General features: G+C 50.9%; 1 protein-coding gene across 2 annotated transcripts; it reads left to right on the top strand.

Annotated features, from left to right (window-relative positions):
- The first annotated feature begins 20,631 nt into the window (after nt 1–20,631).
- On the top strand, nt 20,632–41,800 carry COL6A1 (collagen type VI alpha 1 chain). 2 transcript variants are annotated; one of them, XM_043874071.1, is made up of 35 exons: nt 20,632–20,945; nt 21,402–21,531; nt 22,991–23,191; nt 24,129–24,288; nt 24,463–24,591; nt 24,693–24,713; nt 24,857–24,877; nt 24,958–25,002; nt 25,792–25,845; nt 26,379–26,423; nt 26,523–26,549; nt 26,719–26,745; nt 26,838–26,882; nt 27,180–27,233; nt 27,433–27,495; nt 28,263–28,325; nt 28,417–28,470; nt 28,554–28,589; nt 28,779–28,841; nt 29,455–29,517; nt 35,006–35,068; nt 35,773–35,835; nt 35,952–36,002; nt 36,123–36,158; nt 36,498–36,560; nt 36,758–36,823; nt 37,335–37,370; nt 37,887–37,923; nt 38,181–38,189; nt 38,413–38,546; nt 38,839–38,948; nt 39,090–39,273; nt 39,370–39,550; nt 40,267–40,296; nt 40,421–41,800. In XM_043874071.1, the coding sequence occupies exons 1-35, from the start codon at nt 20,849–20,851 to the stop codon at nt 41,041–41,043; spliced, it is 3,084 nt and encodes a 1,027-aa protein (XP_043730006.1). In that variant the 5' UTR covers nt 20,632–20,848; the 3' UTR covers nt 41,044–41,800. The 2 variants fall into 2 exon arrangements, with proteins under 2 accessions (XP_043730006.1, XP_043730007.1); XM_043874072.1 differs by lacking the exons at nt 26,523–26,549; nt 26,719–26,745; nt 26,838–26,882.
- Nucleotides 41,801–70,661: the final 28,861 nt, after the last annotated feature.

Raw genomic sequence — 70,661 nt, 5'->3', positions numbered from 1 at the left:
AAAAAGTTTTTCAGTTCAGTTCAGTCGCTCAGTCGTGTCCGACTCTTTGCGACCCCATGGACTGCAGCACACCAGGCTTCCCTGTCCATCACCAACTCCCAGAGCTTACTCAAACTCACATCCACCGAGTCAGTGATGCCATTCAACCATCTCATCCTCTGTCGTCCCCTTCTCCTCCTGCCTTCAATCTTTCTCAGCATCAGGGTCTTTTCCAATGAGTCAGTTCTTTGTATTAGGTGCCCAAAGTGTTGGAGTTTCAGCTTCAGCATCAGTCTTTCCAGTGAACATTCAGGACTGATTTCCTTTAGGATGGACTGGTTGGATCTCCTTGCAGTCCAAGGGACTCTCAAGAGTCTTCTCCAACACCACAGTTCAAAAGCATCATCTTTCTTTATAATCCAAATTTCACATCCATGCATAACTATTGTAAAAACCATAACTTTGACTAGACAGACCTTTGTTGGCAAAGTAATGTCTCTGTTTTCTAATATGCTGTCTAGGTTGGTCATAGCTTTTCTTCCAAGGAGCAAGTGTCTTTTAATTTCATGACTGCAGTCACCATCTGCAGTGATTTGGAGCCCCCAAAAATAAAGTCTGTCACTGTTTCCATTGTTTCCCCATCTATTTGCCATGAAGTGATGGCACCAGATGCCATGATCTTGGTTTTCTGGATGTTGAATTTTAAGTCAACTTTTTGACTCTCCTCTTTCACTTTCATCAAAAGGCTCTTTAGTTCTTCTTCACTTTCTGCCGTAAGGGTGGTGTCATCTGCATAAAAAGTTTTTATGTGCCCTTTATATGGCAAAATGTAGGGCTTCCCTGGTGACTCAGACGGTAAAGAATCTACCTGCAATGCAGGAGACCCGGGTTTGATCCCTGCATTGGGAGATCCCTAGAGATGAGAATGGCAACCCACTCCAGTATTCTTGCCTGGAGAATCCCATGGACAGAGGAGCCTGGTGGGCTGCAGGCTACAGTCCATGGAGTCACAAAGAGTTGGATACGACTGAGCGACTAACACTTTCACTTTCATATATAGCATAAACCTTGCCATCCTGGCCACTTTTGAGAGCACAGCTCAGTTGCATGAAGCACATTCGCCCAGCGGTAGACCACCTGCAGGGCCTTTTCATCTCCCGAACTGAAACTCTACCCCCGAAACACTGACTCCCTGGCCCTTCCCTGGCCCCTGGTCCCCGACCCCATCATCTACCTTCTGTCTCTATGGATCCAACTCCTCCAGGGACCTCAGGTAAGGGAATTACCCAGTGTTTGTCCTTTTGTGTTTGGCTTATGTCACTGAGCGCAGTGTCCTCAAAGTTCACCCGTGTGGTAGCACCTGTCAATGTCCCCCCTTCCTGAGGCCGAACAGTATTCCATCATGTGGGTCACGCTCTATTCATCCATCATCCATCGGTGCGCACTGGTCAATCTTTGTTTCACTATCTTTTCTTGATAAAGTAACACAGGTACTTAGGGTTTTAAATGTTCAGGTAAAACAGAAGACATAGAATGAAACATAGTCTTCCAACTAGGCAGCCCTCCAACCCTCAGAGCAAGACTAAGACCCAGGTGGAAACCAGCTCGCGTGTCCTGTCCTCCCAGCTCCTCTCCATGGCCGTAAAGGCCCAGCCAGCGTCCCTTGCAGACTCACCGAGGTTTGTGTCCTGGCCCCGGTGCTGTCACAGCCGACCTCGCGGGGAACGCTGGGGCCCCCACAGGCTAAAGACTCAGGACTGTGGCCCCACCTGAGGAAAAGTGTGCAGTGGGGAGGGGCGGGCAGTGGGGGGCTCCCGGGGACAGGGCCCGTTCAGATGCTGCTCTCTGGGCCAGCTTTGGCAGCCGGTGTCTCCTGGAGGATTATCTGCTTCACCCTCTGTTTGTCTTGGATTGAGAGGCTCCTTTCATTTCCTCTGCTGCTCTCCTTATTTCCTGTTCTCTTCTTAAAATTCTGTGTTTGTTTCTCTTTCTATTATTCTTGATGGAATTATCTAGTGTTTTTATCTATTTTATCGGTTTTTTTCTCGCAAAGATCTGCTTGTGGGTTTATTATTCTATTACTTTTCTATTTCAATTACTCCATGTTTACTTTTAGTAATTCCTTTCTTCTGGTCTTCTTCTGTTTTAAAATTTGTTTTCTTGCATATCACATTAAAAACCAATTGTATGTCCGCTTGTTTTCACCTAAATATAGATATTTTTAAATATGCTTTTTTAATTTATATTTTATTTTTAACCTTATTTTATATTTTAACCATATCCCATAGGTTCTAGTGTTTTTACTTATATATTATTTTCTAAATAGCCTATCTTTGAGGCTTTATTTCATTTTAGAACCAGTGGCTATTGGAGAGTTTGGGGGGTTTTTTCCTGGTAGGATGTTTTTTCCTATTTCCATTATTAATGCCTAAAAAATTTTTTTGCACTTCAACTAGAGAATGTGATCTCTTGATTTATTGAGGTTTTCTTGTCTCCTTAAACACCCGAAGGGGAAAATGTACCCTTTTTGTCAGGGTGAGAAATTCTCAGATGAAGCCATTAATCACAAAGACCTGGTGGACCCACTAAAGTCCATTAGACTTTAAACATTAGAGCGCAATGTTCTGTTGCACTTGGTAATGACACCAGAGGGACCTATCAGGTCATGGCTTAGAACTTTGCTGATTTTCACCTCCATTTGCCCCAACTGACAGGAGAGACCTGAGTCTTCTGTTACTTCTGTGTTTCCTCTGCACCTGCTGCTTTTGTTTTCTGCATTTCGGCACTGTTCTGGATCTGCATCTCCACTTGGGGGCTCTCTGACCAGGTGGGCAGCTCCCTGACCAGTAGGAGGTTCCCTGACCTGTGGGCGGCTCCCTGTCTCCCTGACGGGACTCGGCTACTGTCACCTGTCCGGTCCAACCTTCACCTGTACCTGCAGCTGTGCTTCCTGTAGCAAGATGTTCTCCATACACCCTGAGGAATGTTTTTCTCTATCGAAAGGTGAACAGGATGAGGGAAGTCAGCAAGGAGGGGGCCCACAGCTGGGGCACCTGAAACCCAGACCTCAACCCAGGGCCTCAGCCCCACCCAACCTGGCACATCTGAGCATCCAGGTTAGCACACTCTCAATCCCCATCATGGGCCGGTGCCTGAAAGCAGTTTTGGAGACCCCCCAGCCCCACGAGAATTATATTCACTCCTGGGGCTGCCTGAGCGAGAGAAGCAGCCACCTGGCAAGAAAGTTGGCTTAGTTCCCTGCCTGGGAAGGAGCACTTCCCCGCTTTCGGGTCTTAGCGCTAGCCCCCTGGCCCGCTGGCCCCACTGGGTCTCACCTGGCCTCACCTGTCCCCACCTGGCCTCATCCGATTCCATCTGGCCTCACCTATTCCCACCTGCCCCCCCCCCCCCAGTCCCAGGCCTATGCCTGTCTGTTCCCACAGCCTCCTGCTGCAGACCAATGGACGCCCTGAGGACAAGCCTTTGCGGGGATTTGGGTGATGGTTCCCAAGCCCTGGGCCTTCAGCCTTGGCCTGAGTCCACTCGTGCAAGGAAAGTTCACACTGAGGAGTGGGGAAGGTCTTCTGGCCTATACAGGAGTTCACTTGAATTTTATGCTGGTGAAACAGCCTGTTTGTGGCCTGTCAAATTTATACTGTACATCTACTTTAATTATTAATGGGAAAGGGTGCACGGTCCATAAGTAAAGAGTGTTCACATTAAAAGTAAAGATTAAATGCCTCCTTTGCTGGGGTGCCAGTGCTGGTCCTTTGATGATAAGACTCGCTCCCAGGTGCCAAGGCTGTGCTGACTCGCTTGTTGTTGTTGTTCAGTTGCTAAGTCATGTCCAGCTCTTTGCGACCCCATGGTCTGCTGCATGCCAGCCTTCCCTGTCTTTCATGATCTCCCAGAGTTTGCTCAAGCTCATGTCCATTGTGTCGGTGATGCCATCCAGCCATCTCATCCTCTATCAACCCCTTCTCCTCCGGCCTTCAATCTTTCCCAGCATCAGGGTCTTTTCCAATGAGTTGGCTCTTCGCATCAGGTGGCCCAACTATTGGAGCTTCAGTTTCAACATCAGTCCTTCCAATCAATATTCAAGGCTGATTTCCTTTGAGATTGACTGGTTTGATCTCCTTGCACTCCAAGGGACTCTCAAGACTTCTCCAACACCACAGTTCGAAAGCATCAATTCTTCAGCCTTCTTTATGGTCCAACTCTCACATCCATACATGACTACTGGAAAAACCATAGTTTTGACTATATGGACCTTTGGTGATAAAGAGATGTCTCTGCTTTTTAATATGCCGTCTAGGTTTGTCATAGCTTTTCTTCCAAGATGCAAGCTGACTCGCTAGGTACTTGCTAATCTTTTTTTTTTTTTTGAAAGCTTGAAGGAATGTAACCCTGACCTATTAATGCTCTTTGTTCTGAAAGATATAAAACTGCTGAAACCGGTGCTCCTTGGAGCCGTTCCTCAGAGTTATCTGAGAGGCTGTCGTCCAGGCTATCGTTCTCAGTTTGTCTCAAGTAAAACTCTTTTTATTACTATTACAGACAATTTGATTGTTTTCCCCCGGGGAACAAAGTCGACGGCAGGGGGCACCCATGCTGCAATGTGAGGTCCACCCAGCTGTCCTGGCCTGAGGAGGCTTAGCTCAGGTGTGGCAGCAGGTGGGGCCCGGGGGGTCAGGACACATGTGATCACTGAGCAGAACACATGTTTTCAACAGGCAGAGCACACGTGCACCCTGGGCAGAGGCCACGCAGTCTCTTCCTGGAGACTGGACTTTTATGTGAAAACTCACATTGGTACCGCCTAGGGGCCACATCTGTTCTAAAGGCTCTACACGCTCCTCGAGACCAGGGCCGGAGGTGTGCGGGCCTCTCAGGAACTCATCTGACATGAGGCCGGACCCATGTCCACATGGAGTCTCCCCACAGGCCGCAGTGTCCCCTGGGGGTTGCCATGAAGGGGCTTTGTCCCCGGAGGAGCCTGTGAGTCTCAACCAGTCCCCCACCCAGCAGGATCTCTGGAGAAGCACTGGGATCCAGCCCAAGTTCGAATCTGGAAACAACCAGTTGGGCAGTTTGGCCAGGGCTCCAGGGAGGGAGGAGACAGAGGAGGCAGAGCAGCTGACAAGGCCAGTTCTTCCCAAACAGCAGTGGTGGGCAGGGTTGGTGCTGTGGCTGGGAGGCTGGCCCGGGTGGGCAGAGGCACTGGGACGTGGCCCCACCCCCGTCTGGACGGGCCGCGTGCCCAGACCTGCCGAACCCCCAGCTGCTGAGGATGAGCCCCAGCTTGGGGGTTCTGAGGGGAAATCTGGGGCAGCGGGGGCCTGAGATGGGATTCTCAGCAAACCCGCTGAGTCAGGCCAATGCTGTGGTCTCGCCACCTCCAGGATCAGCCACAGCGGCCAGCCCACCTCCAGCTACTTCCTGCTTCCCTGTGACCTTGGGGTCTGGTCTTTATCACACACGGGTCTCCTCCTGCTGCACAAGGGGGTGGACGCTGGGGGCCTCTGCACCGTCAGCCACGGACCTTGTGCGGGAACCAGCTGGCCAAGCCCTCACGCAGACCCTACGTCCACCCATCCTGGCTGAGAGCAAGTCAACCCCTTTTCGGACACAGATGAACCACGTGCTGAGGCCAGACAAGCCCAGAAATAAGAGCCCACCCACCCACTTTACCGAGAGGGCCAACCAGCCTGCCCAGCAGGAGCACCGGGCCCAGGTGGGCTCTCATACCAGGTGGTGGGCACCAGCTTGATGGCATCTGCCGCTCCCACCCTGGGCTTGGGCTGAGCCAGTGGCCCCACGTAGGGTCAAGCCATGTCCCATCACCGAGACTTCTGCACTCTGTCTGCTGCCAGAAGACAGGGACCCCATGGTCCCGGTGAACTAGCAGGACAAGGACCCCCCCACCCAGCTCGTGGGAGGGCAGCTAGGTAGGTGGTTTCCTGCTCTCCCTCGGAGGAGGACAAACTTGCTCCCCATATGAGTGGAGTGTTCTCTGCTCAGGGTCAGCCCAGGGTGTCTGCTCATGGCATGGGGCAGGGCCAGCGCGTGCAAGGCCCCTCCAGCATCCAGCCTGCTTCTGGCTTCCAGTTAAGTCGCTGGTGTCCAGGGAGGTGTTGTTCAGCTCCTGACCAGATATGCGACTCCCCTTGTGTTTCTGGTTAACTCAGAGAGACCATGAACAGAGAATTTGACAAGTTGTTTAATCCCTGGATCATTTGCTTTCCTTTTCCACAAGCCTTCTCGGCTCTCTTAGTTTCTATTTATGCCCTAAACAAGATCTATTCTATTTATTCAAAGCAAGATCCAGCCAGCATGTAAAACCGGGCCTGACTTTGTCTGAAAATCTGGCAAACGCCCCCCCACCCCCTTTCAGCTGTGCAGCTCACAGTGGAGCGTGGGTGCTGACCCCAGGAAGGGCGGCTCCCCAGCCCCGTCTCCTGGGTGTGCTTCTGATCTTCAGATAAACAAGGGCTGAAGGGCATGTGGAGAAAACATCGCTTTACAAATAACCCAGTGAGAAGAGGACTGAAGGCAAATCAGAGCGGGCAGCCAGGCTGTTCCAGGGTCTCTCCTTGGACGGCTGGGACGCCCACTGGCCTCGGTTGCTAGACAGGTCTCAAAGCCAGCTTCCAGCAGCTTTCTCCCCCACAGAGGCCAAGGGCTAGTTTGACAAGTTCTAAGCCAGGCAGCCAGTTAACTGAGGACCTGGAGACCCCTTGTTCTCCTGGGTGACGAGGGGTGGGGAAGGGGGCTGCATACATAGTTAGAAAGACAGACGCTCCAGCCCGAGAGACCTGCTCTGGTGCATGGGGGAGCCCAGAAAGGGGGTGTTTCCTGCATGCACCTCACGACCCAGCACCAATCACACCTCAAGCTGTAGAGACAGTCAGCCTGGCCTCAGGTCCACTAGGGAGGAGGAGGGTGTTGAGAGACCCACCTTCTGACACAAAGACCCCCAAGGAAAACAGGACTTGGGGGAAGGAATTACAAGGAGAGTTTCCCAGTCTCACAATCAATGGGGCTGGAGTGGGAACAGCTGTTGGGTGCGGGATCCCAAGTTCTACACTGGGGATGGTGGGTCCAGGGCTGGCTGTTTTGCATCACATGTTCTCACATAAGTGAGATTTATTGTTTATTTCCTATTGTCTAAGCATATGCTTGGGATTCCTTGATAGCTCAGTTGGTAAAGAATCTGCCTGCAATGCAGAAGACCTCAATTCAATTCCTGGGTCAGGAAGATCTGTTGAAGAAGGGATAGGCTACCCACTCCAGTAATCTTGGGCTTCCCTTCTGGTTCAGCTGGTAAAAAATCCACCTGCAATGTGGGAGACCTGGATTTGATCCCTGGGTTGGGAAGATTCCCTGGAGAAGGGAAAGGCTGCCCACTCCAGTATTCTGGCCTGGAAAATTCCATGGACTGTATAGTCCATGGGGTCACTTGCTCTTTGGAAGAAAAGCTCTGACCAACTTAGACAGAATATTAAAAAGCAGAGACATTACTTTGCTGACAAAGGTCCTTCTAGTCAACGCTATGGTTTTTCCAAAAGTCATGTATGGATGAGAGCTGGACCATAAAGAAAGTTGAATGCCAAAGAATTGATGTTTTTGAACTGTGATGTTGAAAAAGACCCTTGAGAGTCCCTTGGACTGCAAGGATATCAAACTATTTAATTCTAAATGAAATCAGTCTTGAATAATCATTGGAAGGACTGATACTGAAGCTGATGCTTACAGTCCAATACTTTGGGCACCTGATGTGAAGAACTGACTCATTGGAAAAGACCCTGATGCTGGGAAAGATTGAAGGCAGGAGGAGAAGGGGACGACAGAGGATGAGATGGTTGAATGGCATCACTGACTCGGTGGATGTGAGTTTGAGCAGACTCAGGGAGTTGGTGATGGACAGGGAGGCCTGGCGTGCTTCAGTCCATTGGGTCACAAAGAGTCAGACACAACTGAGCTACTGAATTGAACTAAACTGAAGCATATGCTCACTTTAAAAGTCAAATGTGAGGAGCTCGGCGGAACCTCTCCCCCAAGGAGGGAGGAAGAGCATCAGCCAGAATCTGCAAAGGAGCCACTGGAAGAAGCATTCACTCCACCAAACCTGCGGAGACTCAGGGAGACAGCAGAGGCCACGGTTCTCAAGGTCGGGGCACAGCCGCCCAGGTGTGGGGCATGGAGAAGCCTAGCCTGTCTCCCCAGGCTCTGGGTGGATGCGGCAGCATGGCAGCTGGTAAAGGGCAGCAGGTCCGCCATGTGCCATGGAAGAACCTACCATGTGGAGGGTGGCAGCCCAAAGGGGCACCCGCCAGCCCCACCCTAACTCCCACCTCCACAGGTCCTGCTCCACAGGGAGAGTCCTGGCAGCTGGGGGAGTAAGTCAATGATGGAAAAAAAAAAAATAACCGAATGGGAAACCTGGAGTTGAAAAGTGTAATAACAGAACTGAACAATTGACTAGAGGGACTCAATAGTAGACCTGAGGTGACAGAAGAAGAAAAAAAAAATCAGTGAACTTGAAGATAGTTCAAAAGAGATGATTTAACTTCATGATTTCAAGGGAAAAAAAGGTAGAGAAGAATGACCAGAGCCTCCAGGAATTGTGGGGCATTGTTAACACACCTACGTGTACATAATGAGATGCCAGAAGGAAAGACAGTGGGGAAAAAAAAACTCACTAGAATAATGGCTGAAAGCTTTAAAACTTAATGAAAAACAACAATCTATGTATCCAGGAAACTTCACAATCTCTAATAGGATAAACACAGAGAGATGCACACCTAGACACATCACAGTCAAAATATTGAAGTCCAATACTTTGGACCTCAGTTTTTAAAATAAATTTACTTATTTATTTATTGCTGTGCTGAGCCGTCGCCACTGCAGTGGCTTTTCTCTAGCTGTGGAGAGTGGGGGCTACTCTCTAGTTGTGGTGTGCGGGCTTCTCATTGCAGTGGCTTCTCTTGTTGTGGAGCATGGGCTCTAGGGCATGTGGGCTTCAGTAGTTACAGTTCGTGGGCTCTAGAGCACAGGCTCAGAAGCTGTGGCTCATGGGCTGTTGCTCCAAGGCATATGGCATCTTCCTGGGTCAGGAATCAAACCCATGTCTCCTGTGCTGGCAGGCAGATTCTTTACCACTGAGCCACCAGGGAAGCCCTCTAAATTTTTTTTAAAAAAGAAAATGCTTTAATTGTAAAACTAACTTGAGAGAAGGGGAGGCTATGTCTAAGGGGAAGAAACCTGATCCTCAAGCAAAGGTTCTGTCCCCAGTGCTGCATTCAGGCCATGGCCATCTGCAGGCCATGTACCCAGACAGGGCTATAATGTTATAAGACAATAATATAAGTAGATTCTAGGAAAGAGAAGGTTGTCCAAGTGCCATGGTCATGGCTGGAGTGGGTTGAGGTGAGCTCAAAGACAGAAAGATTTGAGCAGTAGGAGAAAAATGACCTGCTACACACAGGGAACCCCAAGCATAGTAACAGCTGACCTCTCATCAGAATCAAAGATAGGCAGATGACATATTCAAGTACTCAAAGCAAAAAGCTGTCAACTGAGGCTCTTATATCTAGCACAACTATCCTTCAGAAATGAAGATAAAATAAAGGAACTTGCAGGTAAACGAAAACTGAGAAGGTTTATTGTTAGTGGGCCTGCTGAACAAGACATACTATGGGAATTTCTTTGAGCTAGAAGCACAGTACCTCAGACAGCAATTCAAGTCCACACAAACTCATGAACCAAGAGCACCAGTAAAGTTAGTATTTACTTAATTATAGAGGCAGTACAATTACATATTTCTTTTTTTCCTGACTTAAAAAACAATTGTAGAAAACAGTATCTATAAAATTGTATCATTGGGCCTATAATACACCTGACCTTTGTCACAAGGAGGGGGTAGGCTATGTTGGAAACAACAGCAGATGAAATCTCAGATCCACAGGGGGAAATGAACTTAAAAATAATAAATATATGGGTTAATATAAAAGCCAATAAACATTTGCTTCCTACATGTCCTCTGAAGGTGGAGGTCCTCCACCCAGCCTCCCTTCTCTACCCCCTGGAAAGCACACCTGGACGTTGACTGTTTTATCACGTGCCCTATATATTTAACCTTCTCCCTGCTTGCACAGCACTGTTTCATTTTGCACAGTTTTTAATGCTGATAAGTTTAATCATGCTAAGTGCATTTTCTGTTACAAGCGTTTTTTCACGTGGCTTTTTGTGTGGTCATTGACGCTGTGGCCCAAACGTTTTTACAGTCAAACAGCATTCTGGTCACATGTGTCTGCTCATTGCAAGTGGAATTGGGGTTATTTTCAGTTCTATTTGCTTTTTACTGTTATAAAGGTCACTGCTGTAAACATTCTTCTGGGGTCTCCTCACACAAGTATTTGTATTTCACAGGAAACACTAGTATTTGGACAACCCCCATGCAAAAGCAGAGACATTACTTTGCCAACAAAGGTCCGTCTAGTCAAGGCTATGGTTTTTCCAGTGGTCATGTATGGATGTGAGAGTTGGACTGTGAGGAAACCTGAGCACCGAAAAATTGATGCTTTTGAACTGTGGTGTTGGAGAAGACTCTTGAGAGTCCCTTGGACTGCAAGGAGATCCAACCAGTCCATCCTAAAGGAGATCAGTCCTGGGTGTTCATTGGAAGGACTGATGTTGAAGCTGAAACTCCAATACTTTGGCCACCTGATGTGAAAAGTTGACTCACTGAAAAAGACCCTGCTGCTGGGAGGGATTGGGAGCAGGAGGAGAAGGGGATGACAGAGGATGAGATGGCTGGATGACATCACCAACTCGATGGACCTGAGTTTGAGTAAACTCTGGAAGTTGATGATGGACAGGGAGGCCCGGCGTGCGATTCACGGGGTCGCAAAGAGTCAGACACAACTGAACGACTGAACTGAACTGAACATGCACAGCAAATGAAGACACTCACGGTAGAGGCAACAGGCCTTGGCTGAGGTCACTGCAGCCCCACTGGGCTGCCCAAGGGAAGCCCCATCAGGGCACATCTGCCACCAGGATCTGCATGCTGACTGGGAGACCCTCCAGGGCACTGCATGCTGATAGCTTATGGTGAATGGTGTCCACTTCATGATCTCTGAAGATTTAGCTTCGGGACCAGGGGCCAGGCTTGATCACTCAAGAGCTTTTGTGTAGCAGAGTTTTATTAAAGTGAGAAAGCTTCTGACATAGACATCAGAAGGGGGACAGAGAGTGCCACATCCCTAGTCTTAGCAAGGGAGCTATATACTTTTTAATTGGTTATTACAATAAATCAGAAGACTGTCTCAAGGTTATAAAGATATTACTACCTCTCAGTGGAAATCTTGGTTGACGTCCCTTTACCTGGGAGCTCATCAGCCGTGATGTTCCCGGCAGGACACTTGGACCTCAGGAGACTCCTGACCCCATGTTCTAAGAAGGGCTCAGAATTCCTGCCAGGAACACACAGCTTGAAGCTGATCAGGAGGGAACATCAGGCAAACCCAAAGTGAGATGCATTTTACAAACTAAGTGTCCTGACTCCTCAAAAAAGTCAAGTCAGGAAAGACAAAGAAGAGGTTGAAGAGGTCTGATAGCCAGACCTAAGATGTGATCCCGGGCTGACCCAGGCAGTAGGTGTGTGTGTGTGCCTGTGTGTGTATAATTTTCCTCTTTCCTGTAAAGCATGCTACTGTGATGATTAAAAGCACTTGAATATGCTCTGTAGATTAGGCAGTGTTATCTGGTCAATGTTAAGTTTCTGATGCTAATTATGATACTTGCTTAAGTAGAAGCAGAGCCTCGATTATCAGGAACATGCAGGAACTGACCTGACCCCACAGAGCCCTGGGGGTGAGTATCTCTTGGAGGCAACAGCATTTGCCATAGTGGCTCCTGGGCCTATCCATCCATGGGGGCTGCGGCTGCCCCATGGGGTGGACCTCGCCTCCCAGGTGTCCATAAAGGCTACTTCAGTGGTCAGGGCTGTTCTTCAAAGCAGGTGCAAATGTGAGCCTCCAGTGCTAGGAATGGTGTGCTAGCCCATGACCGGGTCCAGCAGGGCACTGCCAGGCCCTCCGTGTCCACTATTTGGTGCATGCAGGAGGCCAACGGGATGGATGGGGAAAGCTGTAGAGACTCCACACCTGGAAAAGAGGACACAGCACTGACTGGACTGCACCTGTGAAACCCCCCAGGATGCAGGATAAACGACCACAGAAAATAATTCTAAAGTGTCAGGTTATGAACTCAGTGTTGGGGGGAGATGACCCCGCTTGCAATAGTAAAATAACCTAAGACAGAGCACAAAGCTGAACAAGAGCTGCCCAGAACATGAAACACCCCTGAGGAGACCCATGCCTGCTCTGACGTTTCTGTCCATGGTCGTCCCCTGGGCTCTCCCACCTCGATACAGATGCTCCACCTGCCCCTCGGGGCCTCGGCTTCGGGGCTCAGGCCCTGGACGAGGCTGGGGGTGGGGGTGGGGCATCTGCATGAGGCCCCCGTGGGCAGCAGAGGGCGCCCCAGGCCCAGCACACTCGCCTGTCCCAAGTGACCATGTATGATTTCTCCAGGCATCCCCCGCGGTCCTGAGTGTCCAGCAGGTTTGGTGGGAGGGAGGGGGTGCTGACCAGGAGTTCTGCATCCAACTCTCCGGCCACGCCCAGGGAGAGGGCCTGGGGTGAGCAGAGGGGCCCACATACAGAGACCCCACCCAATTCCAGCCAGTGTCAGATGTGAGTGCCTGCTTTCACATGTGTCCACTGGCTCCAGCCCATGGCCCACAGAGACCCTCAGTCCCGGTGCTGAAGCCTGGGGGTGTCAGCCTCACGGCTGGGGAGTCAGAGATGAGGACCTCATCTCCCTCAGCCTCTCCCTGGATGGGGTCCCAGACCCTGCACAAACCCGTAGCCCGACACAGGGCAGACTAGGGCTCCCCGTCTGCCCCACACCCGGGCCCACTGACACGTAGTGGGAAGTAGAGGGTTTAATGGTGCTTCTTTGGAATAATTTAAAACCATGGCCCCTGGAGGCCCCTTTCCCTGGAACATCAGTGTTCTGTTCTGCATACTCTCTCTGGGGTTTGACTGGACGGCCGAGGATGAGCAGAGGCCAACCAGGCCCCATGTGTTCCAGAGAACCCCAGCTATCACCCCGAGCACACATCTGCCCTCCCACGCACGCTCAGCGCCGCTCATCCCAGAGGTGATGCAAACGTGGGAAAAATGGAGACCAAACGTGGACTCGGGCTCAGGAGGGCGGGCCCACTGGACTGGTGTCCACGTCCCCCGGCCTCGTGGGGAGCTTGCCAGCCAGACTCCAGGCCGGCGCCGTGCCCCTACCCCAACCCTGCTGTCGTTACCACCCCACCCCCCACCAGCTCCCACCCTGAGCAAGGTGGGATTTCTCTGGGCAATTTTTGGAGCTGATGTGGCTGGCCTGAGGTCACACATCAGGGGACAGGGCTGGACCTCTCCAGTCCGACTGCCCCGGGTCCTGGGGTTCTGGACCTTGGGGTAAGCTGGCTGGACGCTGGCAGCTTCCCAGAGATGTGGTTCGGTCAGGCTGAGGGTCGAAGGGGCTCAGGCCCTCTGCAGATGCTCTGGTTCTGGGAATATCAGGGCAGGAAGCAAGGAGCGGAGCTTGCTGGCCAGGGGCCATGGTGACCCAGGGCTGAGGTTATCCTCCGCCTAGCCAATCCTCCTTCCTTGGGATCCTCTTTTGTGTATGGGACCCTGGATATGGGGGCCTTGCCCTTCTGGAGCCTGGTTGCACCTTCAAGGGGCCAGGACAGGGCTGGCCACCCCACAGGGCCTCTGCCTCGGGACCCCTGGCCCAAATACCAGCAGGGCAGGAGTGACCTTTGTCTGCAGGAATGCTCTGGCAGCCGGGGCCCTAGTGGGTGGGCTCTGGGCCCATGGGAGACGGTGGTGGGTGTCCGGGTCTGTCGCTGCCTGGGAAGCCCCCTCCCCCTGGGTCCTGGCTGGGCCTCCCACGGGCCCCCAAGTTCTGTCTAAACCTTCGCCGTCTCCAAGGCAGGCGGCCAAGCTTCTCCCGCAGCCTCAGAGCCCATTAGAGACATTTTATTGCCAGATGTTTTGCTTTTTCCACAGAACCAGAGGCCAGCATGAGGTAGCTGGGGGAAGATTAACCCCTCCAGACCTGCAGCCGGGTCCTGCGTCTCAGCCTGTCCTCCAGACCCTATGTCTACCCTCCCAACCCACTCAGGGCAAAGAAATGCCCTCTGTTAACAAAGGTGGGGGGCACCCTCCCCAAAGACAAGAAGCACCCCAGCCGAAGCCCCTGGGAACTTGGTGAAGCAGACGGTTATGGGTGCTCGACCAGCCTCGAATGGGGCATGGTGTGGTCCCCCATGCCGGCCCCCCTCCCCCACTGTGACAGGCCATGCCTCAGTGCCAGTCAGGGGGCGACCCTCAGCCACAGGTCTATCAGATGGGCAGTGGCCCAGCCCCACCACCCTGGACGCAGGGGCAGCCCCCACACAGTGTCCATCACAGACTGTCTGTCTGGAGGGTCCTTCCCTCTCCTCCTCCTCCCTCCCCCGTCCCCCCTCTCCCCTTCCTCTCTCTCCATTTCCTTGCCTTTTCACTGTTTTTTCAAACACAACCACAGCCTCTATCGGATTCCAACCGACCAGAGGACCCGACTCTTGGCTCTTGAGCAACATGACAGAGTAAATCAGGCCAGCACATGTCTCTGGGACACGGGCCAGTCAGACTCATGGATTTTCTCGGGGCAGCTGGGGTGGGAGGGGTGGGGCAGCCTGGTGACAGCCCCTCAGCGCCATTTCCCAGGGGAGCACAGAGGGCTGTGAACACAGGTGAGATGAGGCTGAGCCCCTCCTGCCCAGGGACCTGGTGGCCAGAAGCTGGGTGTTCAGAGCCTCCCCTGACAAGTGAGGAGAACTGCCGGGTCTGCACAAAGGCGCTGCTGCCCCTCCCCCTGTGCCCCCACACCGCCCCCCACTGCCAACCCTCCCCCTGTGCCCTCCCACTGCCAGCCCTCCCCCTGTCCCCCCCCCCCGCTGCCAACCCTCCCCCTGTGCCCTCCCACTGCCAGCCCTCCCCCTGTCCCCCCCCCACTGCCAACCCTCCCCCTGAGCCCCCCACTGCCACCCCTCCCCCTGTGCCTCTCACACCAGGCCTGCATGTCCAGTTCCATTCTCTGCAGCTGGTGGACCTCAGACAGTGAGGGGCCCCATAATTTTCTGAACAATCCCTATTGTTGATTTTTCTGGGGGTGTTGCCACATTTTTTCAATTAAAACCCATCGTTTTCCTGTTGGTTTTACAAATACGTCTGTAGGATGCCTTCCTGGCAATGAACTGGCTCTAATTCACACTCCCTTGCGGGTGTGCCCCACCCACTCTGCAGACTGAGGCTCTGGGGGCCTCCCGTCATCCGGAGTGGCCAGCATGCGTGGGCATCAGTGGGCACTGCCCTTCCCATCCTGGCCCCTTCTTCTGTTGGCTCTTTGCCTTTCTGTCACTGGCTAGCACAAGCCCCTCATCAGTTAGGACCTGAGTCACTCCTCGAGGGGTCCCGCCTGCAGGGCAGCGTGACTCAAATGCCCCATCTACCAGCGCTCCCTCCTGGGCAGGCAGCCTGGCCGTGACCGGTCCACACCTCTCAGCCCCTGGAGCCTGGAGGGAGAGGCTGCTCCATGCTGGGGGTGGGGACAGGAGCCAGGCCAGTCTGGTGCCCCCAGCTCCAACCTCTGCTGAGTCGCACCGCCATGGAAACCACATGTGTAGCTGCAGAAAACATTTTCCTTGATGAATCATGTTCTAAGTTGGGAGGGAATTCACTTGATAGTTGAGGCATTAAAAAGAAATCAAAAGGGTTTTGTTCAACAGATGCTAAGAGGGTTTGAGTCTTTGGTGTTTATAAATGAAGGCAGCTTTCCATCACCCACGCCCAGGAAGGAGCAGGACATTCTGGAAACACCCGCCATCACCGCTCAGGAAGCCAGGCTTCTGGGACACTCCTCACATCACTCTATCCCTGGGGCCCCCATCAATCCATCCTCTGGGCCCTTCTGGTCTAGAAAGTTCTATCAGGAGGAATCTGAATTTTTGGAGACTGTGGAGGACGGCTCACCCTGGTGCGGGTCCAAGCAGCCCGAGGTGGGGCCGGACGGTGTACATTCAGCGGCGAGGGCTCGGCAGTGGGCGGCGGCCTGGGTCTGTGCCCGTGGGTCTCTCATCCACCAGATGGCTGAGACACCCCTCCTCAATTTCCCCAGCTGGACAATGGGGGTAATCTCTGCCTACCTACCCTGAGTCAGGGGAAGCCTTGAATCAGGAGACATAGGGAAAAGCCCTTTCTGCCTTGAAAAATAGCGTTTGCAATGATAAATGTACAGTTCTTCCCAGAAAGCACAGTTTCAGACCACAGAACCAGCATTCAGCAAAGTGGACTTTGCTCCCAAGGGCAGTGCCATCCGACCCATCAGCTGACCATGGCCGTGGGGACTCTCACCCCACTATGGGACAGAGGAAGGCCCTCTGGATTCCATCCATATGGTTGCTTCAGACCAGAGACTTCACTGCACGTGGCCTGGACCCTGGGCCTGCACAGAGGCAGATGGACTGTAGAAGGTGGACGAGAAGGAGTCAGGTGGGGGCTCTGGAGCTGCCCAGACCAGCCAGGGAGGGCTAGCCCCCACCAAGGTCCTGGGCACCGAGAGTGCAGAGCCAGGCCTGAAACAGTCGGTTGTGTGTTCTGGACATTACACCAACAGGCTGCCCAGAGAACTGGCACTTGACTGGTGGCATGGGGTACAACATGGGGTCACCCGCTGGCCACCTTCACTGTGTGGACACAGTGCTATGAGCATGTGGAGAGGAGGTTCTGGGGGACTCATTGCCCATGGCAAGGCACACTGCCCGTCTCATCCTCTGCAGGTGTGAACTTGTTCTAACAGCTGAGGAGCAAAGACCTTGAGGCCTGACGGGTGTCCCCACGGCCCACAAAGCATGTCCACATTCCCCACCTGTCCAGGCCAGATGGTGCTTCACCCATGTGGGAACATCACCCATCTGAGGGCATCACCCATCTCGAGGCATTACCCATCTGGGGGCATCACCCATCTAGGGACCATCGACCATCTGGGGAGCATCAACCATGTGGGAACATCACACATTTGGGGGCATCACCCATCTGAGGGCATCACCCATGTGGGAACATCACCCATCTGAAGGCATTACCCATCTGGGGGCATCATCCATCTGGGGGCATCACCCATCTCGGGGCATCACCTATCTGGGAGCATTACCCATCTGGGAGCATTACCCATCTGGGGGTATCATCCATCTAGGGGCCATTACCCATCTGGGGGGCATCACCCATGTGGGAACATCACCCATCTGGGGACACCACCCATCTAGGGGTGTCACCCATGGGGAGCATCACCCATCTCGGGGCATCACCTATCTGGGAGCATTACCCGTCTGGGGGTATCATCCATCTAGGGGCCATTACCCATCTGGGGGGCATCAGCCATGTGGGAACATCACCCATCTGGGGACACCACCCATCTAGGGGTGTCACCCATGGGGAGCATCACCCATCTCAGGAGCATCACCATTGATGCACTCATGTGGAGACCATAGTGGGAAGTAGTCTGCATGCTCTCCCCTCCTTGCCCCTGTAACCCACTCACCCTCCATTCATAAAGGCCCTGGGCTGTTGCTCTGCTGGCCTTCCTGGGGGTGACTCTATCTGTGGGGCCTGACCCCTGGCTGGGGCAAGCTGGTAGCCCCCCACAAGATCCTGGAGAGGGTCCCACAGCTTGGGGAGGTGGGGGAACGTGCCCTGGGGGTCCTGGCACGACCTGGGCCCTGACTGTGGCTGAGGGGCTGCAGGAGGCCGCCTCCATACTTGCTGCCTGAAAACAGTGGGAAGAGAGGGGAAGGAGGACAGCTGAGGAGAAAAGAGGAGTACTAAGCTCAGCTGGTAAAGAAACCGCCTGCAGTGCAGGAGACCCCAGTTCAATTCCTGGGTCAGGAAGACCCCCTGGAGAAAGGACAGGCTACCCACTCCAGTATTCTTGGGCTTCCCTGGTATCTCAGCTGATAAAGAATCTGCCTGCAATGCGGGAGAACTGGGTTTGATCCCTGGACTGGGAAGATCCCCTGGAGAAGGGAAAGGCTACCCACTCCAGTATTCTGGCCTGGAGAATTCCATGGACTGTGTGATCCATGGGGTCACAAAGAGTTGGACACGACTGAGCAAAATCACTTCCCTAGAAAGAGGTGCTGCCCTGCCCTGAGCTGTGGTGAGGACGTCCGCAGGGTGGAGGGGGCGCTGTTGCTCCACGGAGGGGAGGGAGGGGGAGGGGAGGGAGACGGAGGGGAGGCTTCCCCCTCCCCCCGCCCCACACCATCAGCACCGCCTGGGCAACAGGCCCTTCCTGGCTGCGGACGCCAGCCGTTTCCTCCCAGCTTCCACCCACTCCATGGTTGGGTTTTAACCCCGACGACCGCCCTGGTGGCAACTTCCTCTTGCCTCACATTTACTTTTGAAGGCTTCTGGTGACTCAGGGGTCGGGGAGGCACAGGAGTCCGTTCGGAGGGTCTCCCGGAGGGGCTCCTGTCAGGGGCCCGGGGCCCCTCAGAGGCCTGAGACCAGGGAGTGACTCGCGTGGCCTCCAAGCACCAAGGTGCACAGGACACTGTAGCCCGCACCCTGGGGCGAGTGACCCGTGCTTCCCTGAAGCAACCATCCAGCATGGGTGCAGGGCTCCTATCACCACCCTGCCCTTCATGGGGACAGCCCTGTCCCCAAGTCTCCTAGCCCCTCTCCAGGGCCTTGACTCCCCCCTGGAGACCTCGGCCGCCCGGACAGGGTCACGGGGTGGTGGGGTGGATCTGTTCAAACCTGCAGGAGCCCTGCTACCTGCCCTGCCCCCCGACCCCGGTCCGAGTGGATCTTGACCTCTCGCTCACCTCTTACGGATGCTGGATGCCAGGCGCAGTTGGAGGGTGGGGGTGGGGCTTGCATCCTCGGGCCGAGTGTGTCACTGTAGCACCCCCTTCGTGACCCTGGAGGTGGGGGATTCTGGTGCTTCCACCAGGCAGCCTCCCTTGTCGTCCCTGCAGTGCTGTGGGGAAGGCCCGCTGCCCCAAGGCTGCTCTCAGACTTCACATGAATGACACCCGTGCCCTGGGGAGGGGTCAGCAAGGCCCCTGGGGGAGAGAAAGGAAGAGACAGCAGCACCCGGCTGCCTGTCATCTCTCTTCTCTACAAGTGGGGGACTGCAGGGCCCTGAGCCCCAAACTTCCTCCCTTACTCCCTGGCAGACAGTCCCTCAAGGCAGCTGTGCTGTCTGCCCGGCTCCCGGGAGCCCTGCAGGGATGGGGCAGGGGCCTGCCTGGGCCCTGGGGGTGGGGGTGTTGACACTGCCAAGGCCGGTCCACCTCGTGTGTTCAGAACCACTCAGCTGGGCCCCTGCCACCCAGACTCACGGTTCCTGGTTTTGCACAATATGGTTTGATTTCTTCTCCAAACCTGCAAGAACCTAAGAGTTGTTATCTCTGCAGATAAAACAGACTTGGAGAGGCCATGGCAGGTAACAGCCTCGCATGAGGAGCTGAGGCCCTTTGTTTGACTTGGAAGCTGGGCGCCTGCAGCAGACCCCAAGGCAAGAGAGAGAATTGCCCACAGCAGGGCTGGTGAGGCTCAGGGCAGGAGAAACCACTCGAGTCAGTCCACAAGCTTCAGAAAGTAGGTACGGGGAGACACTGGAAGGGATGCTACAGCAGTCACTGAGATGCATGGTTTCCAAAGTTCTCCCAAGCTTCTTACAGTTACACAATTTCTGCATGTCTTAAACTATAAAACATTTCGGCTGATATTAGACCAGTGCGAACAGTGCCAGCTCTGGGAAAGATCTAGAATGTTCTCTGGGGCAGCGGTGGGTGTGGCCTCACCCCGAGCCCACCCCCAGCAGGCCCCAGGGTGAGGCCTTCACACCTGTCCTCAGAAGCAGGGCCTCAGCTCCTTCAGGGGTCTCTGTCGACACACGCACTCCGGCTTCCCCAGTGGCTCAGCTGGTAAAGAACCTGTCTGCCAATGCAGGAGACTCAAGAGACGCAGGTTGGATCCCTGGGTCAGGAAGATCCCCTGGAGAAGGAAATGGCAACTTGCTCCAGTATCCTTGCCTGGAAAATCCGGTGGACAGAGGGCCTGGTGGGCTACAATCTGTGGTATCACAAAGTCGGACATAACTAAGTACATGCACACACACAAATGTATGTGTAGTTATTGTTCTGTGCTTCCCCAGAGTAAAAACGAAATATCTTTTGTCAATATGTATGTGACTAAACCGTGAAGAGGTATTTATATGACAGCTCTCAAGTCAGACAGATCCATGGATTTGAAACATTTAAACAAACAGCACCACTTTGTAGAAAGTGGTTAGTGAGGGGGAGGTGAGGAGGCCGGTGGATCCCATGCGAAGACTGGAAACGCCCAAAACATGTTTCAGGGAAATTCATCTTGGGTTATGCACTCTTTTTCAGACTTCTTAAACTCGACCTGAGAACTGTAAGCAAATAAAAGTCCTCACAAACCAGGGAGGTAAATCCTCCAGCAGAGCAGCTCCAGGGGGAGGGGAGAGGGAGTGACTCACCCAGAGCTGGGAGAGACGCCCCCCACCAGGCTCCTCCTCCACCCTCTCCTCCCTCCACCCCTCCCTCCCTCCTGGGCTGAAACTCCAGAAGGAGAGCAGACAGGACTTCTCTCTGCCCGGCCAGCATCACGGTCACCACAGCCCACCCTGCCCCCGGCCCCTGCTCCATGGTGACACGACCTCCGGTGACATGAGGCTGCCCCGCGCCCTGCTCCCCCTGCTGCTGCAGGCCTGCTGGGCCTCCGCGCAGGACGACACCGTGGCCTCGAGGGCCATCGCCTTCCAAGGTGAGTGGACTTGCCGCGTCTGTTGGGCGAGGCCGGCCTGGACCAGACGCATCCGGCGTGAGGTCCAGGAGACCCCGGCCCCTGCCTTGATGCTCAAGAGCTTAGATGCGGCCCAGCTGGCGGGGGACCCTGGGGAGGAGGATGGGCCTCACCGGGTCTCAGCCCCTGTGCCCCCTGAGTGTCTGCACCCCCTCTGCCTCCATCATCGGCTCCTTCTGATTCCTTCCTGGTGATCAGTCAGGAAACGCTCCTACCTGCTCCTACACACCCTCTCCTGAAGGTCAAGCCCCTCCCTGGCAGTTTTAAATTCAACTTCTCCTTGCTCTTTCAGGAGTGTTGGGGCCTGACTGGGCATAAGGGGGTGACTGGCTGGGGAAGTGGTCAGTGGGGCTGGTGGGGGCTCACCTGGGGAAGGGGGAGCGCAGGGCTGAGCCTCTCCTCCTGTCCGTGACCCAGACTGCCCTGTGGACCTGTTCTTTGTGCTGGATACCTCCGAGAGCGTGGCCTTGAGGCTGAAGCCCTATGGGGCCCTGGTGGACAAGGTTAAGTCCTTCACCAAGCGCTTCATTGACAACCTGAAGGACAGGTAGGACCTTGTCCCCCTCCCCCCGTTCACCATGCTCTTGGAGGGCGGGGGAGACAGGCTGGTGTCTCCCCTACCTCAGCCAGCAGGCAGAGCTGGGCCTCAGTGTCCCCATTCTGAGAAGGGCGGTATTGGCCAGGCCACTTGAGTCCCTTCCCCTGGGGCTGTGTGATTCAGATGGGCTAGAAAAGGACTGAGTTGAGATGGAGCCGGCTGTTTAGCCAGGAGGGCCAAGGGGGACAGTGCTATAGCTTGGGCTCCCCAAAGGCAGTGTTGAACAGCTCCCCTCCCCCACCCTGAGCAGGCTTGGAACGCTGGCCTGAGGCCCTGTGGGTCCGCCTGGTACCTAGAGGGGGCGCCCCTCACCAGCCACCTGGACACTGACCACTGCCCAAGTAGACGGTCACAGCCCAAGTCCCAGACCCGAGGTCTCAGTGTCCCCCGTGTCCAGTGTCCTAGTCAGAGCGGCCCCAGCCTGGTGTTGGCTTTGGGGGCAACATGCTCCATCCATCCATCCATCCATCCCTCCACTTGCTCACTCACACATGGGGGAGCCCCTGGCGGCGGGTGTGGCCGAGGACGGGACACGCCTGCAAGGAGGCGGGGCCTGGCCAGGGGGCGGGCTAAGCTCAGAACCAGGCTCCACCCATCTCCCTCACCTTCACAGGCCCCACCCCTCCTCCCGCTCTGACCCACTGACCGGCTGGGGGCTGACAGGCCCCCAGTCTCCCACCCACCAGAAAGGCTGCAGGGAAGGAGGACCGTCTGCCTAGTGCAGGGCACTGTGGGGCCGAAACCCCAGACCTCCTGAAATGCCCGGGTTTATGAAGGCCAGGGAGGGCCCAGGTGTGGACAAGCTTCGTGGAGCGGGCACGGGACAGCCAGGTGACCCAGCATCCCACTCTGGGGGGCTTTGGCCCTGTACCTTATTCACTCCAATTGTGAACTGAGGGCTCTTCCTGCCTTTGGGGCTGTTGGCGCCCCACGGAGGCCTCTGTCACCTGTCGGCTGATGGGCTGGAGGGGCCTGGCTACCCCCTGAGATCCTCGGCCAAAGTGACCGGGGCAGAGAGAAGAAGCCACTCAGATCCAGGGGTCCTATCCCCTCCCTCCCCCTCGCCCCTGTCCCCTGTCACCGGCTCCACTGCTATCTATGCAGGGTCTGTCCCCCACTCCATGGCCCTGGGATAGGGTCTCGGCTCACGGCTCCTCATCTGAGGCCCTGGAGATCAGGGGACATGGTGGTCACTAGCTGGCTGGGCCCGCCCTCCTGGCCACCCCCGTCTCCCCGCCATGTGCCCCCCGGCACGGGGACCAGTGTCTCAGGGCTGCTTACGGGACCACGGGCTCCTCCCTCTCGGCGTGAGAGGGGACCGGCTGTCTGTCCACCTGTGACCCCGCTGAGCAGGGGAGGGGAGCGCGCCGGGGTGTGGGGAGGCCCACTCACCATCCCGGGCCCGCAGGTACTACCGCTGTGACCGCAACTTGGTGTGGAATGCGGGCGCGCTGCACTATAGCGACGAGGTGGAGATCATCCGCGGGCTCACGCGCATGCCCAGCGGCCGCGACGAGCTCAAGAGCAGCGTGGACGCCGTCAAGTACTTCGGGAAGGGCACCTACACCGACTGCGCCATCAAGAAGGGTCTGGAGGAGCTGCTCGTGGGGTGAGTGCCTGCCGCCCTGTGGCGCCGCCCTCCGCCGCCAACTTCCAACTCTGCCTGGGGAGCGTCCAGAGCTGCCTGGTTGCTGCCCGCTGGCCGGCTGGACTTTGGTGCCTGAGGTCCCCAGAGCAGACCCAGTGCCCGTGGGGGTCGTGCTGGTCACCACCGCCCAGCCTGCCCCCTCACTGTCTACCACTCTGTCCCTCCCTCCAGCTATCCACTGTCTCCTCAACCACTGAAGGCAGAGGGGACCTGAAATGTGATTCCACGGAACTTTATTTTCTGTTTTAATATCCTTGTCTATGTTGTTGTTCAGTTGCTCAGTAGTGTCCCACTCTACGACCCCATGGACTGCAGCACTGCCAGTCTCCTCTGTCCTTCACCATCTCCTGGAGCTTGCTCAAACTCATGTCCATTGAGTCAGTGATGCCATCCAACCATCTCATCCTCTGTCAACCCCTTCTGTTCCTGCCCTCAACCTTTCCCAGGATCAGGGTCTTTTCCAGTGAGTCAGCTCTTCACATGAGGTGGCTAAAATATGGGAGCTTCAGCTTCAACATCAGTCCTTCCAATAAATATTCAGGACTGATTTCCTTTAGGATAGACTGGTTTGATCTTGCAGTCCAAGGGACTCTCAAGAGTCTTCTCCAACACTACAGTTCAGAAGTATCAGTTCTTCAGTGCTCACCTTTTTTATGATCCAACTCTTACCCTTTTCTGTAAGCCCACCCTATGGCCGGATCAACACAGGGAAACTGGAAACACTGCTCTGAGAGCCACCCTTGGGTCTGCATCTCCCTCTGGGGTCTCTAGCCCCCTGCCCCTCACCTCCAGTCTAGGGGTCTCAGCGATGTGGTCCCAACGGGGCCCTGAGCTGTTGGGGTCAGCGGTGGCGTGAGGAGGCTGGGCCAGGTGATCTCACCTCCTCCACACCTTGCAGGGGCTCCCACCTGAAGGAGAACAAATACCTGATCGTGGTGACTGATGGGCACCCCCTGGAGGGCTACAAGGAGCCCTGTGGGGGCCTGGAGGATGCTGTGAATGAGGCCAAGCATCTGGGCATCAAAGTCTTCTCCGTGGCCATCACGCCTGACCACCTGGTGGGGCACCCCCCCCAGGGCCTGCAGTGGAGGGAGGGGGTACCCAGGGACTACAATGGGAGAGGGTATGGGCATAGCCCGAGGGACTGGGGCTCCAGGGGAGTAGAGGAGGGGAGGGCCTGGCGCTCCCACTGTCGCTGACGTTCACCCTCGTTCTGGTTGCATCCATGGCAGGAGCCACGTCTGAGCATCATCGCCACAGACCACACGTACCGGCGCAACTTCACGGCGGCTGACTGGGGGCAGAGCCGCGACGCCGAGGAAGTCATTAGCCAGACCATCGACACCATCACGGACATGATTGTGAGCGCCGCCTGCAGGCCCAGCACCCCGCCGAATCCTGGTGCCGGAAACCCTGTGCCCAGGAATGAAAGCTAATTTGACTTGTCTCTCTCACTTTTCAGAAAAATAATGTGGAGCAAGTGGTAAGCCCCTCCTCCCCCCCGCCGTGTCCCCCACCTTGGCATCACCATCGCCCGTTCCTCCACCAGCAGTCTGAGCGCGGGCGGCCGGCGTGGCCGTGCCCACGCTTCCTGACATGTCCCTCTGTCCTCTTCCCATCCCGCAGTGCTGCTCCTTCGAGTGCCAGGTGAGTGTGGCCCTTGCCCGCCCCCACCCCTGGGCCGCCCCAATGGTGCCCCCACTAACTGTTCTTTTTGTGTCTTGCAGCCCGCCAGAGGACCCCCCGGGCCTCGAGGCGACCCTGGGTACGAGGTAAGTGGCCACATCCTGCCGGTGCTTACCTTGATGGCGAGGGAGGCCTGGGAGAAATATCCTGCAGGCTGCCGCCAGGTCTAGGGGTGCAGCTGGACCCCAGGCAGCTGCCCTCAGCACCCACCGCCCAGATGCTCTGCTGAGCAGGTGTCCCAGCCATGGGAGAGGGTCTGGGCGTGGTGACCCCACAGCTGATTTGGTGGCCATGGCTGCCGTGGGGTGGGGTCTGCTGCCCCAGCCTCCTTCCCGTGGTGGAGGGCATGGCCTTCCTGGAGTGAGTGTCCCTGTGGCTCTGCTCCCAGAGGTGGGCCTGCCGTGGGATGGATGCAAAATGGGCCCAAGGCCAGACTGGAAAACAAAATTCATTGCTAGTATTCACAAGCTGGGAGCTCACTCATGAAATTCTAGAGTTCTGGCTTTTCCTGGAAAGTGTCAAGTCCAGTGGCCATGGAGCCATGTGGCCACCTTCCACAGGGGGCTTCCAGGCTGCATCCACCTTGCACTCCCACCTGACCCTGGGGGCCCAGCACGGCAGCAAGAACAGGCAAAGAGAAAAGAGTCAGGGTCAGCCAGGCAGCCCCAGGGCTTGGTGGGGTGTGTGGGAGAGACCCTGGGCCTGCCCTCATACCCTGGGCCTCGGGAAAGGTGCCTGGAAACCATGTAGACACTGGAGATGGGATGGAATAACTTCATAGACCTTTTTTTGTTAGCAAGTAGGGGCTTCCTTTTACCAGCTTTTTAGAAGTAAATGGAATTTGTCCTCTGACCATGATCTGCTCTCTGTTCTAGGGAGAAAGAGGGAAGCCGGGGCTCCCGGGAGAGAAAGGAGAAGCTGGAGAACCTGTGAGTGCCGGGTGCCTGACTGAGGGGTGGGGACGCTGAGAAGCCAGAGGCCAGGGAACCAGACCGCAGAAACTTCCGGAAGGATGACTGGTTTCTGAGCACCATGGCCGTGTGGCCTGATTCTCGGAGGACATGGCTCCTGTGGGTGATGAAGACTGGGGGGCACACGGCCCAGCTGGCCTTCCAGCACTCCCACCCGGGCAGACCCCCACGCCCCTCAGTCCCCCTCCCACAGGCCCACCTGCTCACAGAGGGCAGGGGGCAGCGGTCGGCCAGCAGGTGGCCTCTGCTTCAGCCGTGGTGGTCTCCGCCCCGGGGTGGGGGGCCCTGTGTCTCTCCCTCCCTGGAGCTCCACTGAGAGCCCCCAGGAGTGGGGTGGGGCTTCCACAGCAGGGCGCTTCTTGGACACAGGCCAGTGGTCAGCCTGCCGGGTCTCTCCAGCTGACCAGGCCTGAGTAGGGTGGGGAGTGAGGGGGCCGGTGGGGGTTTCCTGCTCCCAGGGCTGTCTAACACACCCCCCTCCTCTGCTGCAGGGAAGACCTGGGGACCTCGGACCCGTCGGCTACCAGGGCATGAAGGTGGGTCTCTCCTCCCCCACGCGGCCTTGCCCTGGGCCTCAGGGCATCAGGCCTCCAGCACCCCTCACACCCACTTCCTCTCCTCTGTTTGCTGTGTAGGGAGAAAAAGGGAGCCGAGGGGAGAAGGTGAGTGACCTGCGGCTTTGGGACATGTCCCTGGGGCACGAAGTGGCCCCCCACTCTGGACAAGGACAGTGCTGCCCTTTCCCTGCGTGGCGAGGCTGCAATGAGCTGGGGGTGCCTCACCCCACGATGGGGAGACCAAGCCCCTCACCCTCCCTTTCTATCTCCACAGGGCTCCAGGGGACCCAAAGGCTACAAGGTGAGATGCCCGAGGGGCACAGTCGGTGGGGACACTGCCCTGTGGGGGTGCAGTCTGACCTTTGTCTGACCTTTGGTTTTTGCACTTCTCAGGGCGAGAAGGGAAAGCGTGGCATGGACGGCGTGGATGGCATGAAGGTCACCCTCAGCTCGGGGAGGGCGGAGGCGGGGCATATTTTTCGGGGAAGGGGTGGTGGGCCAGGTTGGCTATCCTCGAGGAGGTGGGTGGATAGGGGTCTCATATGTGGCCACCCTGGGCAACTCTGAGGTAGCATGGAAGGCAGGAGACGTTTCTTGCCAAGCCTCAGGTCCCAGTGGACCCTAAGCTACCCAGCCAAGCTCAGAGTGTCTTCCACTGGGGGGAACCTTCTTAGGAAACGGTGGATGAGCCAGAGCTGAGAGGCTTGACCCCCAAACCCACCTTCCTCTTTGCAGGGGGAGACAGGGTACCCCGGCCTGCCAGGCTGCAAAGGCTCACCCGGATTCGACGTAAGTCACTTTCTCTCACCCACATCTTAAGGCTATAAGCTCTCAGGAGTGAAAATTGCCTCAGCCTTCCTGCCAACCGTGCGAAGTCACACATGCCATGTGGCCTGGAGACCTGTCCTGCTGGCTTGTCGCTTGCCGGCAAGTGGCTGCCAGTGGTTGCCATTTCAGACTGTGGTCTGACTCTGTGTCCTCTCCCCAGGGTGTCCAAGGACCCCCCGGGCCCAAGGGCGATGCAGGTGCCTTCGGACTGAAAGGAGAGAAGGTCAGTGACTCGAGCCCACAGAGGGTGGGCCCGGCTGGGGCTTAAAAGACTTTGAGGAGAACTTGAGGAGAACTTCCTTCTGGAAGCAGGTTCTCGGCTTTAGTGTGGGGGCCAGGCCCCACTGCTCTTCCCGGGCTAGCAGGGATGGGCGTGGGAACCTCTGCCCGGGAGAGCACAGGGTCCCCAGCCTTGGGCGTGTCCCGCCCCCATTGCACTTCTGGCACCTGCCTGTCCATCCGAGGCCTCTCTGGACACCTGAGGACAGTCCACACAGCCGGCAGCCCTCTGGTCAGCCCAGGATCGACCTGCTCACGTGAAATGTAAACTCAGGAATAAACTCAGTGAAATACTCACACTGCGGCGGGCAGAGCAGTGAGGCCTGAGGATTCGCATTCTGCCTCTAATTCGAATCTGTTGCTGATATTTCTCTGGGTTTTCAGCAGCAGCAAATGCTGGAAAAGTTGGAGGAGTAACATGGATTCTATCCCAAATGCATCCTAGCAACATGGATGTCCCGGAGTTTGGTTGAGGTCTGAGGGTGCCAGCCCCCAGCCTGGCAATCCCAGGCTTCCACTCTCAAGGGCCTGGCTGGCCCCTGCCATGGGCAGTGTTTGAACCTGGGAAGTGGGTTTGATGCAGAGATGTGAGTGGCTAGGGTCATCAGGGACTGCGGCCTGAAGCCTGGGTGAGGGGGGTCAGCGTGGGGCCACGGGCCCCCAGGACAGCTGGGCATGGCCTCCTGAAGACTGACCCTCGGGTCTTTCCAGGGTGCGCCCGGAGCAGACGGGGAGCCTGGGAGGCCAGGGAGCACGGGGCCCCCTGGAGATGAGGTGAGCGTGCACGTTTCCCTGATGCAGTGGGGGTGACCGCGCCTGGGAGGGCCGCAGGGTCAGAGGAGACGGTCTGCACTGTTGTTCTCAGGGTGAGCCCGGAGAGCCCGGTCCCCCGGGAGAGAAGGGAGAAGCCGGCGATGAGGTAAGAGCCCTCCTGCCCGCGACACCCCAGACTCAGCAGAGATCTTCCTGCTGACAAACTCATGTCGATTCCTCTTACTCCAGGGAAATGCAGGACCAGACGGAGCCCCCGGAGAGAAGGTGAGTGGGTGCTCTGAGCCTCACCAGTCAGCAGCTGGTGTGACTGGTGTGATCCACAAGGCCCCAGGTGGACGGGGCAGGGCATGAGGTGGAGACACCATGCATCCTGGCATCTGCTGGGGGGACAACCCTGAGCCCAGGACCCAGGCTCCCACCCCACACCTCACCGCCTCTGCTCCCTCCACACAGGGAGGCCCTGGGGAAAGAGGACCTCGAGGGACCCCAGGTGCGCGGGGCCCAAGAGGAGACCCGGTGAGTTACTGTCCCCAGGCTGGGACCCCCATCCCCTCAGAGGGAGGCAGAGACCCAGCCAGACTGGGGTCAGGCCATCAGAATTAAGGACAGGTCACCATGACCCTCTGGCCCTGAGGTGTGGGTGACCCGCACCCTGGATTCCCATGTCCCAAAGATCCCCCTCTCCCGCCTACTTCCTGTGTGGGACCTCGCCCCCCCAGGCCCCGAGCTGCAGAGAAAGGTCAGCAACAGATTCGGATTAGAGGCGGAATGCAAATCCTTAGGCCTCCCTGCTCCGCCCACCATGGTGTCAGCATCGCCCTGCTTGTTCTTCAGTTTACATTTCACAGAGGAGAGTGTAGCCAGCACCCTCCCCCCACCCCTGCCGGGGGGGGGGGCGGGGGAGGGGACGACAATGAGCTGCCTCCAGGCCTCAGCAGGGGTATTGGCCCCTCATCATGGCCCCTTGAAAACACGAGTCCCCTGATGGCCAAGACATGCCCCACTGGAGGACAGGGGAGAGAAAGAAGCGAGGCCACCACAGCGGATGACAGGAGCCGCCGGACCTCAGCTGGTGGCCCCCAGGGCAGCCGTCCTCCTCCATCTCCTCCTCAGTGGCTTTTCCTCCCAGGGTGAAGCTGGACCCCAAGGTGACCAGGGACGAGAAGGCCCCGTTGGTGTCCCCGGTGACCCGGTAGGAAGCCTGGCTGGCAGGGGTGGGGGGGTGGGGGCGTGGTGCTGCCAGATGGGAGCAACTCACAGATGCAGGGGGAGGTCTCTTCACTGCTAACCCAGGTGCTTCCTTGTGGGGGTGTGGCCTGGAGACCTGGGGTGTCTGGGGTTGGGGGGACAGCGGCCAGGGGGCTGGTACGAATTGGCAAGGTGGACCAGTGCTCACAGGGGGAGCCCTGTCCCTGGGTGGGCACTGCCAGGATGCAGCCCTGAGCAAAGACCCCCACGCTGCCCCCCACATTGCCCTCAGAGTGGGGAGGATGCCTTGGTGCGGCTAGTGCTGGAAGAGGTCAGTGAGGGTGGAAGCCGGGCAGTGAGCCATCAAGACCAGTGGGGGCGGGGAATGGGGGCGGGGCTGGCAGCAGCAGAGGTGTGCTGGAGCCTGGGCCCTTGGGGACCCTTCCAGCCTGGGAAGGGGGGCAAGGTCCTGGAGGACTGAGCCCAGACAGGTACCACACCAGAGATGAACTGTGTAAACCTCCCTCAGGCTTTGGAGCCTGGTGGTGAGATGCTGGCAGGAAGTTGACTTAGGAGTGTCAGTCCAAGGAACATTCCAGAATTCCTGGGCGTGACCTTCTAGAGGCCATGCTAGGGGAGGGGAAGACAGTGGAGGCCTGAAGAAGCAGTGGGCTGGGCGAGAGGAGCAGCCTGGGAATAGGCTGGAAGCTATGAGCAGCTGGATGGGAGAGCTGAGATCACTCCCCCAGGGAGCATCATGCCTGACCGCCCACCCCCCCACTGCCAACTGGTGCTCTCAGCCCATCTTCTCCAGACCCTGACTGGGTCCTGCTGCAGGGTTCACGAGTGGAGGGCATGTGGGGTGACAGAATGCACACATAGATGAGGCAGGTCAGGATGGGCTGTCACCACTGGGCCTTGGCCAGAGGGACAAGGCAGGAGCCTGCCTGGCCGTCGGGTTTGTCGAAGTTGCCACACCACATTGATGGGTGGTCTTGGCCAGGCTGTGCTGGAGCTCTGGTGGCATCCTGGCACTCCTGGTGGCCAGTGGATCCTGGAAGAGGTCTACAGAACCCACTCAAGCTCCAGCCAGCCCTGGGGAAGCACTGGAAGGGGGGCACACAGCCTGGTGCCACCCTCATGGGGCAGGGGGGCTGGCAGTTCAGTGGAGAGACAGACCATATGTCCATGAACACATAGCAAATGGACCAGTGTGCGTGGTGAGGATGCGTGGCAAGGGAGCTGGATCCTGCGAGGCCCCGGACTCCACCCGCCCCCTCCCGTGTGGTGAGGGCTGCACCCAGGGCCCACAAGCCCCTGAGGGCCCCTGAGATGCAGGGTGCAGTCTGGGCTGGGCACCCTTGGCCTGCGATGGGGCCTCTTCCTTGGCGTCCTTGGAAGGGTCTGCTTCCTGCCCCTCATTCTCGCAGACTGTGTGTAGATTGTCCGCAGTGTTTTGCTTTACACAAAAATACTGTCATAAGTATCAATATCCATCTGTTGTTCAGTCAGATCATCTGTCCATCTGTCCATGTGTTTATCCATCTTTATCTGTCTGTCCACCCATCACCTGTGTACACATGTGTGTATTTCTCCATCTGTCCATCCACCCATCACCTGTGTACATGTTTCAGTTCAGTCCATCTGACATATGTGTCAGTTCAGTTCAATCACTCGGTTGTGTCTGACTGTTTGCAACCATGCATGGACTGCAGCACACCAGGCTTCCCTGTGCATCACCAGCACCTGAGGTTGCTCAAACCCATGTCCATCAAGTCGGTGATGCCATCCAACCATCTCATCCTCTATTGTTCCCCTTCTCCTCCTGCCTTTAATCTTTCCCAGCATCAGGGTCTTTTCCAATGAGTCAGCTCTTCATGCCAGGTGGCCAAAGTATTGAAGCTTCATCTTCAGCATCGGTCCTTCCAATGAATATTCAGTGCTAATTTCCCTGAGGATTGACTGGTTTGATGTCCTTGCAATCCAAGGGACTCTCAAGAGTCTTCTCCAACACCACAGTTCAAAAGCATCAATTCTTCGGAGCTCAGCTTTCTTTATAGTCCAGCTCTGACATCCATACATGACTACTAGAAAACCATATCTTTGACTGGATGGACCTCTGTTGGCAAATTAATGTTTCCACTTTTGCATATGCTGTCTAGGTTGGTCATAACTTTTCTTCCAGACAGCAAGCGTCTTTTAATTTCATGGCTGCAGTCACCATCTGCAGTGATTTTGGAGCCCAAAAGAATAAAGTCTGTCACTGTTTCCATTGTTTCCCCATCTATTTGCCATGATCTTAGTTTTCTGAATGTTGAGCTTTAGGCCAACTTTTTCACTCTCCTCTTTCACTTTCACCAAGAAGCTCTTTAGTTCTTCTTTGCTTTCTGCCATAAGGTGATGTCATCTGCGTATCTGAGGTTATTGATATTTCTCCCAGCAATCTTGATTCCAGCTTGTGCTTCATCCAGCCCGGCATTTTGCATGATGTACTCTGCATAGAACTTAAATAAGCAGGGTGACAATATACAGCCTTGATGTTTTGGAGCCAGTCTGTTGCTCCATGTCCAGTTCTAACTGTTGCTTCTTGACCTGCATACAGATTTCTCAGGAGGCAGTCAGGTGGTCTGATATTCTCATCTCTTGAATAATTTTCCACAGTTTATTGCGATCCACACAGTCAAAGACTTTATTGCATAGTAAATAAAGCAGAAGTATATGTTTTTCTGGAACCCTCTTGCTTTTTGTATGATCCAAAGGATGTTGACAATTTGATCTCTGGTTCCTCTGCCTTTTCTCAATCCAGCTTGAACATCTGGAAGTTCACAGTTCATGTACTGTTGAAGCCTGGCTCAGAGAATTTTGAGCATTACTTTGCTAGCATGTGAGATGGTACAATTGTGCAGTAGTTTAAACCTTCTTTGGCATTGCCTTTCTTTGGGATTGGAATGAAAACTGACCTTTTCCAGTCCTGTGGCCACTGCTGAGTTTTCCAAATTTGCTGGCATATTGAGTGCAGCACTTTAACAGCATCATCTTTTAGGATTTGAAATAGCTCAGCTGGAATTCCATCACCTCCACTAGCTTTGTTTGTAGTGATGCTTCCTAAGGCCCACTTGACTTCGCATTCCAGGATATCTGGCTCTAGGTGAGTGATCACACCATTGTGGTCATCTGGGTCATTAAGATCTTTTTTGTACAGTTCTGCTGTGTATTCTTGGCACCTCTTCTTAATATCGTCTGCTTCTGTTAGGTCCATACCGTTTCTGTCCTTTATTGTACCCATCTTTGCATGAAATGTTCCCTCGGTATCTCCAATTTTCTTGAAGAGATCTCTAGTCTTTCCCATTTTATTGTTTTCCTCTATTTCTTTGCATTGATCACCGAGGAAGGCTTTCTTATCTCTTCTTGCTGTTCTTTGGAACTCTGCATTCAAATCAGTGTATCTTTCCTTTTCTCCTTTGCCTTGAACTTCTCTTCTTTTCTCAGCTATTTGTAAGGCCTCCTCAGACAACCATTTTGCCTTTTTGCATTTTTTTACAATGTGTACACATGTGTGTATCTATCCATCTGCCCGTCCACCCATTACCTGTGTACATATATGTGTATCTATCCATCTATCCATCCACTTATCTGTCTAGTCATCTGTCATATATCCATGGATGTATGTATCCATCCATCCATCTATCCGCCCACCCACCTGCTCATCCATCCATCCTGAAGAGCTTCCAAGACAATATCTAGCATGTAAATTCTTAGCAGCAAAATGTCTTAGCCCCAGTGTTATATGTATGAGTTGACATTTGCCAAATAATCCTATCTACCTGCCCATCTGGCCCCCACTCACACTCCCCCAAGAGTGTAAAACAAGCTGCACACACACTTCTGCCAACATGAGCTGTGATCAGACTCTGGCTCCGCACGTTTAGTCATCTCCTGTATTGACTGTTGATGTGTTTGTGGGCTGAGTGTGGTCTCTGCTGGGCTGTTCATGCAGTTGATCACTTCCCGCCAGGGTCTGTGTCCCCCACTGTGGTGGGGGATGGGGGGCTGCATCCATGGTGCAGACGCTGTTCTCATCTGTCCTGAGCTTGTCTGGGGTGCCTTGTAGTTGAGGTTGTCCTGCTGGTGTACAAAGGTTTACAGATGCTCTCACCCCTTTCAGTGTGGTTTTGCTCACCTCTGATTCGTCGGGAGCGTAGATTCCAGCAGTGGAAGAGGGGTGGGCTTGCCCTCCTTGGCTTTTTCAGTGAACAGCCAGCCCGTTGTCACAACGCACATGAGTGCAGTCTGTCTCAATGATTGAAATGCGGTTCCATCAGGTTTAAAGCCCCTCATCTCTACGTGTCTCTTTCTGGAATGACTGTCACACGTCCCTGCTCTTTCTGTGTCCACCCCATTCCCACAACTGACTCTTGTGGCCTCAGGCTGAGCAGGCCCTGTTGCCAGGCCACCTCCCAGGCCCTGGCCTTTTCTGGACAGTAACTGAAGAGCTGTAATCACTCCTGGCCAGTGGTACTGACACATTCTGCCCAGATTCTTCCTGTGGCACTGTCGGGAAGTCATTCAAACTCTAAGGGCACAGAACACTGGAAGCGGGACCCGGCCTGGGGTCCTGGGTGCATCCCAACCGCGTTAGTTTTCAGAGTAATTGGTCGCTGCAGTAAAAGGAAGCTTCCGAGAGTGTGGGGCAAAGGGAGGCCCCTCTTAGGCCGCAGGAACCCTGGACACTGCTGGGAACGGCTGCCTCCTTTGGGGGGTGCCCTGTGTCCCCCCAGCCTGTGACCAACTAGGGATGGTCCCCCCTGGACCTGTGGCTCCCAACCCAGGTGGCACTTGGTCACCTGCACATTCAACTTCCCGGCCCCCAGGTCTTCTGTTTCTGAACTCAGCCCCACCCTCCCGACCCTGTCAGGGACCCCACAAGCCCCTCCCAACTCCAGACCCAACAGGAGGTCGGCTCTGACACCAGGGTCCATGCAGAAGGTCCTGGGAAATGTGTTTTCCCAAATCGCAGGAAAAGGCAACTGAGAAACTGAGGAAGGGTCCTGTTCTCCTGTGTGCACCCGGCCACCAGGCCTGGCCTGTCCCCATCCTTCCGCAGTGGGTGCCCCCATCCCCCTGCAGTGGGCGCCCCCATCCCCCTGCAGTGGGCGCCCTGCATTCCTCTGAAGTGGGCGTCCCCTCCCCCCGCAGTGGTTGCCCCAGGAGCTCCACCCAGTTTGGTGTTTCCATGTCTCAGGCAGTTCCTTGAGTTCCCAGGATGTGCTACTGGGGACCAGGAAGCATCACCACACAGGGCCACTCCCATCCCTTTCCTGTCCCAAGATAGATCAGGGGTCTGTGGAATCCTTGGGGGACCAAGAGCCTGGACGGGAAGGCAGGCGATGGTCCCCAGGGAGAGGCAGGATGGAGCAGCCAGCAAGGGTGAGGTGTGGGGCCGGGCCACTGAGGGTCATAAGGGGCCCATCTCGGGTGTGTCCTCTCTGCAGGGTGAGGCTGGCCCCGTCGGGCCAAAAGGATACCGAGGTGATGAGGGGCCCCCAGGGACCGAGGTGAGTAGCCCTCCCTGCCGCTATCCCAGGAGGGACTAGCCTGACCCCCGTCCCCGCCCCCCACCCAGACTTCTTTGGGAGAACCCCCTGGGCTCCTACACATAAATGTTTCATTTCACTTCATGGAATGTGTGACTCTGACGACATTTAGAAAATGCAGAAAAATATTAAAAAGAGAATTGAAATCAAAAATCCCACCTAGAGAGAAACAGCATCGACAGATTGGCTTATTTCTTTTCCAAATTCCTTTTTTTTCTTTCTTTGCATGTTATGCCTTATGAATTTGACTTGAGAAGGTTTTCTGTTGTTTTTCTCATTATGAACTCAGACCTTAATGATTGTTCAACTTTGCTGACATGCTGGCGCTGGCCACGCCTGCAGTGTGTCTGCTGGTGCCTCCACCCCATCTGGTTGGACTCTTGGGTGTGAATCCCCCACAGTTGACCACCTGGGTCCCTGTCCCTGTTCTGGTCACCTCCTTCTTGGGTCACTCCCTGGGTGGACATGGGGGAGGTATAGCCTCTAAGGCCCAAAAGTGGCATGGCCTCCAGGATTCCAGGTTTAAACACCTTTTTTATGAGTAATTTATGTGCTGCATGAAAACATGTTATCTTACTTAATTCTCCTCTTTCATCCAGGAGGCCTCGTGCCTCCGAGCATATGTGGCTTGCTACCCAGAGTCCACTTCATTTTCTCCTCCTTAGGGCCCCAAAGGAGCTCCGGGGCCTGCAGGCCCCCCCGGAGACCCCGGGCTGATGGGTGAGAGGGTGAGTGATGCAGGGCAAAGGGTACATCCTGGGTGGGAGAGTATCTGGGGCCCAGAGTCTGGAAGCAGCTGGCCTGGGCGAGTCCTGCAGTGGCTGGACTCCATCTGCTCTCCCAGGGTGAAGACGGCCCCCCTGGGAATGGCACCGAAGGTTTCCCCGGCTTTCCTGTGAGTACTCTGCATCCTGCCTGATGCCCCCTTAAGCCAGTGGGGCACATGGCTCTCTGGCTGGGGCTGCCCCTCTGGTGTGACTGGTGTGACTGATGTGACTGTCCTGCCTTTCCCCAGGGCTATCCAGGCAGCAGAGGTCCTCCTGGGATAAACGTGAGTACACGCCATCTGCTCTGTTGGCCATGGGAGGTGCACATGGGCACACACGCTTGTGCACGCACATTGCTCCCACACCTGAGCAAACACGTGCAGACACACACAGCCCCGCCGAGGTCCAGCTCATTGCCAAGCCCTGCCCCCCGCCCCCAGCCCGTGTCTCTGTCTCCTCAGGCCCTACTTGGCCCTGGGCACCCCTGCTGGCTGACACTCCCCTCGGGATCTGTTCACTCCATGGCCCACCCCAGAGGCCTGCCCGCTAGAAGCCCAGAGCCGCAGCACCCACCCCAACCCTGGGCCGGCTCCCCCTAACTATGTGCTCTCCATCACCTGCAGGGCACCAAAGGCTACCCCGGCCTCAAGGGGGACGAGGGAGAAGCTGGGGACCCCGGAGAGGACGTGAGTGCAAAGCCCACTGCATTTGGTGACATCCCCAGTCAACCTCGGCCTCGAGGGCCCAGAGCCCATAGATCATGGGGGAACGTGGCTCCGAGGGTGGCTGAGCATTCTGGGGGTCAAGGGGGTGATGGCCAGGCTCATAGCACGTGATCTGGCCATGCGTGGCAAGCCGACAACACTGCACTGTGTCTTTCCAGAATAATGACATTGCTCCACGAGGCGCCAAAGGAGCAAAGGGCTACCGAGGTCCCGAAGGCCCCCAGGTGGGTCCATGGGCAGGCGGGCACCCTCCCTGAGGCTGTGGAGTCTGGGGTGGTGGGAACCTGGGAGCAAGGCTCTGGGGATGGGCTCCAGGAGGATTGAGGGGACATGCAGTTTCAGGGTCTGGGGGGATGAGCATGAGGGGGTGGGCAGAAGGGGGAGGACAGGTCTCCGGGTGAGCTATGACAGGCATGGCAGGGCCTCAGGTGGTGCCTGGGTGAGGCCGGGCACCTTGCCCATCAAGGTGGCACTGTTAGACCTGCCGGGACACTCTCCCATGGTGGGGTGAGCTCCCACTGACCGCCAGGAAAGGGCAATTGGACAATGGTCACCAGGTGGACGACAGTAGCAGGTTCCCCAGCCTTGAATGTGCAGAAGCCTCGGCTCCCCCTAGTGTTGGGGGACCCTGCATGAAGGGGGTCAGCCAAGGGCTTCTGTCAGATCTGCAGCTCAGGAATCAGCACGGCCCCAGCATCCACCCTGACAATCTTTCTCCTATCCTTTCTCTGACAGGGACCCCCAGGACACGTGGGACCACCAGGGCCAGACGTAAGTATTGTGAATATCTTTGGGGACTGACCACTCTGGCCAAGGCTCCTGTGGGGTGGGGAGCCTGACGGCAGCAGGGATCACAGGATGGCCACAGGGAGACATGTGGAGGCCCCAGCAGGGACACATGGAGGTCACAGCCGACACACAAGGGCCGTGGGGGAACGTGACAGTCACAGTGGGGATGTGTGCTGGTCGTAAGGGAACATACAGAGCCACGAGGGGGGACACATGATAGCCACAGTGAGACACCCGAGGCCACATATCAGAGGCCACATCAGATGTCCGTGCCCCGCAGGCAGGGGCCTCCCAGGTAGAGCAGGGCACGCCCTGGGAAGGGGGACACCCTGCCCTGCTCAGTCCAGCCCCTCTGCAGTCCCAGCTGGAGTCCCAGGGGAGGGGGACCTGGAGGGCTGGCCTCACCCCCGAGGCCTGGGAAGCCTCTCCTCCCACCCTAGGGGCCACCACAGGAGAAGCAGTTCCTTCTCCTGGGAGTGTCTCTTCCCTCACCCCCAGGAATGCGAGATTTTGGACATCATCATGAAAATGTGCTGTGAGTGTCTCCCCCTTGATCACTACCCTGATGAGAAAGAGCGTCCTGCCATATGCCGCCTGGGGGGTGCAGGCAGGCAGGAGGGCAGGCATGGGCCCCTCCTGAGAGGAAGCTGGGGGGAAGGGTGAGGGGGCCCTGGCTGGGGGGTTTAATCTCAATGCCTGCCCCTCCCATGAGAAAGTCTGGAGAGGTGCAGGGGTAGCTGGCTGGGGGGTTAGTCTTGACGCCATATGATCGCCTCTTTCTTCTCTTCCCAGCTTGCTGTGGTGAGTCTGACTCTTCACCTGGGGGGCGGACTCATCTCCCCTCCCCTGGATTGGCCCTGGGTGCTGGCCTGCCCATCCTCCCCTGGTCATTCACGCAACCAGGGATGGGGGGACCGGAGTTCTCTCCACGACCCCCAGTCCTTGAGCCCCCACTCCTTGCTGCCCTGCTTTGGAGGGGTCCTGGGAGGGGCTCCGAGGCTTACCGCACCCCTGCCGCCTGCAGAATGCAAGTGCGGGCCCATCGACATCCTCTTCGTGCTGGACAGCTCCGAGAGCATCGGCCTACAGAACTTCGAGATTGCCAAGGACTTCATCGTCAAGGTCATTGACCGGCTGAGCAGGGACGAGCTGGTCAAGGTGAGGCGGCTGCCCTGGCCTCGCTCAGGGATGAAGTTGCCCAGGGAGGCAGGGATCTGTCCTGACACCAGAGTGGAAGGGCCGGATGCTGGGGGCTGCAGGAGAGATGCCTTGTTTCTCAAAAGCCAAGGCCCCCAGCCCAGCAGAGCATGAGGTCCCCCTGGGGGCCTGGGGGCCAGTCCAACCTGGGACGGGGTGGGGGGGTGGGTGGAGGCGTGACCTGAGCAGGGAGAAGCACCAGCACCCCGGGGATCCTGGGGGTGCTCCTCATGGCGGCGGCTCTCTCGAGCAGTTTGAGCCTGGGCAGTCGCATGCGGGCGTGGTACAGTACAGCCACAACCAGATGCAGGAGCACGTGGACCTGAGGGACCCCAACATCAGGAGTGCCCAGGACCTCAAGGAGTGAGTGTGGCTGCTTGGCGCCTGCACGCGCATCGTAGCCCAAGGCCCACTTGGGCCCCTGACCCCTGACTCTGGCCCTGCCCTTGACCCCTGGCCCCCCTGACTCCTGGTTCCCGCCCTGACGATACCGTGGCCCTGCAGAGCCATCAAGAAGCTGCAGTGGATGGGCGGGGGCACCTTCACAGGCGAGGCCCTGCAGTACACCCGGAGCCGGCTGCTGCCGCCCACCCAGAACAACCGCATCGCCCTGGTCATCACGGACGGCCGCTCGGACACCCAGAGGGACACCACCCCGCTCAGCGTGCTCTGCGGCCCTGACATCCAGGTGGGGCGGCCCCCACACCACACTGTCGCCCTCACGCCCAGGGGCTCGGGGGACTGTCCCCACCAAGGGCCACACCAACACTGCCCCTCCCCCCAGGTGGTCTCCGTGGGCATCAAGGATGTCTTTGGCTTGGCCGCGGGCTCTGACCAGCTCAACGTCATCTCCTGCCAAGGCCTGGCACCCCAGGGACGGCCGGGCATCTCGCTGGTCAAGGAAAACTATGCCGAGCTGCTGGACGACGGCTTCCTGAAGAACATCACCGCCCAGATCTGCATAGGTGAGCGTGGCAGGCGGGCCCTGTGGCTCGGCTGTTCTCTCTCCGCTCGCTGTGACCTCCGGCTGTGGCAGCAGATGCCCATGGCCAGCAGCATGTCCACTCCCCCCTGAGCTGCTCCCCATTCTTACTCTGGAGGTTGTGGCCTGACTCCCTTGTGGCTTGGCATCCACACAGGTGTTCCCCGAATGTGGGCTGCACCATGGTCTCCCACTGCACACATGTGCACTGGGGTCTGAGGTTGGGTGCACCCAAAAGTGTGGGCAGTGGTGGGCCTTGGAGCCTGAGACCCCTCAGAGGTTCCCACCTAAGGGACACATTTGCCACGTCCATCTGGGCTTGGCCCAGGATCAGAGCTGAGTCCACATTGCAGCTGCTGGGCAGTAACTAAAGAGTGCTTCAGGCTCAGACTCAGGGCCCCGACTGGCGCAGTGAAGCCAGCATTACCTGGGGCTTGTGGCACGGGGCCTGTGCTATAGAACACCCTTCCTCAGCCCTGAGCTTGGTCTCCCTGTTCTTGGAAGGGCTGGTGCCTGGAAGACCCTTCCATCACTCAAAAGCCCTCTCTGGAATAAGGGACATCCCTCCTGTTGGGTGGAGACAGTGGTGGCCGTGCCTTCCGCCTCAGAAGTGCCAGGGGTCCTCTTGCTGGGGGGTTACAGGAGGAACAGCGGTCCCTATGATCGCTGGTTCATGCTGTGGGGTTTTCTCTTTTACAGACAAGAAATGTCCAGATTACACCTGCCCGAGTGAGTACTGGGGGGTGGATGGGACCCTCGTGGGGGGCGCTGGGTAAGAAGGGTCTGGAGGCCATAGGGGGCGGGGCAGGCTCCCAGGGCCTGCGGTGCATGCTCACAGCTGCTCCACCCGCAGTCACCTTCTCCTCCCCGGCCGACATCACCATCCTCCTGGACGGCTCAGCCAGCGTGGGCAGCCACAACTTTGACATCACCAAACGCTTTGCCAAGCGGCTGGCAGAGCGCTTCCTGACAGCGAGCCGGACAGACCCGGGCCAGGACGTGCGCGTGGCAGTGGTGCAGTACAGTGGCACGGGGCAGCAGCGGCCGGAGCGCGCAGCCCTGCAGTTCCTGCAGAACTACACGGTGCTGGCCAACACCGTGGACTCCATGGACTTCTTCAATGACGCCACCGACGTCATGGACGCCCTGGGCTACGTGACCCGCTTCTACCGCGATGCCTCGTCCAGCGCCGCCAAGAAGAGGCTGCTGCTCTTCTCGGATGGCAACTCGCAGGGCGCCACGCCGGCCGCCATCGAGAAGGCGGTGCAGGAGGCCCAGCGGGAGGGTGTGGAGATCTTCGCGGTGGTGGTGGGCCGCCAGGTGAACGAGCCGCACGTGCGTGTCCTGGTCACAGGCAAGGCGGCGGAGTACGATGTGGTCTTCGGCGAGCGCCACCTGTTCCGTGTGCCCAGCTACCAGGCGCTGCTGCGGGGCGTCTTCTACCAGACGGTGTCCAGGAAGGTGGCCCTGGACTAGTGGCCTGGCCCCTGCCACCGAGACAGAGGCAAGAGGGGACCTAACTTTCCTGACCGACCCGACTAGCTAGGATTTTTTTAAGGGAAAGCTTGAAAAGCCGTGATTCGATGCTCTATGCTTGGCCCACCCCCCAGAGCAGAGTGTCAGTGCTGGGGTTCTGCCGGACCCCTCCTGCCACCGGCCTGAACCTGCACCCCAAGTGCCCTCCTCCTGCTGCCTGTCCACGTCCCTTCATCCCAGTCAGAACCCTAGCACCTGGTTCTCTTTCCTTTCTGGGGTCAGCTGTCACTGCCTTCCCTCTCCACCAACCCCCGCCACAACCACCCAGAGCTTGACTTCCTCCGATCCTAGAGTCCTTCCGGAAACCCTCGCTCAGCCAAAAGTCAGATCTCCCAGGGAACTTGCACAGGAGCATGAGCCCTGATGAGCTGACCCCCCTCACGAGGCTCTTGTCACTCACGCCTGCCAGCAGAAACCACGACCCCTCCTTGATGGCAAAGCCCAGACCGCAAACCCCAGAGCGAAGGTGCTATCCTGCCCCACCCCACCCCAGGACTGGAGGCCTGGCCGCACCCCCTGGGGCACAGTGAGGTGTTTTATCAGAAACAAGCTGAAGCCCTTTTTCCTCAAGAAAGTGATTGGTTCTACATTTTATTGAAGATTTTCTTGGTTCTTTAGTTTTACTTTTACTCCTTTCTGTGTTTTTTCTCAACCGTGTTCATGTGGGCGACTTTTCCAAATAAAGGTTTTCACTCTCCTTTCCATGGTCGTTTGTTCTGAGGAGTTAAACCCCCATTGTGCTTGCCCTTTGCAGCGACAGGAGGACTCAGAGGGGCTGAGGCGTCCAGGGGCCTGAGAGGTGCCTCCACGGCCAGGCGCCATCCATCCACGCCTCTCTTCCAGGTCTGGGAGAAAACCAGGAACTTGAAGGCCGTCCCTGGTACTTGGGGAGGAGTTGGGAGGCTGAGCCTGACACCCTGACTGTAGAATCGGAAGCAGGTTCAGAGGCAGTGGAGGCTGCTGGGAGATAGGTCCCCCAAAAGGCCAGCATTCCAGCCCCCAAACCACCCCAGGATGTCTACAGGGGCTGGGCAATCCAGCCTGGATTCAGAGCAGACCACAGAGAGGCCCCATCCCCCACCCCGCAGCCCCCACCCCTGTCTTCAGGAGAAGCCCCCCATCTGAGGAAGGCAGGTAGAGTGCTGTGGGGGGAGGAAAGGGGAGAGGTGTGGCATGGGCTACAGCTGAAGAACGAGGAAGGAGTTTGGGCAGGAGTCGACCAGGGGCCTCCACAGGGGCATGGCGGGAGTGGGGAAGGGACCCTGGCGAGTATCCTTGGGCAGGGCCCCTGGGGGGATTGGCGCCCCCCCGACACCACACAAAATGGGGCCATGAGAGCAGAGCACCAGGCGGTGGGAGTCCTTGACTCTGGAGGAGCAGCACCCCTGTGGAACGGAGGGTCAGGGATCTCCCGGGGCCTCGACCCTGACCAATGCCACACTCAGCTCCGTGGGAGCCTGACCGCTGCTGGCGTAAGTGTCCACTGCTCACGGTCACCAGGAGGAGCCCCGATTTGAGGGGTGACCCCCTCCTCGGCACCCCCAGTGGTGTGACTGTGAGCAGGTCACCTTCACCTCAGTGTACTCAGCCATAGTTGGGCTCATAACTCGGACGCATCTGCCCATGGGGCAAACAGCGTGCACATCTCTGTTTGGGGTCCAGGCAGCTGGAGTCTCCACATGTGGCCACAGTGGGGAGGCTGGAGGACTGACAAGAAAGGGCAGCTTTAGGGGGTAAGGGGTTGGGTAAGCGGTGCCAGGGCTCCAGGAGTCTCTGCAGGACCCCTGCATCCCCACCTTCCATCTCTACGGCCCCCACTGCTTTGACTGCCTCCTAGGGATGCCAGGTCTGCACCTGGGTCAGGGGGCCTTGGCACGGGCCTGGGGGCTCTTCCCACCCACCTGGGGGTGGTCACCCCAGAGACCACTTCCTGAAGGACTGTGAGAAATCAGAAACTTCGCCTTTAAGAAAGGATGCGCCTCAATCCCTGAATCACCTCTAACTGGACTCTCGGCTGGGACCAGGCTTCGGGCTCCTCCTCCCAACACCCCCAGATTAGGACGAGGGTCTTCCTTCATTCTTTAAAACTATGGTGCAGGAACCTGGGGCCCAGCACGCCCGCATGCTCTCCATGTGTATAAAGGAAATGTCCCAGGCCCTCGCTTGAAGTCCCGCAAACCAGGGCAAAACAGGTTCCCGTTCCTGCTCCTGTCTGTGGTCGGGCTCCCATTCCTCCCAGACTTGGGCTCTCAGCTCCGATGCCTGCTCCCCTCCCTCCATGCACAGTTGGAGCTACAGGGCACCCTGGGCTGTGGCCACCCCTCTTTGTCCCGACCCACAGCTGCCGGGGGCGACATCGGCCTCACTCCTCTGAGCCTCGGCTTCAGCTTCCTCCTCCTCCCAGGAAGCCTGGTCCTTGAAGTGGGGTCTGGAGGTGCTCGGAGGCCCCCTGCCAGCTCCCCCTGGAAGCTGCCCAGGATTCATCAGCCAATGGGGATGGACAGACAGGGCATACACAGCCTCCAGGTCCCTTTGTGAGGCGAGCAGAAGTAATGCCATGGCAGGCAGCTTAGATTAGGAGTAGGCCTTCCTACTTCTGGGTGGTAAGATTATCAGGCCACCTGGATCAGCTTTTGCTTAACACTGACCGCTGTTTGCCAATTAGGAACGGGGCGGAAACCCCCAGGAAAGTCCCGCGCACGAAAGTTTTGACCAATGAAATTGCTTTGCAATCCTCTTAAACCAACTACCAACGGCGTGTGCTCACCCCATAAATTTGTGTAACAGCTTGGGCTCGGGGCTCTCTGACCCCGTACCACTGTGTTGGATGCGGCAGGAGCCCTGACTTGAGTCAGCAATAAACTTCCTTTTTTGTGACTTGCATTGTCTTGGAGGCCTTCTCTCTTCCCACTCGGGGATTCGGACATCGGGCATAACACCTTCACTCTGACCTAGCCCACGGTCCATCCAAGTGTGAGGAGGGGGTTGGTCAAAGGGCCGCATGTTTGTGAAATTGACCTCGAGGCTGTGGCCTCCATGGGGTCCGCCCAGATGTCCCGGCCGGTCGGCAGAGGGGCTGCAGCATCGACCGCCTTGGTTTGCAGACGAGATCACAGCCCCTTTCATTTTCAAACTACAGACACATCCGTCATCTTAGTGAGTGTTCAAACACGGCCTTGGGTGGCATTTAGCCCTGTCTGTTGATCCTTGTTCTTCACGGAGAGTCACTCATCTCCACGCTCTCTGCTACAGCCAAGATCTGGTCTTTGCAGTGAGTTTTTTTTTTTTTTTTTTGCTAAGAACGCACAAAAAGGAATACTTTTCCATCTGTGATTTTTCAGGAGAGGGGGCTGGCGGTGCCCATGGGTCAGATGGCTGTTGTGCAGCTCTCTGATGGAGACCCTCACACCAGACCCAGGTGCCTCCACCTGTGTCCAACTCTCTGGGGGTCACTGTTTAAAGGAAGTGATGCCCTCCCAGGGTAGTATTTAAAATTCAGTGACTCCTCTGTCTTTCGGCTCCTGGATGACTACACTTAACAGTTCCCAGAGACTGAGAGGCCCTCCTCCAGGGAAGCCTGGACAGCCGCTCTGCTCGGGGAGCAAGGTGAACCAGGACAAGACGCCGCCTGGGGTCAGGAAGGCATGAGGCACATAGCTGCACCATGAGAGGCTATGGGAAGTGGCACCACCGTGTTAGAACCCCTACAGGCCCCTGGGTCACTCGCGCCTCCCACACAACCCATCACCCCATCCTGAGCCCTGTGTCCAACTGCCAGGAGAAAGGACAAAGAACCGCAACCCATCCACACCACCAACTCCACACACGACACCAGGGAGCAGGCGGCCGGGTGAGCCTCACGCCCGTCGTGCTGCATGAAAGACTCCGGACTCACACATGTGTGTGATGCATGGTCCCATATGTGAAGCTCCAGGGCAGGAAAGTTGATGACTGATGATAAGTCAGGCAGTCTCAGCCTCTGCGGATGGGACTAGCGGGAAGGATAATGGAAGTGTTGTTTGTCTGGATGGCCTGGGGGTCACAGGGATATGCATTTGTCACAATTTTCAGAAATGTACATGTACAGATGCTTGAGATTAAGAAAAAGAGAAGCCAGAATCTCTGCCAGTGGCTCACCATCTCCACAGTCTCCACCAGCTCTTGACTCCTCCTTCCGCTCCCCCAGCACGTGTCCATCCCCCAAGGAGCACCCCCCTTGGCAGCCACATGGCCCTTCTTACAGGCAGAGCAGGGTATCTTTTATTCATACCAACCCCTCCCCTGAGTGTGAGTCGGCTGGGATGCCTGCCAGGATCTCTGCAGGGTGACCAAGGTCCCAATCAGTCAACTCTGAGTGGAAGATTCTCCTGGGCGGGTCAGGTCCAAGAGACATCAGAGAGTCTTCTGAACTGCCCGTGAAGCCACAGGAGGGGATTCTGGCCTGCAACAGCTAGAATCTGAACCCTACCAAGAACCAGCACATCTGAAAGAGGGCCACAACCTCAGACGAGAAGGGCCAGCACCCTGGTTCCAGAATGTGAGTCTGGAGGACCAGCAGAGCTGTGCCCAGACCGCTGACCACGGGGCCCATGAAATAGTCTATTTGCATTATTTTAATCTGCTGAGCTGACAATAGTTTGTTATGTGGCTGAACTGGTTAGAAAACCGTACACCCTATCTCCACCTCTTACCCCCGATCCTTCAAAATTTTTGTTGTAATTTAACAGATGGCCCCTCCCACCAACCTCAGTGGGTGCAGGAGAAGGGGGCACCTTTTTCCCCCATCTTCCTTCTGCAAGTCTCTTATCAGGGCCCCTGAGACCACCCACCCATCAGGTGCAGCCTGGCTGTCAGACCCGAGCAGAGACGATGTTTGCCAAGGGCCGCCAGCAACAAGCGCTTCCTCCCGTCTCTGGTGCCCTCCTGCTCGTCTCCACCTCCCTCTGCAGTTTAGGTTCTCTCCAACAGGGTTTCATCCTGGGGCGTCTGGGTGGGCCCAATGTCATCACAGGGTCACACTGCTTGTGGGGATTTGCGGCAGTGGACGAGGAACACACTTTCTCCCTGAGATGCAGAATCACTTTCAGGATTGACCTTGTGGCCCCATCAGATGCCCTGAACTTTCTTCTTCAGTCAAGCCTGAGAGGATCTCCCAGATGGTCCAAAACGACACCAGGGTCAACAAATAAGAAACGGCTATGCTTGTAAGAATAAAGTTTATAACTTGGCTTTGCTCCTCAAATCCTGATGGTTACTTCACTTGGGCTTCTAACTTCTTGGGATTCTTGGAAAACAACTTGGACAAAGTGCATGAGGGTTCTCGGCCTGGGGATGGGCTGAGACAGAGCTCCAAGCTCCCAGCTTTCCCCAGAGAGATGCACGTCTGGAGAGAATTGTCTCACTGACACTCAGGCATCCTGGAGTCCCAGACCCATCGCGTGGGAACCTAAGTGAGAAGGAGCTGCCAGTTACCTGTGGATCCACCAGTAACCTTACGGTCTGCATCTGAGAAACCCTGGAGGGTGGGAACAGGTGTGACAGAGGGGACAGGCCCCAGCATCAGGCCACATCCACCTGGCTAGGGTCTAGGCTAATACCATAGGCCTCTGGTCTGCCCCCACCTGCAACCCCACACTCCTGTCTGACCCCACATCCCCTCCTCCTGCCTGACCCCACCAGTGGGTCTTTCTGGCCCAGAGGAGCTGCTGGGCCATCCCTGAGGCATCCATCCTGCTTTCTGGAGAAGCTGTTGGCTGAAGATGACACCATCTGGTTTACGTAGGAGGTGAGCACAAACTTGGCCAGCAAAGAAGAATGGATCCTTGTGAGAATAAGCCCTCAATAGCTTTTAGTTTTTTGAGGAAATGCTTATTTGAGATAAGTAATGATGCTAAAAATAAGGGGTCAAGAGACTTCAAGAGACTGTCAACCACCTGAGACCCCCACCCTTACTCCCAGCACTCACGTCTTGCTTCTCAAGGTCCAGCTTAAATGCCTGCCCTGCTCATCCTTGATCTAAAGCAGAGCCTCCTTGTCCTTTTTTTAATTGATGACAAGTTGAAATTATAGTGGAGTGATCCCAGTTCCAGGGAACAAAAATGGAGTCAGGCAGCCGCCAAGGGTCTGCTCTCAGACACATCCCTGCCCCACTGACACCTTCAAATTTCTCTCAACCTCACCAGACCAAAAGCACCCCCAGCCATACTCAGGACAGCAGCTGCAGCTGCAACTTTGACGTCTCAAGGTCACCCCTTGAGACTGAGCGATCGTTTCAGACCCCAACCAATCCTCACTTAGCAAGCAACGCCTCTTGCCAGCTGCAATTATAATTCTTGATAAACAACTCATGTGACTCACTCTGGCCCTGTGGTATTGTCTCTGCAGGCCTTCTCTCCCATTTTTTAATTCAGAGCAACATAGTTCAAGTGTTTCTTGAATCTGTGTCCCAGGATGCAGTCCTAACAAACCCCAAATAACCTTTTTTTTTTTTTTTATTTCAGTCAGTTCTCCATTTCTGAAATTTTTAACAAAATCATCATCATGATTTTCACACATGAAACATTTCAAACCTAGATCAGCAAGGACAGTACAATGGCCACCCTGTACTTCCAGGTTCACATATGACCGTCTTCGAGACCTGCTTAAATGACTTTATGGTTGAAATATTTTAGAGTAAGTTACAAACATTATGATGTTTCACACAAATACTTCAATATTCATCTCTAAAAAAATAAGAATTGCTTTCTGCATGACATAAAACCATTAGAGAATCAAATTCAAAATAGAACACCACACTAAAAATAGCTCGTAAGCATCATCCTATACCCAGGCCATATTTAAATTTCTATAATTTTCTGAAATGGTCTTTTACAAGCTGTTTGCCCCTTAAGCTCTGAACAAAGTTTAAGGCTCATTTCCAGTCCTTTCTGCCCTGTGTCACACTGAGAATGGTGGTAAAGCTACAGTGTTCTAAATTACTTGAAATGATTTTTTTTTCCTTCTTAAGTTTATATTTTTAATAAGATATGCAGTTAGGGTTACTTGTTCTCAGTATTAGGAACTTTTACTTTGCAATTTAGTTGTTCAGATATTTGAAATATTGACCTGGTTCAAAAGTCAAAGTTCAAAGAGTACCCTGGAGAGGTCACGCTCCCCCACCTCACTCCCATCAGCTCCTGGCAGGCTCCTATTTTTAGTAGTTTCTAGTTAGTTCTTTTGGTATTTTGCTTTGTGACACAATTTCCACACAAAAGAGAGAACATGGAATTCACCGACTTGAACTCTAGTTTTCCCTTAACAACACGGGATGGAGGTTCTTTTATATGGGTGTCCATCCTCTGCAGCAGTTGAGTTTTCCATCTTGTGGATCCACCACGGTTCCAAGAAGTATCTCAAACATTTGGGTGGTTTCCAATCCCACGGCTGCAAAGAAAGCTCCCACGCACGTGTCATTTCCTGCTCATGTATGTGTGTGCATCCTTAGGACAGATCAAGGGAAGCACATTTGTCGCTTAGTTAGATCCAGCCAAGTCCTTCCATAAGCTGTGTTGTTTTGTGTGTGCACTGCGCCTGGTGCAGTATCCCCACCATCAAATTAGCTGTCAAAGCTCTGGTCAATCTGATGGCTGAAAACCAGTGCTTCAGAAAATGGGTACACATTTCTCTCACTGCAAACGATGCTGAGCACTTAATGTGCTGAGGCCCCTTGACATCCATTTTTTTTTCTTAGAAAGGAGTATTCCTGGCTCTTGCCCACTGATCCATTGATTTTGATTTTTTCGTCTCTGTTTTTGGAAAATCTCTTCCTTTAAGTAGATTAGCCCATTAGCCCTTAGTAACAACTTGCAAGTATTTGTTCTCAACCATCATTGGTCTTTGCCATTTGGGGGGGGAGTTGGTCAAGAATGTTTTGTATTTAAAATAATTGAATTTATTGATCATTTCCTCTGTTGATATTTAGAAAATTTTTTAGGCAGGATTTCCCCATGCCCAAGTTATAAAGCAATTCACATGTTTTCTTCTAGTATGTCTAGGGTTTCATGTTTTATATTTGTATCTCTGATCCACTTGGAGTTTATTCTATAGTGGATAGGATAACAGAATCCAAGATGGCTATCAAGATTCCCCAATATCATTTATTAAAATGTCTATCTTTCCCCCAATTTGAGGTGCTGCCTTTATCATGTTTAAATTCCACATGTGTATGTGGGCCCACTTCTGGATGTTCCAATCTGTCTTACTGCTCAGTCTATTTATGTACCAGTACTATGCTATAGTAGTAATTATGGACACTCTATAGGGTTTTTAACATCTATAGGGAAATCCCCATTCCTCTCTCCATTGCTAATCATTTCCAGCATCTTCCTGACTCTTCTCATGTATTTTTTCATATGAACTTTAGAGTCAGTTTTTCTAGGACTGTAGGAGAGGAAGAACCTTTTGGTATTTATAAATTAAGACAATCAGACATCATCTGGATAACAAGTGTTCCTGTCCAAAGACATACTCTGTATTTTCATTTGTTTGTCTAATTCAGTATGTTTCAAAGTAAAACTTACTTCATATAAGTTTTTCGTGTGTGCATGTATGCTAAATCACTCAGTCATGTCTGATTCTTTGGGACCCTATGGACTATAACCCAGCTCCTCTGTCCATGGGATTCTCCAGGCAAGAATACTGGACTGGGTTGTCGTTTCCTTCTCCATAATTTTTGCATATTTATTGTTAATTCCTGGCTATGTTATCTGTTTTTACTATTGTTTGGTCATTGTTTCTATGAAGACTACTGATTTCTCTATATTAAGGTTGTACCCTGTTATGTCAGTGAATTCTCTTATTGTTTTAGTAGTTTCTCAGTCTTGATTTTATTAGAACTACAATCTGCACTGGAGAATGGAAGTCATTTTACCTCTTCCTTTCCAGTTCCTATGTCTGTGTGTGAGTGTGCCTGTGTGAGTATGTCTGTGTGGGAGTGTGTCTACATGTGTGTGACTGTGTGTGTTTGTATGCAATTGCATTTGATGATGCTTCCAACAGGATTAAGTAGCCAGGGTGATGGTGATGGTTGGTCATGTTTCTGACTTTGATGGCAATGCCTCAGTGCACCCCATTAAGATACTGTTCTTTTTCTATTTATCCATTAAAGATCATGAAATGAATCTTCTTTAGCATATATGGAGATGGTCATATAATTTTCTGTTTATCTCCCTTTGAAACATGGTGATGCAGGGATGGGTGGTGGAGAGGAGTAGTTAATTAATAAATGATCATTTTTCTACTTGAATTTGTCTGCTTAGACATTCTGTATTGACTCAGCTTTGGTAAGCAACAGAAAATCATCTTTTATCCAGGTTTTCAAGGGCTTTTGTAGTTGTTGTTCAGTCACTAAGTTGTGTCCAACTCTGTGACCCCATAGATTGCAGCACAACAGGTTCCCCTGTCCTTCACTGTTTCCCAGAGTTTGCCCAAATTCTATCCATTGAGTCATTGATGCTATCTAACCATCTCATCTTCTGCCGCCCTCTTCTCATTTTTCCTTCAATCATTCCCAGAATCAGAATCTTTTCCACTGAGTCAGCTCTTCACATCACATGGACAAATTATTGAAGCTTCAACTTTAGCATCAGTCCTTCCAGTGAATATTCAGAGTTGATTTCCTTTAGGATTGATTGGTTTGATCTCCTTGCTGTCCAGGGGACACTCAAGAATCTTCTCCAGCACCACAGTTCAAAAGCATCAATTCTTCAGTGCTCAGCCTTCTTTATGGTCCAACTCTCACATCCATACATGATGACTGACCTAGAATTATAAGTAATCCCTTAAGATTTGTTTAATTTTCTCTATCTTGATGATCATTCCTCCTCATTTTAGGATATTTGTTATGTATATTTATGGTTTTATTTTTTCTAGATTAAATTAGCGAGCAATATACCTATTTTGTTGGTAATTTTCAGAGAACTGAGTTTTTGCTTATTTATTTTGTTTTTCTGTTTTCCAACTCAGTTTCTGATTTTGCCTCATTAATGGCTACTTTCAGTTCATTGAGTAGTTCTTAAATTAAATTTTTGAGTTGGACACAATTCATTTATTTTTCTTTTGTTTTTCGTGTTATAAATATAAGGCTACAAGTTTGTCTCTGAGCACTACTTGAGCTACTTTCCCTAGATTCTGTATGTTTTCCTACCGTCTCTGGAATTGGTTCACATTTACTCTTTGACATAAGAGTTTTTAAACAAAGTTTTAAAACGTACAGGAAAAAAAAAAACGTTTAACATTTCTGTTTTGATCGCTAGCTTTATCATGTTGTCTGCATTACTTCTATCTGGAATTGAGCTTTTTGTTGTGGCCTAATTTATGGTCCATTTTTATGACTATTCTATGTGCCCTGGAAAAGACAAGGTGCTTCTGCCCGGTCAAAGCACAGGTTTCAGCAGCCCCATGAGGCCCACCATACCACTTGGTCAGGACTTACACCTGTTTCCTCGCTTTTGATGCTTTGGTCTATATTGAACTGAGAGAAGAGCATTAAATCTCCTAATAGCAGGATTTCTTTCTGTTTCTCCTATTACCTCCTGCAGTTTCTGCTTTGCGGCAATTGTTGCTGTCATTTGTGGTATAAGTAGTCACGGCTATAACACAGTTGTCTGGAAGAGTAGAACACACTCTGATGTCTTCTTCTCATTTAATGCTTCTTGGCCCCAAATCTATCCTGTACAAATCAAAATCATGACCCCTGTATTCTTTTACTTAAATCAACTTTACTGAAACACATTTGCATACAGTGAAATGAGCCAGAGTCAGGAACATCTGCAACACCTCCAATCTCAGTCATCCTCTGATGCCTTATCAGATGTTATGATCCCCAGGCAGCACTTTCTTTCTGACACTATAGAGTAGGTTTGTCTCTTTACAGGTGCATATTGTGGAATTGTACAGTACATATCCTTCTTGTCTGACATTTTTCACTCTACATCACAGTGTTTTTGAGGTCCATCTGTGTTGTCACGTGCCTCAGGAGTCTGTTCCTTTCTATTGCTGAGCTGAGCCAGTTTCCTGTGTTTGGTGTCCGGATTACCCTTGACACCCTGATAGTAATTGTTTCCAGGTTTGGACCCCTGTAAATGAAACTGCTATAAACTTTTCTGTACAGGTCTTGCTTTAAGCTAGTATTTTCATCTTTCTTGGGTAAATACCTCAGAGAGGAAATGCTGGATTGTATGGGAAGTATGTGTTTAACTTTTTAGCTAGCTGTTCTCCAGTCTTTGTACCATTTCCTATTTCCAAAAGAAATGTATACAGCTACCGCATCTTTGCCAACACTATTCTGGTAGGAGTGTAGTGCTATATCATTGCGGTTTTAATTTTCCCTGATGACTAATGAAGTTTAATACTCTTCATGTAATTATTGATTAATCAGTCCATTGTGGGGCGCCTGCTGCAATTTTTGCCCAGTTTTATTGGGTTGTAGTTTTGTAGTTCTGTAGCTGTAGTACATGTAGCTGTGCATTTAGTTCTTTTAATGGTCAGAATACAAGTCCTTCATTGACATACTTTGCAGATATTGTCTTCCACTCTATGACTTGCCTAGTCATTATTTTCTCAATACTGCCTTTTAATCCTATGGACAGAGGACCCTAGTGGGCTACAGTCTCACTAGGTCGCAAAGAGTTGGGCACAACTGTAGCAACTTAGCATACGTCTTTTTATAAGCAGAAGATTTTAATTTTTATAACTTCTAATATCCAATTTTATTTTATAGTTATTGCTTTTTGTGTCCTAAAGTCTTTGACTAATCTCGAGTCATAAAGATACCCTTGTATCACTTACAATTACAGGCCTCGGATCTACCTCAAATTATCTTTGTGTCCTGTGTGTGTGTGTGTGTGTGGAGAGGGTCTGTAAAAGGAGAGAGCTCAGACAGGGAAAGATGTTGACCCACAAATCTGCATATCAACTCCAGACCCTTGGCTGACCTCTGAACTGCATGTGTTTAGGAGAGAGGGCAAGAGATCCAAAGAAAAGCAGAAGCTAAAAGAGAGCAAAGACTTAAACTGGTGAGCAAAGAAAACTCTTTTCAACTAATGATGCAGGAAAAACAAAACATTCTTTTTTTTTTTTTTTCAAACCTCCTAGAAGGTATAGATATGTGGACTTCCTGATATGATAAAGTAAAAAGGATAAAGTAACCAGAATCCAATCAAGGGGAAACATCTAACTACCCCCAAGTTGAGAGATATTCTACAAAATAACTGGCCTATATTATTCAAAGATGTCATAGTCATGAGACACTGAGGACCAAGGAACTGCCTCACATTAAAATAGACTAAAGACATGACAACTAAATGTAACATGTGATCCGGGGTTGGACCCTGTTACAGGAAAAATACTATAGAAGATATTATTGGGACAATCATCAAAACTTGATTATGGTCTCTAGATTAGATGATGGCTTTGTATCAATATTAAATTTCCTAATTTTGATCATTGCACTCTGGTTATATAAGAGGGTATTTTGTTCTTAGGAAAACACATGGAAATATTTAAGGATAAAAATAATACCAACTATACTCAGTAATGGAATTAACTTTTATTTAGAAATTGTAATAAATAACTTTTGCAAATGTACCGGTGATCACACAATTCAAATATTTTCAGCAAAGTTTCCATTTAAAATAAATTTACTAATACCACTTAATTTTGCAAGGCAAAGAGGACACGTAAAGGAATATCCCAACAAACATACAGCTAACATATTTCAGTGTGTATTTCTGAATCAGTTCAATTTCTATTGTTTTCAGAATATCCAAAGTAACCCAAGATGTTCCAAATGAAGGACGTGACCACAGAGCCAGTCTCACACAAGGGAAGGACTAAGTTTCTCTTGGGAGAAAAAAAGATAGATATTGCTAAACTGCCCCCCACCCCAATGTTTGCACAAATGAGAGTCCTACTGACAGTACTCAGCCAAGACCACTTCTCCACACATTCCTTGGCTGTGAACATTTGTATGTAAGTCTTTCTGTGGACATACACTTTCATTTCTCTTGGGAAATATATTTGGTTAACTTTTAAAGAAACAGACACACTTTCCAAAGTGGTTGTAAAATCTTGCACCCTTACCAACAATGTGTGAGAGTTCTAGTTGCTTCACATCCTCAACAATATTTGTTATAATCAATCTCTTAAATCATAGCTATCTCAATGTATAGTGGTATCTCATTTTGTATTTCCTTTATGACTGATGATACTGAGAATCTTTCATGTGCTTATTTGTTAACATATATCTTTTTGAGTTGTTTCCATGTTTTGGCTATTGTAAATAATGCTGCAGTGAACATATGTTTTCTAGTTAGTACTTTTTTTTTTTTCTCTAAATTTCTGGATCACATGGTAGTTCTATTTGTAGTTTTCTGAGGAATCTCCACACTGTTTTCTTTAGTGGCTGTACCAGTTTACATTTCCATGAACACTGTAGGAGATTTCACTTTCCTGCGCATCTTCACCAACACTTATTTGTTGTCTTTTTTAATAGCCATTCTGAGAGATGTGAGATGATATCTCCCTGTGATTTTCATTTGCATTCCCTTCATGATGGCTAGTGGTGCTGAGCACTTTTTCATGGGCCTGTTGGCCATCTGAATGTCTTCTTTGGGAAAAAACCATCTATCCTGATCTTCTGCCCAGTTTTTTATGAGGTTATTTGTGCTTGTTCATTAGCTGTTGTGTTGTATGAGTTCTTTGTATATTTCAGATATTAACCCCTTATCAGATATATAGTTTGGAAATATCTTCTCCCATTTTATAAAGTGTTTCTTTTCATTTTGTTGATAGCTTCTTTCACTGTGCAAAACCTTTTTAGTTTGACATAATCCCATTTGTTTCTCTTTGCTTTTGGTAGCCATATTTATATATAAAACTGAGAATGATGGCAAAGAGACTACTGTCTACATTTTCTTTGAAGTTTTATGGTTTCAGGTCTTACATTTAAGTCTTTAATCTATTTTAAAGTTGTTTCTATGCAAGGTGTGAGACAGTAGTCCAGTTTGATTCTTTTGCATGTAGTTGTCCAGTTTTCCCAACACCATTTACTGAAGAGGTTGTCTTTTCTCCGTCATATACGCTTGCTTCCTTTGTTGTAGATTAATTGCTCATATAAGCATAGGTTCATCTCTGGGCTCTCTATCCTTTTACACTGAACTATGTGTCTTTTTGTGTGTGCCAGTACCATAATGTTGATGACTGTAACTTTGTTGCACAGTTTGAAATATTGGGAGTGTGATACCTCCAGCTTTGTTCTTCTTTCTCAAGATTATTTGATTATTCAAGGTCTTTTGTGTTTCCATACAAATTTTAAAATATGCTTTTATTCTCTCAAAAATGTTATTGCCGTATTGATAGGGGTTGCACTGACCCTGTAGATTGCCTTGGGTATTATGATCATTTTAATATTAATTCTCCCAATTCAGAAACACAGTTATTTTTCCATCTGTTTGTGTCATCTTCGATTTCCTTCATTGGTGTCTTATAGTTTTCTGAGTACAGGTGTTTTACCTCCTTAGTTATATTTATTCTTAGATATTTTATTCTATTTGATGAGATAAATGGGATTGTTTTCTTAATTTGTCTTTCTGACAGTCCATTGTTAATGTATGAAGGTACAACAGATTTCTGTATATTAATTTTGTATGCTGCAAATTTACCAAATTCAAGTAGATTTTGGTGGTGTCTTGAGGATTTTTCTGTATATAGTATGATGTTATTCACGAACAGTGGCAGAGTTAATTTTCCTTTCCAATTTGGATTCCTTTTCTTTCTTTTTCTTGTTTGATTATGGTGGCTAGGACTTCCAGTATATGATCTTTTGGGATTAGAGTTTTTTTTTTTCACTCAGCATAACTCTCAAGAGATTCATCTAGGTGTTGTATGTAACAGTAGCCCATTCCTTTTCACCACTGAGTAGCACTACATAGTAGATATAAACGACAGTTTGTTTAACCATTCGCTGACTGAAGGACACCTAGACTGTTTTCTGTTTGGGGCTATTACAAATAAAGCTGCTATATATATTTATATACAGGTTCTTTTGTGAGCATTAGTCTTAATTTCTCTGGGGAAAATGCCCAGGAGTGCTATTACTGCGTAGTAGTTGCATATTTCCCTCTCATAGATCAGAGTCTTGTGGTGAAGGGGCTTGCATAACTCAGTGAAGCAATGTGTGCAGAGCCATTCAAAACGATGGGTCATAGTGAAGAGTTTTGACAAAACTTGGTTCACTGGAGAAGGAAAGGGCAACCCACTTCAGTATTCTTGTCTGGAGACCCCCATGGACAGTATGAAAAGGTAAAAGATATGACACAAGAAGATGAGCGATCCCCCTTTGCCCAGGTCAGAAGGTGTCCAATATGCCACTGGGGAAGAGGAGACTGCATTACTAATGGCACCAGAAAGAATGAAGCAACTGGGCCAAAGCAGAAATGATGCTCAGTTGTGGCTGTGCCTGGTGATGAAAGTAAAACCCGATGCTATAAAGAACAATATTGCATAGGAACCTGGAATGTTAGGTCCATGAATCAAGGTAAACTGGATATGGTCAAGCAGGAAACAGCAAGATTGAACATCAACGTCTTTAGGAATCAGTGAACTAAAATGGATGGGAATGGACAAATTTAATTCAGATGACCACTACTGTGGGCAAGAATCCCTTAGAAGAAATCGAGTAGCCCTCACAGACCTCTGAACAACAACACAAACTTTGCCATCAATATACTCTTCAGTGAAGTTTTGTTGCATATCTTTTCCTTATTTCCTAATGGGATTGTTTGATTCTTTTGATTGTTCTCTCCCCCACCTCTCCCCTCTCTTTAATAGTTCTTCATATATTCTAGATCACTAGTCCTTTGTTTGATATGTGGTTTGCAAACATTTTCTTTATAGCTTACCTTTTCATCTTAACAGAAGCTTTCACAGAGCAAACATCTTCCATTTTGACAAAGTTCAATTTGCAAATTTTTCCTACTATTAATAAATATTATGCTTTTGGTATCAAGTCAAAGAACTCTTTGCCTAGTACTAGACCCTAAACCTTTTCTATTGCTCTAAATATTTTGTATTTCCACGTTTTAAATTTACTTCCACTACCCATCTTGAATTATTATTTGTATAAGGTGTGAGACTTAGGTTTGTGTATGTGTTAGTTAAGTAACATCTGACTCTTTGCAATCCCATGGACTGTAACCCACCAGGTTCCTCTGTCCATGGGATTTTCCAGGCAAGAATACTGGAGTGGGTTGCCATTTCCTACACCAGGGAATTTTCCTGACCCAGGGACTGAACCAGATCTCCTGCATTGCAGGCAGACTCGTTACCATCTGAGCCACCAAGGAAGGTGAAACTTAGGTGGAGGTTCATTTATTAACTTTGTTGTCTTTCAGTCACTCAGTACTGTCTGACTCATTCTGACTCCATGGACTACAGCACCACCAGGCTTCCCTGTCCTTCACTATCTCCTGGAATTTGCTCAAACTCATGTCCATTGAGTCAGTGATGTCAACCAACCATCTCATCCTCTGGCATCCCCTTTTCCTCCTGCCCTCAATCTTTCCCACATCAGGGTCTTTTCCAATGAATCAGATCCTCGTATCAGGGGGCCAAAGTATTGGAGCTTCAGCTTCAGCATCAGTCCTTCCAATGAACATTCAGGACTGATTTCCTTTAGGATTGACTGGTTGGATCTCCTGGCTGTCCAAGGGGCTCTCAAGAGTCTTCTCCATATAGGGTTATTGTTACCATCTTTCTAAATTCCATATATATGCGTTAGTATACTGTATTGGTCTTTATCTTTCTGGCTTACTTCACTCTGTATAATGGGCTCAAGTTTCATCCATCTCATTAGAACTGATTCAAATGAATTCCTTTTAATGACTGAGTAATATTCCATGGTGTATATGTACCACGGCTTCCTTATCCATTCGTCTGCTGATGGGCATCTAGGTTGCTTCCATGTCCTGGCTATTATAAACAGTGCTGAGATGAACATTGGTGTGCACGTGTCTCTTTCAGATCTGATTTCCTCGATGTGTATGCCCAGGAGTGGGATTGCTGGGTCATATGGCAGTTCTATTTCCAGTTTTTTAAGAAATCCTCACACTTTTCTCCATAGCGGCGGTACTACTTTGCATTCCCACCAACAGTGTAAGAGGGTTCCCTTTTCTCCACACCCTCTCCAGCATTTATTGCTTGTAGACTTTTGGATAGCAGCCATCCTGACTGGCGTGTAATGGTACCTCATTGTGGTTTTGATTTGCATTTCTCTGATAATGAGTGATGTTGAGCATCTTTTCATGTGTTTGTTAGCCATCTGTATGTCTTCTTTGGAGAAATGTCTGTTTAGTTCTTTGGCCCATTTTTTGATTGGGTCATTTATTTTTCTGGAATTGAGCTGCAGGAGTTGCTTGTATATTTTTGAGATTAATCCTTTGTTACTTCATTTGCTATTATTTTCCCCCAATCTGAGGGCTGTCTTTTCACCTTGCTTATAGTTTCCTTTGTTGTGCAAAAACTTTTAAGTTTAATTAGGTCCCTTTTGTTTATTTTTGCTTTTATTTCCAATATTCTGGGAGGTGGGTCATAGAGGATTCTCCTGTGATTTATATCGGAGAGTGTTTTGCCTATGTTCTCCTCTCCTTTACATTTAGATCTTTAATCCATTTTGAGTTTATTTTTGTGTATGGTGTTAGAAAGTGTTCTAGTTTCATTCTTTTACAAGTGGTTGACCAGTTTTCCCAGCACCACTTGTTAAAGAGGTTGTCTTTTTTCCATTGTACATCCTTGCCTCCCATGTTGAAGAAAGATGGTAACAATAACCCTATATGCAAAACAGAAAGAGACACAGATGCACAGAACAGACTTTTGGACTCTGTGGGAGAAGGCGAGGGTGGGATGTCTCGAGAGAACAGCATCGAAACATATATATTATCTAGGGTGAAACAGATCACCAGCCCAGGTTGGATGCATGAGGCAAGTGCTCAGGCCTGGTGCACTGGGAAGACTCAGAGGGACTGGGTAGAGAGGGAGGTGGGAGGGGGGATCAGGATGGGGGATACATGTAAATCCATGGCTGATTCATGTCAATGTATGACAAAAAACCACTACAATATTGTATAGTAATTAGCCTCCAACTAATAAAAATAAATGAAAAAAAAAAAAAAAAAGTCTTTTCCAGTGACACGGTTCAAAAGCAGCAATTCTTCAGTGCTCAGCCTTCTTTACAGTCCAACTCTCACATCCATACATGACTACTAGCAAAAGCGTAGCTTTGACCATATGGACCTTTGTCAGCAAACTGATATCTCTGCTTTTTAATATGCTGTCTAGGTTGGTCATAGTTTTTCTTCCAAAGAGCAAAGTTTTTTTAATTTCATGGTTGCAGTCACTGTCTGCAGTGATTCTGGAGCCCAAGAATATGAAATCTGGCACTGTTTCCACTTTTTCCCTATCTATTTGCCATAAAGTGATGGGACCACATGCCATGATTTTTGTTTTTGGAATGTTGAGTTTTAAGCCAGCTTTTTCACTCTCCTCTTTCACTTTCATCAAGAGGCTCTTTAGCTCCTCTCTTTGTCCATTAAAGTGGTATCATCTGCATATCTCAGGTTGTTGATATTTCTCCTGGCAATCTTGATTCTAGCTTGTGAGTCATCCAGCCCAGCATTTCGTATGATGTACTCCGTATATAAGCTAAATAAGTAGAATGACAATATACAGCCTTGACGTACTCCTTTCCCAATTTTGAATGAGTCCATTGTTCCATGTCCAGTTTTAACTGTTGCTTGTTGTCCTGCATACAGGCTTCTCTGGAGGCAGGTAAGATGGTCTGGTATTCCCATCTCTTGAAGAATATTCCAGTTTGCTGTGATCCACATGTCAAAGGCTTTAGTGAAGTCAATGAAGCAGAAGTATATGCTTTCTTTGGAATTCCCTCGCTTTTTCTATGAGCCAATGGATGTTGGCAATTTGATCTCTGGTTCCTCTGCCTTTTTTAAATCCAGCTTGTACATCTGGAATTTCTCAGTTCACTTACCACTGAAACCTAGGTTGAAGGATTTTGAGCATAATCTTGCTAGCATGTGAAATGAGTGCAACTGTGAGCTAGTTTGAACATTCTTTGGCATTGCCTTTCTTTGGGATTGGAATGAAAACTGACCTTTTCAGTCATGGAAAACTGCTGAGTTTCCCAAATTTGCTGGCCTACTGAGTGCAGCACTTTCACAGCATCATCTTTTAGGATTTAAAATAGCTCAGCTGGAATTCCATCACCTCCACTATCATTGTTTATAGTAATGCTTCCTAAGGTCCACTTTATACTTTAGGATGTCTGGCTCCAGGTGAGTGACCACACTATTGTGGATATCCCAGTCATTAAGACCTTTTTTTGTATAGCTCTTCTGTGTATTCTTGCCACTTCTTCTTAATCTCTTCTGCTTCTGTTAGGTCCTTGCCGTTTCTGACCTTTATTGTGCCTATTTTTGCATGAAATATTCCTTTGGTATCTCCAATTTTCTTAAAAAGATCTCTAGTCTTTCCCATTCTATTATTTTTCTCTATAGAGAAAAGAAGACTATAAGAAGACTTTCTCATCTCTCCTTCCTATTCTCTGGAACACTGCATTCAGTTGGGTATATCTTTCCTTTTCTCCTTTACCTTTCATTTCTCTTCTTTTCTCAGCTATTTTTAAGGCCTCCTCAGACAACTACTTTGCCTTCTTGCATTTCTTTTTCTTGGGGATGGTTCCGGTCACCACCTCCTATAAAATGTTATGAACCTCTGTCCATATGTCTTCAGATACTGTTTACCAGATCTAATCCCTTGAATCTATTCATCACTTCTACTGTATAAAAAGGGATTTGATTTAGGTCACACCTGAATAGCCTATTGGTTTCCCCTACTTTCTTCAGTTTGAGCCTGAATTTTGCAATAAGGAGCTGATGATCTGAGCCACAGTCAACTCCAAGTCTTGTTTTTACTGACTGTATAGAGTTTCCCCATCTTCAGCGGCAAAGAATATAGTCAATCTTTTTTCAGTATTGACCATCTGGTGGTGTCCATGTGTAGAGTCGTCCCTTGTGTTGTTGGAAGAGGGTGTTTGCTATGACCAGTGTGTTCTCCTGGCAAAACTCTGTTAGCCTTTGCCCTGCTTCATTTTGTACTCCAATGCCAAACTAGCCTGTTACTCCAGGTATCTCTTGACTTATGAATGTCCAATTGCTCTAGGACCATTTGTTGAAATGGAAAACTTCCCTCCATCGAACTGCTTTCGCACCTTTCTGAAAAGTCTTTGAGCACTTTTTCAGCCCTATTCTCTTGCTCCTTGCTCGCTGATGACATGAGTATCAAATCTTTTGTCATAGTCCCACAGGTCCCCGAGCTTCTTTTTGTGTGTGTGTGGCTTTCTTTTTTTGTCTTGGCATATTATCACTCTGTTGCTCATGTTAGGTTATTTGTATTGTTTTACCTTTCCCCTGTTTCTTCCATTCTACTGTTGAAACCATCACTGAGCTTTTATTTTGATTATTGTGGTTTTCACTTCTAAAATTTCCATTTGCTTCTTCTTTACATCTTATATTTATTGGGTGAGGCAATATATTCAATTTCTTTGTTGAGGCTTTCTATTTTTCATTTGTTTCTAGAATTTTCATCATGACTGATTTAAATTTTGTCAGATAATTCTAACATCTCTGTCATCTCAGAATTAGTATGCATTGTTTGTCTTTTTCAACTTGGCATCTTCCTAGTACTTGGTATAATTAGAGATGTTTGATTGAAATCTGGACTTTTTTGTGTTATAAAACAATAGATGTCATTTAAATCTTGCTTTAGTGGCCTTCTTTGGCACTATTCTTACAAGGGGAAGGGGCACTACCTTGCCATGTGGAGATAGAGGTCCAGGTTCCCCATGAAGGCCTCCACTGACACCCAAAGGGAGGTGGGTTCCTTGATACTTCTCAGTGATGGAAGGAGTTTCAGCTGATACCACACTGAAGGTGGCCTCGTTACCACTGAACCATGTATAAGTCTTAACTCTCAACAGGTTCCTACGACATCATTCCAGTGAGGAGGGGGAGGCATACTTCATTACTGCTGAGTAATGAAATCTGCCAGCTCTGCCCTCCTGCTCTCTCAGATCTCTCATTTGTCTTCCCCTTTCTTTATCTTTGGCCACATTTCCATCTGTTGTTTGTGATAAGCCACTCTAGGTGTTCTGTCTTTCAGTCTTGCCCTCTGCTGACCACCCTCTTTTGCCCCAGGGGTCATCACCATCACTGAGACTGGGGCAGGAGGAAAAGGGTGAGAAAAGCTCTGCCCTCTTTGAATCCTCATCTCCTTTCCCAGGGCTACTGACTCCCATTTCCTTTGGCCCTACCATTGGCAAGGTCAGTGGGCATGTTCCCCAATACTCTGACTTCTATCTTCTCTCTCCACAGCTTCCAGTCAGGGTGGAGGCAGGTGCTGCTTTGCCAAAGGCAGCTGATTTCTCCTCCTTCCAATAGTGAAGGCTCTTGCTGTTTGCTTCACATGTTAAAATCCCCTGTTCTTAATATTCTCTGTGCTTGAGGATAGCAATGAAGAAAACTGCTATCACCAAGCCAGATGAGGCTGAAAACTCTTCAAAGGTGTGGGTTAGTTGCTTTGATCCCTAGCTTATGGATGAGGAAACTGGGACTTCTTCCAGAGTCACAGGCAGTGAGTGAAGAGATTATGCATACAGTCTTCTCACTCATGTCATGCTTTTAATTCTTCAATATAGTAGGGACAGAACCAACATTTTCTAATCAAAAATGGAGAATATTATATTCAATAGGAGATGTCTTGGAAGAAAGAACACTTTCTTGGAAAGAACTCCTTGACAAGCACTGGGGTAGTGGGGCAAACGGGATGGCCCCCTCTCTTCTCACTGTGACCAAGGAGGACAACAATGCTTCAGAAAAGAAAGCAGGTGATGTGGATGTTCACCACAGTAGAGAGGAGTCTATAAAGTCACCAGGGGAAATGTGGGAGGGAAGGAAAAATGCTGGAGCTATGTAAGGGGGGAAGTCAGGGGAGAGCAAAGTGGACTTCAGAAGGTCAGGCACACCACAGTGTTTTATATAAACCCCCTCCTCCATCATCTATGAAACACTTGGTATGGTCTACACAGCTCAGTGAAAACTTGATATGCCAAGATGTAAGGAGTCCTGCATCTGGTGGATGTGGTGGTTGTACAGTAGGTCTGGGGACAGTGTACTGACCCATGTTCTGGGGCACACAGATCAGGAAATGAGAGTCCCCATGAATTAGCAGAAATCCCAACAGGAAGCTTTGGATTCTCACTTAAGTGAGGTTAAGTCAATTATATCTGGATCTTTTCAGAATTCAAACTCAAACTTGCTAGCATCCAGGCTTTATCCCTTTGGCTATTGTGCCTGAGGCACTAAGCTTGACACTTAAGAACAGAGGATTAGGAACTGACCACTTGGACTCAGATCTTGGCCATTGGTGCCTCCATTTGCTCATCTCTGATGTGGGAGCAGTAATAAAAGCCACAGTAGAGTGCTGTCCTGAAGATTACAGTGATCCTTGTAAAGCACCTAGACAGCGCCTGGGCATGGTAATTGTGACAGAAACCATTTAAATCTGTAAATTTGATTAAAAAAAAAAATCTATCCCATGGCTGTGAGATGAAGGGACAGGGGGATTATAACTGCACCTTAAACTCCAGCAGTGATAAACACATACAAGCCACCACCATACACCATCTTGTCTTTTGCAAGGTCATTCCTAGGTCAGATTTCCACTACTTTTGCTTTAGGGTTGCTTTTCTGTGGGTTCTGTCCTTGTGTCCTGCATCTGTGTTCATCTCTTGCCCGCTGGCTCTAAGCAGGTTTCCTCTCAAGACTGTGTTTGATCTCCACTTCTTCCATATGGTCCCCAAATGTGACAGGCGAGGCGTAGGAGTGGCTGTGATAGTGTTGTTCAGAATTCTCTCCCTGGAGGAGCACATGTGGAATGGCTGGGCTGAGGATGGCAAGCCTCAAACTGCTCGAAGAGACAAAGGGCGTGATGTCAGCAAGATATATGACTGACTCCATGTGTCATGAGTCAGAAACCCCACTGACTCAGAAACCATGTAGATCCAAAGCATAGGTTCACAGAGAACTGGAGCAGCACGTGGACTCCATGGGCTTCCCTGTCTTCCAGGCCTTCAGAGCTGAGGTTCTCCGCTGGCTTCCAGATGCATAACGGCCAAGGTTGGGAGGGGGCTCTTAAAATCTGTGATGCCAGGCCCTGCCCTGTCCGTGGACTAGAGCCTAGGCCCAGCCAGCTCTGGAAGGAGCCTAGTTGATTTTAACGAACAGCCTCTGACTTGGAGGAAAAGCGGCCTTAGCATTCCTCACATGCTCTGGAAGCTACAGAAACCAAATGAAACAGTTAGTCCAAATACCACTTGGAGGAAGAAGAGAGCCGCTCCCTTTCCCAGCATTCCTGCCATGGGGGATGAGCTCCCTGCCAGTTTTCTGGGGAACTCGGGCTGGAAACGCTGCTACTATATTCACTCTTCCTCACAGACCAGCTTCCCACATGAAAAGCCCTTGGGCATTGCGGAGACGAGCGCGTCAAACAGGAGCTTCAGGAGGAAGGCGTGGGATGCCTCGTAGACACTGATGGGAGTCTCAGGCCAGAGAGTAGTTTGGGAGCACATGACTTCCCCAGGACCCTGCCCGTGTCTCCAGGTCCCAACTTCCCAGCACACCTCACGGGTCCCCATGGGACCCCTCGCTGCACCACTGTGCCCACACACGCCTGCGCAACACTGAAGCCAGCACCTCCAGTCCTCTCAGGAGGAGAGCCCTTCCCAGAATCCCTCAGGAGCCTCGTCCTCATATCTCATTGGCCAGAGCTGCATCACGTGCGTGTCTCTAAGCCAATCAGTTCCAGCTCCATAGAGGATGCGCCTCAGCCTCTGGGGCACAGCTGACATGCGGAAGCCAAGCAGGCGAGGTTGGGTTCTGCCAGGTCTGAGAGACGTTTCTGAAGCTGCGTGGTTCTAAGCCTGGCCCCAGGGGTGGCCACCTGAACAAGATGGGATTCCCAAAGAAACAGGAAACTGTTGGTGCCAGATCCTGAGCTTGTGGGCTTGAAGCAGCCTCATTTCCTGGTGGTTTGTCCAGTAGTGATAACCTTTATTTGAGGCTTCACAATGTGCCAGACGCAGTTCTAGCAGTTCAGTGTCCATTAGGTGGTATGACCACCTCCCTCCACCAAAGCACCTACCTTAAGTGAAAAACTTGAACGTGCTCACTGGACAGATGAGAAAACTGAGGGCAGAGCCCAGATCTGAAGTCCAGGTTGCCTAATTTGAAACCTGTGTTGTTGCAGACCCCACTGATAGTGCCCTGTGGTCAGCATCTCTCACATGTCTGCACCTTGCTCCTCCCTGGAGATTCACTTAGGAATGAAAACCGCAAGCATAATTGTGTCAGTTTTTCTGTGGGCTGTTTCTGGACACTGTTCTAAGTTGTCTGATACAGCCACGTTATGAAATGACTCTTATTCTTTCCATATTTACCAGATAAGAAACATGAGTGCTGGACAGGTTAAAGGTACTTATCCAAACTGACATAGCTAAACAGTTGAGGATCCAAGATTTGAATCCAGAATGACTAAATTCAGAGCACTTCACCATTATCTAGGGTGGGTTTCAGAATGGTTTCTAGGCTGGGTGTGTCATTCATTGGTAGTCAAATCAAGTCTTTCCTAATCTTCCAGTGTTTGGATGGACTCAAAGCACTGTCTATACCAGGAACTTAAGAAAGGAAAGAGTCCCTCCAAGTCTAAATGTAGGAGGTGTTCCTGACTGGAGCAGAGAAAAGGAATCTCCATGACAGAGGTTTCTAATTTCCATCCTGGTGACATCAATCAGGTGGTGTGGACAGACAACTGGGACTGCAAGACCTAAATTCTATCAGAGAACATCTTAGCCGTATAGCCTTTTCTGATTGGCTTCTGCTGTTGCCGGTCTGCTTTGCTGCATTGACAGGCAACAGAACTGCTTTCTTTAAAATTCTTTGCTTAAAAGAGCACCAGGAAAATGTATCCCACTCATGCTGATATCAGAGGAAATGGGGACCCCAGGAAAAGCATCTCAAGAAAGAGAAAATGATATATGTGGAATCTGAAATATGATACAAATCGGCTTATCTACAAAATAGAAACAGACTCTCAGATGTGGAGAACAGACTTGTGGTTGCCAAGGGAGAGGGGAGAGTGAGAGGGATGGACTGGGAGTTTGGGATTAGCAGACGCAAACTATTATATACAGAATGGCTAAACAATGAGGTCCTACTGTATGGCACAGAGCACTGTATTCAATATCCTGTGATAAACTATAATGGGAAAAATATGAAAAAGAATGTATATGTATATATAAATGAATTGCTTTGTTGTACAGTAGAAATTAACACAACATTGTAAATCAACTATACTTCAATAAACTAAAATCTAAAAAAAAAGAATGAATGAAAACACAGCTTGAGAAGTCTGGGCTCAGCATGGGAAAGGCATCATGTTTCCCTGATGTTTTGGTTCAGGGTGACTGTGTTTCATGAGACAAGGCATCATAATGCTGCACTGGTGGTTGTGAACAAGCTGTAAGAGTTTTGCATGAAAGGCTTGCTCCCTTGAGCTTTATGCTTCAGTGTGAGTGCCCTAAGACCAGGAATAATTGCATGTAGGTGCTAAGGTGTGGGTCAAAGGTATATAATGCCACAGTGTTTTCAAAAATTAAAACTTTTAAGATAATGTCAACCAGTAAGGCAATGGCAAAATAAGCTCTGGAACATTCATACTGAAGGATATCACTCAGTCATTAAAAAGAATTGGAGGCCATCATAGAAGTACAACTTAAAATTAATAAAGCTCTACTATATACCTGACTAAATGGCAGAAATCTAAAAAGACTGAAAATATCAAATGTTGGTCAGGATTTAAAACAACTGGAACTCTCATGCACTGATGGAATGTAAAACTGTTCCACTACTTGGGAAAACTGGCAGTTTCTGCTAAAGCTATATGTGTACCTTCTTATAAGTCCACCCAAGGTAAAATTAGAAAAAGTAGTATATATGCCCACCAAAATAACCCTACAAGAACAGTCATGTTGGCTTTGTTCATAACAAGTCAAAACCTGGAAGAAATAGTCCATCAACTGGATAATGGATAAATAAATTGTGGTACAATTCATTGATGAAATGTTACACAGCAGTAAAAAAAAAAAAAAAAGACACATGACAGTATAATGAACCTCACAGACATTATTTGAGCAAGAGAGGCCAGACACAACACAATGCATACTATATGGTTTAGTCACTAAATTATGACCATCTCTTGTGACCCCATGGACTGTAGTCCACCAGGCTCCTCTGTCCATAGGATTTCCCAGTCAGGAATACTGGAGTGGTTTGCCATTTCCTTCTACAGGGGATCTTCCCAACCCAGGGATCAAACCCAGGTCTCCTGCATTGCAGATGGTATCTTGCATTGCAGGCATACTATATGCTTCCAATTATGTTAAACAAGAACTGACAAAACCAGTCTATCATACTAGAAATCGAAATAATGGTTATCTCTGAGAGGGAGTATTGACTGAGAAGAATCATAATGGAAATGTCCTGTATCTTAATCTGAGTGGTGGTCACAAAACATAAATGTATATAAAATTCACTGGGTTATAACCTTAAGATTTGGGTACTTTGCATTAAGAAAATTATTCCTCAGTAAAAAGGAAGACAAGAGACGTTAACAGCGATTACCTTAGAGATTGTTTTTATTGAATGTGTATGTGTGTGTATGTATGTGTGTGCATGTGTGTGTGCCAAGTTGCATGTAAATCATTACTTTCGGGAAAAAAGTAAAAGTGTTTAAAACTCTATAACTATGAGGTGATCCTGTTTGTGTTCACAAGGTTAAGATGTCCATAACATACTGTTAACTAGAAAAAGCATGTAGCAAAATACCAAGTACAGGAGATTTCTGATTCAAATCCGGATGGGAAGGACTTTCATCCCCATGGGAACAAGAAGAAAAACCAAGACAAAATAAAAATTGTACTTTAATATAAGAGTAAGAAGAGAGAAGGATAGAGGGAAGCCTCGAGAACTGGATTCCGGAAAGAAACCCTCGTGAGTAAGCAGAGACACATGACAGTGACCTGCTCCCATGCAGAGGTCTGGACGAAGCTGGCCTGCCATGGGTGAAGACCCTTCATGATAACAGAGGGCTGTGAGCTGGACTTTGGATGGCAATACGGACTGATGGCACAAACTGGAGTCTAGAAGAGCCACAAGGCGAGGATAGAGGACTCAACCTGAACAATTCTTCCCCACTCCAAGTTTTGCCATGAAAATGGCATTGGAAGAAGGGTTGCTAAGCACAGAGAAATCAAAAAGTCCCATGCTTTCTTTTGTTCAATGGTGTTGAAACTACAAGCAACCCTTCCCAGCAGAAACACTGACAAGATCCAGAAGACTATAGCTCAGATTTAGAGGCTGGGCTAATTCACAGGTTAACTCAATCTGAAGAAAGACACAACTTCTCTAGCTCAGCTAGGCACTTGGAGAAAGCTGAGAGACTAGCACCTCACTTTTACAGCACTCAGAGGAAATGGATTGTAAACAAATAGAACAAAACAAAAGTACTTAACCCTTTATTATTCTTCTTTACACAACGTACAGATTAAAAATAACTGTAAAACATGCAAAAAGCAGGGAAATGTGCCCTGTATTTAAGAATAATTGCACTCTTTAGGAAAGATCACTGATGGTTCAGTTACTAGAATAAGAATAAACCAAAACAATTATTTCAATCTGAGCTAACAGATGGTATATTTTAGGAAGTGAATGGAAAACTAAATTTAAAAAAAAAAAAAGAGGGCTGAAAAACAGACTGGAAGAGAAAACAATCAATGGATGGACTAGATAATGTAGAAGACAGAATCAGTAAATGTGGGAAAAAAGATCAATGGAAATTATCCAAATTGGACAAGAGAGAGAAAAAAGTTTTATTAAACATCTGTGAAGTGCAAGATCCATATCAAGTAGTCTGAGATATAAGCATTTTGGAGTCCAAGTACAAAGGGAAAGAGAGATCATAGAAGAAAAATATTTGAAGAATTCTTGGCTAAAATATTCCAATCTTATGAAAAAATCTGACAAACTGCTGAAGGCCAAATATAAAGAAAAACATCTAAAAATCTGGCAGAGAAAGAATATGCATTACATAGAACAATGACTTTTTTAAATGGCTGGTTTCATTGGAAACTTTTGGAGGCAGAAGGCAATGGGGCAACATGTTTACAGTGCTGAGAAAAAAAACTTCAGCTAGAATTCTTTAACTAGCAAAATTATCCTTCAAAAAAGGAAGGCAAGATAGAGATTTTTCAGATAAACAAACAAACAAAAAAACCTGAAACAATTCAACAAACAAACCTCTATAGCGATTGAGCCTCCACTACAAGAGATGCTAAAGGTAGGTTTGGGGACTGAAGGGAAATGATACTGAATATAAACATGAATCTACAGCAAGTGCTCAACTGTAAGACTGCTGACATTTGGGGCCAAATAATTCTCTGCTGTGATGCAGAATACCGCACCCCAGTTGTGACAACCAAGAACGTCTACCATGGGAATGAAGTCTGCAGAAGAAATGAAGAACACCGCAAAGAGTAGCTGATGCACTGAATGTGTCCCCCTTGCAAATTCATATGTTGAAATTCTAACTCCTAATATGACCGTATGAAGAGGTGAGGCCTTTGGATGGAGCCCTCATAAATGCCTTTAGGGTCCTCTTAGCAGAGAGCTGCCTGCCTTTTCTGTGACATGAGGACACGGTGAGAGGTCAGCCATTTGCCCCAGAAAGGGCCGCCCCACCCCCCCAGTACATGGCCCTGCTGGTACCCTGATCTTGGACTTCCAGCCTCCAGAACTGTGAGAAATATATTTCTATTGTTTATAAGCCACCTAATCCATGGTACTTTGTTATAGCAGCCCAAACTGACTGACAGTAACTATGTAAGTAAATATATAAAAGAATATTTTTCTGAATTTTTACTTTTTGAAAGTAAATTTAGTTAAAAACAATGATAACAATAGTGAATTTTGTAGTTCAATTAGAAGTAAAATATAAGACAAAAATAGTACAAGATCAGAAGAAGATAAATAGAAATGTATTGTTGCTATGTTTTTATATTACAGTGAAATGATACATATTAATTTAAGGTAGACTGATAAGTGTATGTGAAATTTATAAAACAACCACTTATAATATATAGTTAAAATCTAATAGAAGAGAAAGAGTGGAATACAAAAATTTATCAGAATAGTTACTTTAGAAAAAAGTAGTAAAGGAGAACAAAAATAAATAATAATAGTCAGGCAGTAATGCTGTGCTTTCCACAACATTGTGTAAAGCATTTGTGTGTTGTGTCTGACTCTTTGCAACCCCGTGGACTATAGCCCACCAGGCTCCTC

This window comes from Cervus elaphus, chromosome 19, assembly GCF_910594005.1.
Source record: "Cervus elaphus chromosome 19, mCerEla1.1, whole genome shotgun sequence".
Lineage (NCBI taxonomy): Eukaryota > Metazoa > Chordata > Mammalia > Artiodactyla > Cervidae > Cervus > Cervus elaphus.
The sequence above is the reverse complement of the archived record's forward strand: the minus strand, read 5'-3'. Positions and strand labels throughout refer to the sequence as shown.

Coding starts and splice junctions, on each gene's coding strand:
- COL6A1 (XM_043874071.1), top strand. CDS start 20,849: ATGAGGCTGCCCCGCGCCCTGCTCCCCCTGCTGCTGCAGGCCTGCTGG. Junction 23,192..24,128: donor CTGGAGGAGCTGCTCGTGGG/GTGAGTGCCTGC, acceptor CACACCTTGCAG/GGGCTCCCACCTGAAGGAGA. Junction 39,274..39,369: donor TCTGCGGCCCTGACATCCAG/GTGGGGCGGCCC, acceptor CCCTCCCCCCAG/GTGGTCTCCGTGGGCATCAA.